Source organism: Bos indicus, chromosome 22 (genome assembly GCF_029378745.1).
Source record: "Bos indicus isolate NIAB-ARS_2022 breed Sahiwal x Tharparkar chromosome 22, NIAB-ARS_B.indTharparkar_mat_pri_1.0, whole genome shotgun sequence".
Classification (NCBI taxonomy): domain Eukaryota; kingdom Metazoa; phylum Chordata; class Mammalia; order Artiodactyla; family Bovidae; genus Bos; species Bos indicus.
The window spans coordinates 45,741,337-45,813,425 of record NC_091781.1 but is presented as its reverse complement, the minus strand read 5'-3'; the positions used below and the strand labels follow the sequence as shown (position 1 = coordinate 45,813,425).

The 72,089-nt window shown below is 41.5% G+C and overlaps 1 long non-coding RNA gene across 1 annotated transcript; it reads left to right on the top strand.

Annotated features, from left to right (window-relative positions):
* The first annotated feature begins 45,460 nt into the window (after positions 1-45,460).
* Positions 45,461-70,352, top strand: LOC139178617 (uncharacterized). Its single transcript, XR_011563010.1, has 4 exons — positions 45,461-55,479; positions 58,999-59,125; positions 68,424-68,547; positions 70,129-70,352. It is a non-coding gene; the product is annotated as an uncharacterized lncRNA (long non-coding RNA).
* Positions 70,353-72,089: the final 1,737 nt, after the last annotated feature.

Below are 72,089 nucleotides of genomic sequence, written 5' to 3'. Positions count from 1 at the left end.
TTCATGTGGACATATATTTTCGTTTTTCTTGGATGGATGCTTAGGAGTGAAATTGGTAGATCATATAGTAACACCACATTTAACATTGTGAGGAACTGCCGTACTGTTTTCCAAATTGGTTGCACTATGTTACTTTCTCACCAGTGGATGAGTAATCCAGTTTTTCCATGTCCTTGCCAATGCTTATTATTATCTTTTTTTTAAATAGTATTGTAGCCATTCTAGTAGATGTGAAATGGTATCTCATAGTGGTTTTGATTTGCAGTTCCCTGATGGCTAATGACGGTGAACATATTTTCATGTGCTTATGGGCCATTTGTATATTTTCTTTAAAACAATGTCTATTCAGATCCTTTGCTCAGTTTTGAAATTGGACTATTTGTCTTTTCATTGTTGAATTGCAGTAATACTTTATATGTCCTGGATACAAATCCTTTCTCAGAGAAATAATTTGCAAATATTTTCTCACAATCTGTGGGTTGTATTAAATTTTTTTAAATGGTAAATTATGTTGTTTCCTCTCTTAAATTTCTGGCATCTGTCCAGCTTACAAAATGGTTCCTTGTTTCTCTGTGGATGTTTCCAAGAATTTCAGACCTCTTGTGTCCTGTCCATAACTGAACTTCATATCTTCTTTTCCCTTATCCCAGATCTACTTCTTTGAACATCTTTCCTATTCATCCAATTGGTCAACCAAGGCAGACACTAAGCTGTTAAATCTTCTTTCCTATTACCCACCTCAGGTCCTCCTGTGAACTAAGTAATGTCTCATTTCTGCTTGCAGCCAGGTGTTTGAAATCCTGGTCATCTGCTGTCAAAGTCTAGATCCTGTTTTCATTGAGTCTATTCTGGACCCTCTAATGGCTAGATCCATATCCTGGCCTTCTAGGTTGGCCCTTCTAAGTCCAAAATCAATGATTAATGAGACACTAATGATTACAACTACTGTCTCTGAAATCATGCTTTTCTAATTCAAATCCTAGATCCTTCATTTGACCTCTGTTCCTCGATTTCTCATATATAAAATAGGGAATGATAATAGTCCCTGCCTCACAGGGTTGTGTGAGAATTAAATGAATTATTATCTGTAAAATGGTATAAACAGTTGCTGGAATGTAATAAGCATTTGTGGCAGCTACTATTATTATTGCAATTGAAGTCTTTTTTTAAACCATTAATTAAAACTTTACCAAGGCTTTTCTCACCTATTGGATAAAATTGAAATGCATTTCTTTGGTACATAAGGCACTTTATGATGTGCAATATAAGCTGAGAAAAAGCTACTGTGAGCACAAGATCCTAGATGTGGTTTTATACCTTCACTTTTCAAAATGTGACACTGAGTTTAGAATTGTCAGGTCTAACTTCTTTCAAGGTATTGTTGCTTTGCAACCACTGGAGAACATGTGCTGTGGGCTTACTCTTGACCAGGCAGAATGCTAAGTACTTTCTATGCACTGTCCACCTTAATTCTTACATCTGCCTTATCAGGGGGTTAGTATTGCTATGCCCAGCTTCATAGCTGAGATAAATAAGATGGTAAATCTGTTTGTCCAAGATCACACAAATAGGAAGGAGAGAAACCTGAATATGGTTCCAAGTCTCTTGGACATGATGTTGCAAGCTCTTGGCTCTGCCTGAGGAAGTTTCTGAAGAGGTATCCACAGACAGACATTCTCAAAGGCAGTGTTGGAAAGAATTTTGAGTACTTGTATCATACTTGTCATTCTTGAATGGGGTACATCTTCCATCTGGAAGTCTTTACAGTGTTATCCAGACATCTGAAAATTCCTAGGACAAGGACATTTTTAATGTAGCTTCTGAAAGCTCTTGCTTAGCGGAAATATCCCTCCGTTGGGGGTAAGTGCTTTCATTTGCTGGTTGGACTATGGTCGATTAACTCACTTGGCTGAAGCCAAAGGATCTTAGACCCAGCCTTCTTCCTTTCCTAGACAACTCCTCACACAAGGTGAAAGATCAGAGGAGAATATGAATACTTAGGAAAGTCATCTCCTTCTTTAAGAAGTAACTCAAGGTACTCGAGCACTGGTGAGTGACTCAGGGCTGTCATCTTAATATGCAGAGACAGCACATTCCTAACTGTGCACAGGAGGTCTTCATTATCCAAAGATAATTGTTGCTGTGCTGGAAAACTACTACTTAACATAAATCCATCAAAAATAGGGACTAGATTTTCAAAATAAACTGTAAAAAACATTGAGGCTTTAAAAACAAAGATAGCAGTTATGAAAACAAGCTTATTTTATTTAATATTTAACAAAATAGATCAAAAGAGAGGGCTTGATTAAAACTCTACTCTCTCAGAAAATATAAATATGAATCGAATGTTTTTTCAGTTCTGACAAAATTGTTTAATAGCAAAATTCAGCTTTCCTTGAACTTCTGTAATATTGTCATAAAGTATCTATCTCTCTCAAAATTATTCAAGGATTTTACAAATTTTCTGAAGGTTTCTCTCACTCTTTGATATTCAAATCATTCTCACTTAAAGCTCCAATTATATACTCAGTGATTTTCTCTTTTGGTTTAACTCTGCCCAATCCTCCTTTGTCCATGGCTTTGAGTAGAGCTAACTTGATTCAACTTTCCAGGACTCCAGGAAATTTTGCATCCTTTGTCAAATTTGCAATTTCATTTTCTAATCAATTTGCCTTGTATATGTTTCGTGTTGTCCAATGTTTATATTGCACAATCAACATGAGACAGACCGACAAAGATGTTGACTGGTTGGGTTGGGGCAGGAGCTGATGTTAAACAGAGAGGACTGTGTAAGAGGGGAGAATTTTAAATGGTATTTTTGTGTTATGCCTTTGCTTCTTTATGCAAACTCAAAATTTTGACACCTCTTGTGATGCAAATTTACATTATTGTCATCTGGTTTTCTAAATCCCAGACACAGAGATCCATACTGGATTCAGTTTGCCTTGAAGCCTTTAATGTTAGCTAGAGTTTGGTGAAATGCAGATTTGTTTCTACGGCCAGCAAGTCCATCAGGGTCTCACCAGCAGCCCCACAGTTGTGCATCTTTGTCCTCATCTTATGCTTTTCCTCCTTGCTCACTCTGCTATAGCCAAGCTGGCATTCTTTAATACCCACCAAGCCCTTTATGAACTTCAGTCCTTGTGTTCCTTCTGCCTTGAATGTTCTTCCTGTGGCTAACTCATGTTTCAGATGTCAGTTTAATATGAGCTTCTGAAAGGGACTGCCAATGACCATTCCACATCATCCTGTAATCACCCTTTACACAACCTCCAGTTTTTCTCCTTAATAGCACTTAGTAAAGGAGATAAGAATCTGATTGGTCTACTTTCTGATTTCTATCTCTGAGTCCAGGACATAAGGATAACAAGGACTTTGTCGATTCTCTTACACACACAAAACCTGGCTTAGTCTTTGTTACGTGGAAAGCTGCACTTTACACGGGCAAAGAGGTATGTGGAGAGAGCTTGGCGGTACTCCGAGTGCCCAGTTTCCTTGATTTGAAGAACTTAAACCTCTTCCTTGGGGCCTTTGAAAGAATCTTTGCTCCTTTCTAAGATACAGAAGCCAACTGAGTTAGATTGTGGGTAGGCCTTCATGGGGAATTTTCTAGGATTAAGAATTAGATACAGAGGAAGTTACTAATTTATATACATTCCCCCTACCTAAGGATTTTTGCCTTATTATCAAATTAATCCCTTCATTTTCCCACTAAAAGGAGAAGAGAGACATGGGAAGCCAGATAAATGGTTCATTTGCTCATGACTTTAATCAAACTTTGTCCCAGGGCTCTGAGGTTCACTTAAAGGGCTATTTTCCCTACATTTTAAAGGCTAACTAAAATTGAGAATATCATGAGAAAAATGCTTCCTTGTAACTCAGGAGCCATTACTGGAAGATGCAGATCAGATTCTGCTTGGTGCCAAAGGGAGATAGTCCCCAAGCCCTTGAAACAAAAGAATGGTAAAACTAAACGAGATACAGAAAGACCGGGAATCCGTTTTCCATTGCTAAGACCTCAGAAACCTATAAAAGCAGTTGTTTTATGGGAACACTTAGCAAAGTACTGCCCAAGTCCATTTTAAAGGTTTGAAATCCTTTGACATATGGCAATCATTATGTGTGCTCAGCTGTCTATCTTGCACAACACTTTTTTTTTCCCCTCCCCAAGGAACACATTTCTGAGGCCCTACATTTACCATATTTTACAAGAAGCGTTTAGTGGTAAGCAAGGCTCAGAAGCAGACTCAGGAAGAAGAGCCTTGATTAAGAGCTCCAGGAGCACCAAAGCATTTTGTCTCAAGATGGAAGCCTTGAGTTGAAGCTGTTTTAGATTAGAAGCCATATACATTGCTAGTTGGGTTTTACTTTAGAAAAACATTTAATGACGCAGATGTTCTAGGCAGCAAAATGGAACATATCGTTTTGCTCGGCCTTTTCCAAAAACGGGAGGATATGTAGGTGTCATCAGGCCATTTGAGTGTGCTGGGTTTAAGAGCAGGTGATGGAAATGACAGAAAAATAAGTCAAGGTAAACTTTCAGGATGTTTCTGTGGTTGCCTTTGTTTCAGAGAATGCACTGTGCTCTTAAGCTCCAGCATACTCATGATACAATGTCCCTGAGCAGGTGGAGAGACTTTCCCCGTAGCCCTCCTCCTGCATCCTCACTGTGAGAACAGCTGGTAGAATGTATCCATATTGTATTCTTGGAAAAACCTTCCCAAAGCTGCTTTCACGTGGTTCTTCTTAGAGAAAGCATCCAGAATGTCCCCAAGAAATAAAAGTAGTTGAACCCAAGTGTGTAAGGCAGTGCAGTCCAGGTTCAGATCAGCTATGGAAGCCATAATATGTTCTCGACATTCCTTCTTGATCTTGGCCCAAACCAAGATGAGTGAGACTTAGAAGAAATATGTGATTGCCCTACTGTAGTGTTTACCATCCATCAGTAAAATCCATCCTATACACCAGAATGCCTGGAAAGAAATTCACATGGGTATTTGCTTTCCCAAAATGTTAAGAGCTTTTATCAAAAGAGCACACAACACACTTTTATTTCCTTCTAATGAGACACCCTTTACACCCTTCCTACAGTACCAAACTGAAATCAGACTAGAAAAGGTGGGGCCAGAGAGGGTGATTTCTCATCTTTTACTCATTTCTGGCCAAATTTAGACTTCCAAAAGAAAACTAAGCTCATCTCTAAAAACACTGAATTGTAACGTGTTGCTATTTTCAAGCCTTTTGGACAGATGGAAAAGGGGAGATTGTACTATGCAATACACATCAAAACTTATGAATCCCCTTTGGGCATCCATCTTAGCAGCTCACACCCAAATCTTCTGTAAAAACCAATGTCTCCATTCAGCCAACTCCTCCCAACTTTCCCTCTTGAGTGGCCACTTTTCTTTTTTTTAGTTATTTTTTACAGAAGTTAAATTTTTTTAAAAATTAGTTTATTTGTTTTCTCTCCTTCTAAATATTTTCTCTATTATCCTCATAAGAACAATAAATCAAGCCGTGAACACCTTAGAATGCAAGGTGAAGGCAAGGCTATGAATGCTTACAAAAAAGTACACCTATCACTCATCATTTCTTAAACACGCATGCACACACACACACACACACACACATTAGATTTAGTCAGTAAGTGTTCTTTGCAGCATTATTTATCATAGTGAAACTTTAGGAGCAAACTAAATGCCTCTTAATCAAGGATTATTTAAAGGAATTACATGAAATTCTTAGGATTGAACATTAAACGGTTGTTGAAAATTGTGTTTTCAAATGATATTGATGACTTGAGATATCCATATGATACAATGTTCAGTGGAAAAGTGAAAACAAGGTAAAACGTGTGAGTAAACGTACTGGCAAGTATAGATGACTGAAGGCATATTTACACAGGAAGAGAAAAGAGAAGGTAAGATCCCAACATTTTAAGAGTAATAAGATTGTCTTTGGACCGTGGGATTGTTAACACTTTTTGATATTAATTTTTTGTATTTTCCTAGTCTTTTAGTTTTTCCATCATGTTTTCTAAATACCTCCTAGGTACTAGAGGTACAGCCATTAACAAGCTAGACACAGTCCATGATCTGGCGTCAACACTTTTTAAAAAAAATACAGTAAATTCCTTGAAAGTAGTATCTGTATCCATCCTAATGTAACATACCCGGAAAATCCCATGGATGGAGGAGCCTGGTAGGCTGCAGTGCATGGGGTCACTAAGAGTCAGACACGACTGAGCGACTTCACTTTCACTTTCCACTTTCATGCATTGGAGAAGGAAATGGCAACCCACTCCAGTGTTCTTGCCTGGAGAATCCCATGTACAGAGAAGCCTGGTGGGCTGCAGTCCATGGGGTCGCACAGAGTTGGACACGACTGAAGCGACTTAGCAGCAGCAGCAACATACCCCTACTTTATCTTTTTTGTCTAAAGTTCATTCACCTTTTACTGTTAAAACAATATCCCAGTTTCTCCTTGAGAAACCACTTCCCTCCCATTGTCAGCCTAGTAGCTTATGGGAAGTTGACTCAACTCTAAAATCCAGGAGCAAGCCTAGATTGGTTTAAACTATCAATCTCTCCTACTCACATAGTCCTGGAAAAGGAAAAGCATTTCACAATATGAAGTTAATTAAATTAGTATAAATTAGGTGTAAAATCCTCAGTCATAGTGTTTGCCAAATCCCTTCCTGGAGTTCCTGTTCCCCTTATGCCTGCCTAAAGCTATGATCCCTGCAGAGGTCGGAGTGATCTCTTTAGAACAAGAGATAAGTCCACTCTAAACCCCGAGATGCTGTCCCCTCCCACTCAGAAGTGGACGCAAGCACCTGACTGTAGATTGCAGGAACATGGTGGGGCCTCTGCTCACCTTTCCAAGTATAGCTCTCCCCACTGGGCCCTGCTTCCACGCATACCCACACACCTCCTTTCTGTTCCTGTCAGTCCCTGGAGCCTCTGTGTTTGCTGGGCTTTTCTGTAGACAGTGGCATGGTTAACTTCTCACCTTTGGGCTGGGATCTCTGTTCCCTCTCAGAGGCAGCTTTGATCCCTAGCTGAAGGAGTTGTGCCACCCTGCCCTTCTTTCCTATCAAACAGCCCCAACTAGCACCTGAAATTTTCTGTGTGTGTGTGATTGCATGTTCATTTCTGCTGAAACTTAGTCTTTTGTTCAATGCTTTGTATATCCCAGGATGTGGAAGTGTGCCGGTATAGAGTGTTCAGTGGGTGTGAGTTAAGTGAATAAATAAAAATTCCAGCAATGTCTGTGAGCCATGCAGGGTAGGGGCTGTGAGGCTCTACCCATTGTTTTTGAGTAGCACCATCAGAGGTTCCATAGCTGACCATCCCATTCATTTAGATCTACATTTTCATTTGAGAGTCACAGGTGGCCCCATCAGTGAAAGAAAAGCTTTCTGTGAGCCACACCGCATGTGAAACAAAGCTTCAAAATGAGCTATAAAGGAAAACACATTTGCTGGCCCATACAGGGGAAGACCATCTCAGAGCCAAGAAAGGTGCCTCCTTTTGGGGGTTAAGGGTTCGGCTTAAACAGAGATCATAGCCCAAGAGAACAGAACACAGAGTTGGGAAGGAAGGCCCAAAGTTGACCTGTCACTTCTAGATGAAAAGCTATCTTCTCTGCTACCATGCAGCCTGTGGTGAGAGACCTGGTCAGCCAGATGTCCAAGCTGCAGACAGGGCAGATGACCTCCTTGGAAAAGAGAATGGCAACCCTCCCCCCCTCCCTCCCTTGGGTTTGTGAATATGTGCACTAGAGAGATGATCCAAGGCAGCTAAGCTACCTTGTGGATGATATGAGCCCAGTCAGTTCTCCACTCTTCATGCTGGTAGAGGCCATGTCAGCCTGGGGAGGGGATGCAGAGGAAGGTGACTGCTGGTAAAACCCCTTGAGAAGGTCCCACTAGCCAGCAGAATATCTCTGAGGTTTCCCTGTCCTAGAGGAGCAGCTGGCTTTTGTGGACTTGACCAGTAGTTACTGCAGCAAAACTCTAGGTCATGCAACAGGGCGTGTTTTCCTAGGAATTTGCTGCTTTGGAAATCGACTGATAACTTCAAACAGCAGGTGGGATTTAGGTTTACTGTATACTTTGAGACACTTCTTGAGGGCTCCCAGCCTTAAGATCTGAGCATCATTCTGGCAAATTCATGGCTACTTTCCAGCCTCTGAGACTTGAAGCTACCTGACTGCATAAGAGCTGGTAAAACAACAAACCTGGGCTTCCCTGGTGGCTCAGTCAGTAAAGAGTCTACCTGCAATGTGGGAGATCTGGGTTCGATCCCAGGGTCGGGAAGATACCCTGGAGAAGGAAATGGCAACCCACTCTAATATTCTTGCCTGGAGAATTCCATGGACAGAGGAGCCTGGTGGACTACAGTCCATGGGATCACAAAAAGTCAGACACGACTGAGCAACTAACACTTTCAGGCACTCTCATCATGATTCATAGCTTTTAACAGTTCACATGGTATTTCCATATTCATAATCTCGTTTATCTCCACTCTGTGAGACTCATTGAGTGAGTATTCCCATCTCCCCTCAGAGATTAGGAAATTGAGACTCAGAGAGGCTTAGCAACTTGTCCCAGACTAAGTAATGGTAGTACTGGGGTTTACAAAGGCCTGTGAACAGAGTTCAAGCCCACTGTACCACACATGATGTATCGATTGGTGAGGTCTGTGCCATCAAATTTGTATTTTAAAGAATGGAATCCCGACTATCATCTGTGATCCCAGATGTGGCTGAAAACCAAAATTATGAAAGGAAGCATCCTGGTTTAAGAGTCAAGCGTCAGGTCCCTGGAGCAAGCCAATGAGGATTTGGGGGCCATCAGTTTCCCTATACTGGCTCACCAAAAGCAGCCTCAGCATGACCGCTGCCTAGAAACTAAACTTAAAAGGAGGAAGATGAGCTCTTCTAGAAGAATGGAAATTCAGTGGGAGACATCGGTTGGGTGTGCTCTTCCCCTTCCACCCCTTTGTTGCTGGAACTACTCACCCTTCTGTATGTTGGCAAGACCGCCCAGGCAGCACATTCAACACATTCGTTATCATATGGGCAAGATGTATGTTTGTTTAAAACGGCAGGTTCTTTAACATCTATGACTCTTACGACTTCCTAAAGACCCCCAGGCTCTTTGTTGAGCTGAAGAACCAAATTAGGCTTAATATGATCTAATGTAAAGGTCTGAATTATGCCTTGAGTATACTTTCTTGGAGATGAAAGGACCAATATGCTTATAAAGTTCTATTACTCTTTAAAAAAGACTTTTAAAATGTTGGAAGTACCTCCTGGCTAGGGAAAGGATTAGATGCCCTGCTTTCAGTTCATTACTCCTAATATAAACACACGGTATCCCCAGTGCTCAGCATCACTTGACTGTCTTTATACAAACTAAACAGATGGAAGGCCCTGAGCCTTTGTCTCTGAAGTCAGTTTAATGACTGGGGCAAAGTGAGATGTTTTGTCTGATTAAAGGCTCCGCTCTTCAAAGCCATACCTTCTTCCATTTGGGAAATGACAATGTTTATGGTGCCTGCGCCCTGTTGGTGAATGGATGGAGTAGGTAGTAAACAAATCTCTCTTTGTGCCGAAACATACCAGTCCTGGTAAAAAAGAGGAGGTCCAAGTGGTCCATATACTGGCATATGATTCAAACCCAATGGCACATAAATCCTCTTGGGGATGCTGTCGATCAGATACAGGCATCAGATGCATTGGTGAAGATAAGTATAAAGGCATGCTGTTTGTAATTTTAAAATATTTCTCATTTTTTGTGTTACATATTTATTACAGAAGTTTGGAAAATACAGAAGCAAAAAAAAAAAAAAAAAATCACCACTTGATCTTGCAATCCAGAGATCAATGCTATTATCATCTTGTTATCTGTTTCCACTGTTCTCCAAATATTTAACACAAGGCTTTTTTGTTCTTTATTTACTCTGAGATCCTACAGATTTGGGGGCTCTTTTTAAAATTGATTTTTTTGGAATATAGTTCCTTTACAACGCTGTGTTAGTTTCTGACTGTATAGCAAAGTGAATCAGTCTATATGCAGACTCTTTTTTTCAATTTCTTTCCCATTAGGTCACCACAGAGCATTGAGTAGTGTTCCCTGTGCTATACAGTAGATTCTCATTCATTATCTGTTTTACTGGGGGATTTTTTTTTTCATTCACTAAGGTATTGTGAACATCTTTCTAAGTCAATTAATATAGGTCCGTTTCATCACTTCTGATAACTGTGTCTGTCATTTGAACGTGCCATTTATCCTGATTTAATTAAGCATTGTGCAACTGGTGGACTTCTAAGTTACTTTCAAGTGTTGGTATTATGGAGGGTTGAGGTAAGGAAAGTAAAATTCCTGTGCAGTAATCTTTTCTGGTTATATTATCAGGATAAATTGCTGTAGGATTATAGGATCAAAGGGAATGCACATTTTTGATCATGACGTTTACGCTTCACAGTTTGTACCAGGAACTTATCTGTGGGTTCATTCCTTGGTATTCATATAAGATGTCATTTTAGTATATTTTTCTCAATTTTAGAGGTTAAAAAAAAAGACTACACGTTGTCTTTCTGATTGCCTCACCAGCATCCGCATGAAAATGAACATGTTTTGACTGTGTGTTGGCTATCGATAGCCTCCCTTTATTGTAAATTTTGTTTTCATTTTTATTTTCCTCACCTATTTGTTAGAGAACTTATTGGTTGGAAAGTTATACTCTTCACTTTTCACATATGTTTGCAATTGTCATTTACTTCTGCTTATAGCATTTTTTAAAAATCTGAGGTCATATACACCTCTTTGTAATTCAACATTTCTCTGTAGTTTCTATATATGTCCCTGTTCTGAGGAAAACTTCCTTTGTCCTGAGGCCAGAGGTTCATCATTATCTCTTCCATCTTTGAAAAAACTTTCTTTTTATAGTTCAATTAACCTGAGTCTTTTTTTTTTGCCATTAATATTTTTTTAAGTGCAAAAATGGCAAGATTCTTAAATTTCTGTGGAATTTCAAAGTCCAAAAGGCAAGACAGTGTCCAATCATTTCTTTTTCTAGCAGAAAAAGAAAACTATGTATTTATTTATTTGGCTGTGTTGGGTCTTAGTTGCAGCATATGGATTTATTTCCCTGACCAGAGATCAAACCCAGGGCGCCTGCATTATGAGCACAAAATCTTAGCCACTGGACCACCAGGGACGTATGAAGAATCACTTTAACATTAGTGACTGATTTATTTTGATCCATCAGCAAGAAACGGCACCTGATGTGAACGTGAAAAGTCAGGAATTATAGTGTCCATATCTCCTTCATATATCTGAGCAAGACTGGCCATCCCCTTGAGACACCAAGACTTCAAAAGAGGGACAGGTCAGGGAGAAAGCTGTGCATTTGTGGAAAAGGCTGATCTGCATGAGACACATCATGAAGTCAAGTCAGTGAGGACATCCTGAGAGAATAGAACTTGAATTGAACTTAGACAACTGGGTGGATTTAACTGGAGGAACAAAGAGAAAAGGAAAGCAAGACAGGGTGCCAGAGAGAACAGAGGTACTTGGACATGCAGGCAATTTTATTATGCAGTCGGCTGTTATATGGAACTTTACATTTCCCCGCACGCTTAGATACATGTCTCATCTCTGAACCTCATTTTGTCATTTCTAAAATGGATATTTTACATCCAACCAAACAGTTCATTTCCTTGAAAATTTTCAACTAGCACTACTTAGTTGAGAAGGAGCATTTTTTGGCTTAAATCAAAGTCCAGGTACTGCCTTCAGGTGTTAGTTAATTCGGGGATTTAAATTGGTTCAGCAGGACCTGATGCCATCCATTTTCAAGTTCTCTGTCATCTCCCCTGGTTTCATGACCAGAGTCCATATGATCACAAGATGGCAGACAGCAGCTCCCCACTTCCATCCTTTTGAGTTTTAAGTCCGGGATTCACTCTGATTATACTTGGTCACAAGCCTGTCTGGGAAGCAATCACCTTAGCATGTGGTCAGGCTGATGGGATTTTCTGATTGGCCAGGCCCAAAACATATTCTACCTTGGAGCCATGGAAGGAGGCCAACCTGAAACCCATAGCCTGAGTGTCAGGGAATAGTGTTTCTCCCCAAGGAAATAGGGGACACTGTTCCCTGAAGAAGAGAGAATTGATGCTTGTTAGGCTAAAATAGCAGTCCTTCAGACCCAGAACTTTAATGTTTTATGATTCTGTATATTAGCCCTCAGAAGTTGATGGATTAGGTATCATCCATCCCAGTGTTACAGTTGACAACATGGAGGTTCAGAGAGATTAAGTAACTTTCCTCAAGGTTTCCTGGCTGGTAAAAGGCACGGCCACAGCTCATGCTTGGTCTTTTGACTCCAAAGCCAAACCTCATTGAAAGAATATTTCAGTCAGGGCGGCTTTCGGATCAGGCCTGGCCAGGGAGCTGCTCTATCAACTTTTGACTGGCCAGCCAGGCCACACTGTGGCCATCCTCACCGCGTCCCCCACTAACTTTATCCTGCGAATAGAGCCAGTGAGCAGTCAGTGCTGTGCCTGCCGTGGGTTGGTAGGGATTAATGACCCTGAGAAACTGACCTGACAGGTGTGAAAGGGAAATTTCTGAATGTAAACTGCCTCTGCCACATGCAATCGTTCGTGAGTCAAAAAGAAGAAAGAGATAACAAATTGGCCACTTTCTGCCCCCTGTGACACAAAGGTAATAAATCTAGTTTATCTGTTAGCTGGTATTGCCTACACAAAACAAAATGAAGCATTCAAAGGGCTTGTGTAGTGGTTGTTAGGTCAGCAGTGGTTGAAATATCTTATCTCTCATAAAGATCCAATTTCAATCCACAAATGAGCCTAATATGAAAGTGCCCACCCTGAACAGTGAGACCTTCTTACCAAATACATAACCCCTGAAATGCCCTCATGGCAGCAGGAGTCTGTGGCCAAGAGCAATGGTTTTACAATACAACAGATAGCAGAGCTATCACTGACCAGCTCTATAAACTCCCTGAGCCTCAGTTTTGTCATCTGAAAAATGGGAATACATGATGGTACCTTCCTCACATGGTTGGCCATATGTCCATTTTTATTTTTCACTCCTTTGGTATTTAGTATACATTTTGCAAGTCATGTGCTAATTTAGAAGAGGATACAGTATGGGCTCCACAGTCCAGCTGCTGCCTTCTTGATCCTTGTGGCCTATTTTAAAATGGTATTAATGCATAAAGGTGGCACTGAAAATGCATATTAATCAATGAAACCCCCATATATATCTAAAATTTATAATAGTGCTAAGTGCTACAAAAGAGGAATAACTGGCAAGATGAGAGTAGAGAAGCATGAACCAGTCCTAATATGAGTGGGATTTAGCCAGACAGGATTAATTCCCACTCATTTTAGTAATTGGGAATTAATCTATCAAACTGTAAATGGACTGTACTTTATCTGTATCCTTGTTCTTTACAGTGTCCTGGTCAGTGGAAAATGGCAGTGTTAAAAACTAAAATGTATAATGAGTGAAAGGAGAAACAAATCTTATTATTTCTGGATGAAATATGTGTACTTATATAGAATCCAGTAGAACCTATTGTTCACACTGTTAGAAAAATTTATCAGGATTACAGGATACAAGGAAAATAGGAAAGAAATGCATTGTTTTCTATCTAAAATTATTGAAATACTGAAAAAAATAAAACTTTGCAAAGTAATTTTTAAAATTACCAAAAAAACATTTAAAACTTTTATAGCGACTTCTCTGGCAGTCCAGTGGTTAAGACTGCGCTTCCATTGCAGGGGCAGGGATTTAGTTCCTGGTCAGGGAACTAAGAACTTGCGTGCTTCATGGAGAGGCCAAAAAACCCCCACAAAACAGACAAACAAAAACAATCCTTACAGGAATTTTTAATACTTTACATTTATAGTAGCATTAAGAAACATCCAACGCCAGGGGAAGTAAACAACGGGCAAGATATCCACGTGGAAAATCATAAAATGTTATGTAAGTTAAAGGAGGTCTAAATAACTTGAGTAATACACATTTTATAGATCAGATGGCTCAATATTTACAGAGGTTAATATTAAAGATCTATATAATGGATGCAACCCTGATCAAAAATCGTTACTATTGCTCTAAGCCAAGTGTTTTTTAGTTGGAATGTAATTGCTTTACAGTGTTGTTAATTTCTGCTATATGACATCATGAATCAGCCATAGGTACACATACATCACCTCCCTCTTGAACCTCCCTCCCACTCCCCCGTTCCACTCATGTGGATCCAGAACGCTGAGCTGAGCTCCCTGTGCTACACAGCGGCTGCCTGCTAGCCGCCCGTGTTACACTTGGTGGTGTATATATGGCAGTGCTGCTCTCTCAGTTTGCAGCCCCATTTTTCTCCCCCTCCCATGTCCACAAGTCTGTTCTCTACATCTGCTCCTCTATTCCTGTCTTGCTTATAGGTTCATCAGTACTATTCTTCTAGATTCCATGTATGTATGTATATATATGTATATATATGTGAGTGTGTGTTAATATACATGCTTTTCTCTTTCTAACTTATTTCAGTCTATATGACCAGTTCATCCACATTACTTCAACTGACTCAATTTACTCATTACTCATTACTTCAACTGACTTCCACTTTTCCTGGCTGAGTAATATTTCATTCTGTATATGTAGCACATGCTCTTTATCCATTCATATGTCAGTGGACATCTGGGTTGCTTCCATGCCCCAGCTGTTGTAAATAGTGCTACTGCAGTGAACATTGGGGTACAAGTATCTTTTTGAGTTATGGTCTTCTCAGAGTATATGCCCAGTAGTGAGATTGCTGGGTCATATGGTAGCTCTCTGTTTAGTTTTTTAAAGAACCTCCATACTGTTTTCCATAGTGACTGTACCAATTTTCAGTCCCACCAAAAGTGTAAGAGGGTTCCTTTTCTCCACAACCTCTCCAGCATTTATTGTTTATAGATTTTTGATGATGGCTGTTCTGGCTGGTGTAAGGTGATACCTCATTGTAGTTTTTATTTTGATCAGTCCAGTCGCTCAGTCATGTCCGACTCTTTGCTGCTCCATGGACTGCAGCACATCAGGCTTCCCTGTCCATCACCAACTCCCAGAGCTTTCTGGGAGTTCATGTCCATTGATCAGTGATGCCATCCAACCATCTCATCCTCTGTCATCCCCTTCTCCTCCCACCTTCAATCTTTCCCAGCATCAGGGTCTTTTCCAGTGAGTCAGTTCTTCATCTCACATGGCCAAAGTATTGGAGTTTCAGCTTCAGCATCATTCCTTCCAAAGAACACCCAGGACTGATCTCCTTTAGGATGGACTGGTTGAATCTCCTTGCTGTCCAAGGGACTCTCAAGAGTCTTCTCCAATACCACAATTCAAAAGCATCAATTCTTTGGCACTCAACTTTCTTTATGGTCCAACTCTCATATCCATGCATGACTACTGAAAAAAACATAGTTTTAACTTTATGGATCTTTGCCAGTAAAGTAATGTTTCTGGTTTTTAATATGCTGTCATAGCTTTTCTTCCAAGGAGCAAGCATCTTTTAATTTCATGGCTGCAGTCACCATTTGCAGTGATTTTGGGGCCCAAGAAAATAAAGTCTATCACTGTTTCCATCATTTCCCCATCTATTTTTCATGAAATGATGGGACCAGGTGCCATGATCTTAGTTTTAAGCCAACTTTTCACTCTCCCCTTTCACTTTCATCAAGAGGCTCTTTAGTTCTTCCTCACTTTCTGCCATAAGGGTAGTGCCATCTTCATATCTGAGGTAATTGATATTTCTCCCGTTAATCTTGATTCCAGCTTGTGCTTCATCCAGCCCACCTTTTGGCATGATGTACTCTGCATTTAAGTTAAATAAGCAGGGTGACAATATAAAGCCTTTGATAAAATATACAGTTTTGATTTAAAATGTACAGTTTTGATTTACATTTCTCTAATGATTAGTTATGTTGAGCATCTTTTCATGTGCCTCTTGGCCATCTGTATGTCTTCTTTGGAGAAATGTCTTATTTCAGTCTTCTGCTGATTTTTTTTATTTGATTGTTTATTTTTTGATATTAAGCTCCATGAACTGTTTGTATATTTTGGAGATTAATCCTTTGTCTGTTATTTCATTTGCAAATACTTTCTCCCATTCTGAGGGTTGTCTTTTCATCTTGTTTATGGTTTCTTTTGATGTGCAAAAGCTTTTAAGTTTAGTTAGATCCAATTGTTTATTTTTGTTTTTATTTTCATTATTTTAGGAAGTGTGTCAAAAAGATCTTGCTGTGATTTATATCAAAGAGTGTTTTTCCTATGTTTTCCTCTGTTTTATAAGTATACCACCATCTTATGTATTCATATTAGTGCTATAGACAGCTGACTTATTTTCAGAAAGCATTGCCTCTCGTCTCTTTCATAAGCCTGCATGAACCTCTGTTCACATGCTTCAGTGCAGATAGGCATGAGCGATCATTCTGGCTCAGAAGGAACAGAGTTTTCTGCCTCCATAATTCTGACTTTGGTTCAGCTTGAGATGGTTCCTTATCTCACCAGCTGGATGGTACCACCATTTCATTTGAAGAAACCATTGCCCTGTCCCAGATATAAACCAAAACATACACCTTGCAATTTTATGTGATATCTTTCTGGGAACGGGCAATTGCTAACACCATTCTATGGGACGAAAACAGATACAGACCATACCACCTAACGATGACATACAACATGACAACCCCATGCAACAAAACCATTTCTTTGTCTGTTCATTCATTGGTGGGCATTTAGGTTGTTTCCATGTCTTGGCTGTTGTGAAGAGTGATGCTATGAACATAGGGGTGCATGTATCTTTTTGAGTTATAGCTTTGTTTGGATGTGTGCCCAGGAGTAGGATTGTTGGATCATACAGTAGTTCTATTTTTAGTTTTCTGAGGAACCTCTATACTGGTTTCCATAGTGGCTGCACCAATTTGCGTTCCCACCAACCGTATAGGAAGTGTCCCTTTTCTCCACCATACCTTCTCCAGCGTTTCTAACTAGTGGTTTTGATCTTCCTTAGACCAGGGATCTTACTGAGAGTCTGATGAAAGCCATGAAATGTCTCCCCAGAATGACACATTTGTACAAGTGCATATTCTTATCATCAACTCTAAACATGGACCCAGGAAATCTTTGAAACTCAGGTGAAGAACTTCTGTCAGTCCTAGGATAACATAACTTCTGATTTGCACTATTTGGAGGGAAGTTTTGAAATGGTGTCTAGGACTGATGCATTTTTCAGAAGCAAGAGTGCCATGTGGCCTGGAAGGAGTGTGGCAGCCTAATATCAGGTGTTTGCCATTCTTTTCTAGATTTGCAGGCCCAGTTTCCAAACACACTTTGTGTCCCCCAGCTCTATACTTCCCCTCCAGGTGCTGACTTTACCTGGAATGCCATGGCCTTTCATGGGAAGCAGTAGAGATCTCAGAGGAGGAGATAAGAATGCAGGCTCCGGAGCCCAGGGCTGGCTTACCCTTTAATTTATGCCTGCTCATGCCTTGACCCACCATTGGGGCAGAACTTCTTTCAACAGAGTCAGGGTGGAAGCAGCATCTGCGAGAGTCACACAAAAGGGTTTAATTAAGTTCTCCCAGGACCAGGTCTCAGAGCTGATAGAGGGGAAGGGACCTCACCAGGCTGTTTTCTTTCCTGGGTGCTTACAGCCTTCATAATATCATTTAAAGTTAAAGTACAGAAGCTTAGTTAATTTATGTCCACTTCCTACACTCTGTTTAATACATTAACTGTTTCCTTAACTTACTGGGTGATTTTGAAGACTGGTCAAAGAGTTTATTGTCTGGATGACATTTCAGCTTTTTATTACCAGTTTTACTTTGCAAAAAAGGAAGGAAAAATGGCAGTATTAAACTGATCACAGATGAAAAATTTTATTAGTGGAAAAGGGTTAAAGAAAGCCACATAAGCATCTTCTCAGCTTTTCAGCACTCATGGACTGGTGCCCGTTTCCAGCATTAATTGTATATGAACAGTTGGATCAAAGCTGCTCTAAATGAGCCTTGAAGTTCATTACATTCTATGAAGTTTAAAGTCTTGAGAAACAGTTTTGTGTAAGTTCCCTGCCCAATGCAATAGACAAAATTTCATGAGTATATGGCCCAGAATCAGCTAGGTCAGTATCTTTAGCTGAGAAGAGTGATATCCATCAAGACTAAGGAGAGTGTCAAGAGCTATTTCTATGAGCTTCAGGAAGGAAGCAGGGAGGAGTGGTGAGGAATACATGAGAGCACTGCTGCTGCTGCTGCTGCTAAGTTGCTTCAGTCGTGCCCGACCCTGTGCGACCCCATAGACGGCAGCCCACCAGGCTCCCCTGTCCCTGGGATTCTCCAGGCAAGAACATTGGAGTGGGTTGCCATTTCCTTCTCCAGCGCATGAAAGTGAAAAGTGAAGTCACTCAGTCCTGTCCGACTCTTAGCGACCCCATGGACTGCAGCCTACTAGGCTCCTCCATCCATGGGATTCTCCAGGCAAGAGTACTGGAGTGGGTTGCATTGCCTTAATCATGTGGATTAATCCACGGAACATCCAACTTCAGTGGTAATGCTTTGTGAATCACTGTTGTTTGAATAACAACTAAATACAACACTACTCATTCCATGATCTGGAGAAAATCACGTTGCCTCTTCATAACTTTCACTTCCCCTAGGCGGATTGGACACAACAGTGGTGCACATTTCATAGGACTGCTATGAAAAACAGAAACAAATGTAACATGTGTATGTAGAGGAAGGGCAGGTTGCAAGCCCTGCCTTAGGACCTCTTTTTATTCTTGTTGTTGAAAATAATAGAATTGGTCTAAAAGTTAAGAAGACTTAAAGCCTAACGTAGATGACACATAACTCCAAATTAAATCAGCATGTGCCAGACACTACTAAAGGTGTCTCATTCATTCATTCCGAAAGCACGCTCTTTCTATTGGATATATCAGGTAGCAAGTGAATGTTTATATGAAAGAGATTGTTCAGATTAGAGTCAGACCTAGAGCAGATGGCTACATGTGAGTTACATTGTTGTGGAAGATCGAGTACGCTCTCACTGAGCAGCAGTGATTGATCTGTCCCATGGAAATACGTAGGTTGGATCCAACGATGCTACACAATGCAGAAGCTCAGATGATTAATGATCGACCAGAGACCACGAAGGGACCAATGATTAATCTTTGTTGTTTTCATTGACGATAAGAATATTGCCAATTCAGTTGGAAAAGATTACTGCAAAGGGGTGGGGAACCTTGAAACAGAGACAAATGCTACATGCCCAGAAGCTAGTTTTCTTCAGCAAAAGGAAGATATTCATCATAGGATTACCATCGCCGAAAGAGAAAGACCCCAAAATAAAGGGAAAGAGAAGACCAGCTTTCCCACAAGGGTGTAAAGCCATGCCTACAGGGGCAATGGAAGCAACCCTGTTCCCTGAAAAGAAAGGCCCCAGGATTAATGAGAGACTCATCGAGGGCCAGCGGGTCATAAATGACACCGGGGACCATGACAGTGAATCGCCATTAATAATGCCTAAAGAAGCAGCCCTACAATTATCAATACTCAAGCCAGGGGGAAACTTGAAACAGAGGACCACTATTCACGTCCAGTGTGGGGACATCACAGAAACTCGAGGATGTGATAAAGCAACCTTATTTACTGTGCTAAGGACGAGAGTCAGAGGCAGTCTAGATTTCAAATCTGAAAAAAATAAATACTACGTGAGTGCTAATGGTTGTGCCAGCTGAGTAGGAGACTTGACCAGAGTTAGGGTTGCTTACTTCTTCCCAGCTGGAGAAGACCGAAGCCTACTCACCACTTGTTTAAGTTGAGGCTGTGAAACAGTGAACTTCTAGTGTAGGGTCAGCCTTGTACTGGGCTCTAGGAAGCTTGTACCAGCTCTGAGGGAGGGTAATGCAAGTCAGCAAACACGTCTGAAAACCTTGACAAGCGTATGGATTACCTTTCTGATAGAACCATGGATTCTTAGGAAGGATAATTCTTATTTTTACTATAATGTTCAGGTAGACTCAGGACTGCAGGGGTACCTGGAGATGGGGGCGAGAATTTCTTCAAAGCTCTAGGGTAATAAATTGTTTTCTTTCATGGAAGATATAGCCAAGTTAGAAGACATGTCAGGGACTGGGTTATTCAGAGTCTCAGGAGCATGTGATAAGCCATCAAGGCTTAATCCAACTAATGTTTTAAAAAGATGGTTCATGCCGATGCCTGGGCCCTATCCTAGACTAGTTAAAGCAGGATCTCTGTGATGAGGTGTATTTGGGGGCACTTTGTAGGTGATTCTCATGTGTAGCAGAGCTGGGATTCATTGAGAAAAATGGATCTTTCACAGCATGACACCTGGGTGGGCTTTTTTTCCTCCTGCTGGTCAGGGGACATTTTAGTAGAAAGGAAAACAGTTAACTGAAACCTCTCATACTGGTGCAGGTATTAGATTTACTCTCAGAAACTCAAGCACAAAGCCATTCTAATCAAGAACCTAAAATGCTGTATCAACTGAGTTTGATACAAGTCAAAGGCAGGGAGAAGCCTATGGAACAGAAGGAGCCTGTGATATTAATTATGTATCAGCCAAAAATAACACCGTTCAGCACACCATGCCTCCGCTGTGTACTCCTGGTTGGAAATACGTCATTTGCCATGCACACATCAAGCTATTCCCACCACGGCCCTATTAGGGAGCTATTTGGGGCCATGTGGAATCAGTTAAATCCCACAATGCTGTGAACTACTGTGCTGTGAAGCTGCCCGAGCTGTTCTCCAACTAATGAACCATATCATTAATTACAGTCACCTCAAATAAAAACGCCTGAAAGGCAAGCATGATATACACAATAAATAAAAAGGTCGTGATTTGCAAAGGGGCCAGCTCATTCTGAAGCAATTGTCTCTTGTTTTCCTGGGCTGTAATTGGAGACATTAATTTGATTTATCACACTGGGCTGGGAAAGATCTTGCAGTTCCAGGAGATTAGAGAGTTGTGAAATCTGTGGCCCCCCCAAAGTGCTTTCACCAAGTGCAGACAACGCGTTTCAGATTGGGTTTGTTATTGAAGTGACTCTTTCCAAAGAGAAAGATAAATTGCAGGGAATAATGCTCTCAAAAACCTTGTCCATCCATTTTTCAAAATGACACTTCTGGTTTAAAAAGGTGAAGGTAAATTAAGCAGCCTCAGTTACTTCTAACAAAATCGGGTGAAATCCTTGAATTATTGTATTTGATGATAGTGGCTGTCAGTTCTTTTAAGTAACTGTAACGTTCTTTAAGAGAATTACAACAATGTTTTGTGGGTGTCTGACTTTCCTTCTTTTCTCTTGTTTTGCATGTGTACGTGTGTGTTTGAGGTTGACTTTTTATATATATTAAAGGAAATTTCTTAATGCCTAATTTGTTCGAATAGTCAAAGGATGGAAATTAGCCTGTTAAATATATCATTATAGCAATTGCAAAAACAATCCTTTGTAATTCTATGCTAATTCTCATTTAAAAGGTATGACATCAGTAATTAAGTATCAGTTATTATTGATCATAAAAATAAAAGAAACAATACTAGCCTGTTTATTCAAAGTAATGAGTCAGTCTGTGCTAACTTCATGAACACATATTGTCAATAATGACCATCTAGTGAATGCCTACAATGCTCTGGGACCTTGGCTTCAGGAGGCACCTCTAAAGCCCCTCTTTACACCCTGCTGCTGCTGCTGCTGCTAAGTCACTTCAGTCGTGTCCGACTCTGTGCGACCCCTTAGACAGCAGCCAATCAGGCTCCCCCCCATCCCTGGGATTCTCCAGGCAAGAACAGTGGAGTGGGTTGCCATTCCTTCTCTAGTGTGTGAAAGTGAAAGTGAAGTCGCTCAGTTGTGTCCGACTCTTAGCGACCCCATGGACCGCAGCCTACCAGGCTCCTCTGCCCATGGGATTTTCCAGGCAAGAATACTAGTACAAACCATGAATTCTGGGAGGCTGAGGACTCAGAATCTGTTTTGCTCATAATATAATCCCAGTGTCTGGCACATCATAGATGCTTAATAATATTTGTTGAGTGGCTAAGTGAATAAATACCTTGGGTCTTGGGCTTTGCAGAGGTTGAGCGTTACCTGGGATGTTTTCATTTTTTTCAGATTCCATTTATATTGGAAATGTAAAAAGATTGTCATGGCACCTGAGAACTTTTCATAGTCTCTCTTTTTTTTTTTTTTAGTTTATTTTTATTGGAGAACAGGTGATTTATGTTGTGTTAGTTTCTATTGTATAGCAAAGTGAATCTGTTATACATATACCTACTCTTTTAGATTCTTTTCCCATATAGGTCACTATAGAGTATTGAACAGATACTGTGCTATACAGTAAGTCATTATTGGTTATCTGTTTTATATATAGTAGTGTGGCAATCCCAGTCTCCCAATTTGTCCCTCCCCCTCCATCCCTCTTGGTAACCAGAAGCTCATTTTCTTCATCTCTGAGTTTATTTCTGTTTTGTAAAATAAGTGTCATTTGTACCACTTTTTAAGATTCCACGTGTAAGTGATGTGATATTTGTCTTTCTCTGTCTGACTTACTTCACTCAGTATACTTCACGCTAGGCCCATCTATGTGACTACAAATGGCATTGTTTCATTCTTTTTTATGGCTGAGTAATATTCCATTGTATATATGCAATATTTTCCTTATCCATTCCTCTGTTGATGGACATTTTGGTTGTTTCCATGTCCTGGCTATTGTAGATAGTGCTATGATGAAATTTGGGGTGCATGTATCTTTTTGAATGATGATTTTTCTCCAGATTTAGCCCAGAAGTAGGATTGCTGGATCATATGGTAGCTCTATTTTTAGTTTTTAAAGGAAACTCCATACTGTTCTCCATAGTGGCTGTACCAGTTTACACTCCCATCAGCACGGTAGGAGGGTTCTCTTTTCTTCACACCCTCTTCAGCATTTATTGTCTGTAGTTTTTTTTCCCCTTTTCTTTACAAGTTTATTTCTTTATTTTTTATTTGGAGGATAACTGCTGCACAGTGTTGTGTTTCTGCCGTATGCATCCCCTTCCTCTTGACCCTCCCTCCCACCGCACCCCCATCCCACCCCTCTAGGTCATTGAGAGAGCACTGGACTGGGCTCCTGTGTTATACAGCAGCTTCCTGTTATGCTTGTAGGTTTTTTGATGACGGCCATTCTGACCAGTGTGAGGTGATACTTCATTGTAGCTTTGATTTGCATTTTTGTTGCAAAAGATGTTGAGCATCTTTTCATGTGCTTTTTACCCATCTGTACATATTCTTTGGAGAAATGTCTATTTAGATCTCCTGCTCATTTTTTTGATTGGATCGTTTGTCGTTTTGATATTGAGCTGCATGAGCTGTTTGTATATTTTGGAGATTAATCCCTTATCAGTGGCTTTGTTTAAAAATATTTTCTCCCATTCTGTGGGTTGTCTTTTCATTTAAAGAATGAAAGTATAGCAGTTTCAAACAACATACACAAAAATAAACTCAAAATTCATTGAAGATCTAAATGTAAAACCAGATACTATGAAACTCTTAGAGGAAAACATAGGGAGCACACTACCCTCTGACATAAATTATTATTATTATTATTATTATTATTTCTTTTGACTGCACTACACAGCTTGTCAAATTTTAGTTCCCTGAACAGGGATCAAACCCAGGCCCTCAGCATTGAGAGCAGAGAGTCCTAACCACTGGACCCTCAGGGAATTCTCAGCAGGACTTTTTTGATCCACCTCCTAGAGTAATGAAAACAAAAATAGACAAATGAGACCTAGTTAAACTTAAAAGCTTTTGCACAGCAAAGGAAATCATAGAGTCCCTTGCATTTCCCTTTTAGCCTCCAAGGTTATCCCTGGAAATGGTGGTAAAGGTCTAAATGTGGCACAACAGCAGACCTGTCCAGAGTCCTCATTTCCCTCTGACCTATCCCTGCTTCTCACTTGCTCCAAGACAGGCCTGACCTGCACCAGCACTAGAGGGTTTCTGGGCAGGACAGCATTATACAACAGTCTTCCCAGAATCCTGTCTGTGCTCCAGGTCCTGAGCCCAACTCACCCTGCAGGTTTCGTAATCTGATAATCTGTAGCATTATCACTATTTCACAGGCAATTTTAGCCAAAAAGACATGACCTGTGTTTAGTTAAAACTCCCATTAAGCAGATGTACTTGGAAAAGGGGGGTGTCAGTGGTTTGCAGAGGGGAATGAGAATGTTAGGCCGACAGCATGGGGACCAGGGTTCTATACAGGGAGACCATCCCAAGGAGGATTCTGCAGAGAGTGAAAGGATGTGTTACTCACGATGCCTGGGCAACTGGCTAAATGTAGAGTGTGTCTGACAAGGCCACGTGGTGGGGCTCACTTTGTTCTTTAATTCCTTCCCACTCTCTGTGTCTTTTTGAGCACTGAAAATCATATTAATTTGTTGACTACTGAACCCCTCCAAGGATCCAGTGAAAGTCATGACTGTTCTTCTCAGGAAATTGTACAAATGCAAAGACCCACAAAACAGTGTATATGATGTCTAGGGGTTTGTGAGACATCTGACCCCCGTTCATGGCTCTGAAATCAAAGACCTCCTGAACCTTGATGTATCTTTAATGATTTTCAAAACAAGTCTTTACACCATAGTGTGGCATTCCACTTCCGCCCATATTTTTTTTTTCCTTCCCTTTGCTAAACCACAATGTTACCTTAGCAGACAGAATATTAGACCAACATGCTGAGCCAGTGGATGCCAAGCCAGTGGTTTTCCAGAGAAAAGAGCCACATGAAAGCCCCATGAGCTGCATCCCTGTATTTTTAACTGTTTAGTGGTTGGGGACTAGAGAAAATAATAGCCAATAGGTACAACATCTAAATTTACAGAGAGGATAAAAGCAGCCAATACTATAAAGTGTCTCCACTTTTGGAAATGAACAAATACTTGAAACCACCAAGGAACATAATTATTTTCATTTCAGTTTTATTAGAGGATTGTATAATATCCAAATGTACAAGGAAGGTTAAAAAAAAAAGCGAAAAAAGATTGGGGGAAAGGCTGGCATCTCAGGGAGGTCTCCCAGGAACGTGGGGACATTTCCACCGGGTTGAATGGGGGGTCAGTAATTGCCTAGAAATTGTCTCCCAGAAGCACAGCGGTGTTTAATTAACAGTTTCCATTCACAAGACAAGTGCTGAGCAGCTCTGCCAAGAGCCTGTGTCATGGAGGAGAAGCAAGGACATTGACTAGGTGAGGAGTCCAGTAAGAGAAGAAGTGTCAGTTCAGTTTTCTTTGCCTTTCAGTGGAAATATTTCTAGTTGTCATGAGAAATCTCCCCAGTCTCAAATTAGGACCTCCTTCCTTGCTGTAACCTTGAGGCTGAATGGATGTCTTACTGCTGTTCTTCCTTGGCTGGCTGATTCCCATAAAACAAACAGGAGATGGGCAATTGGCTACCCTCGTGACAGGCCATGCATGCAAAAGGAGGCCCTCTGGGGGCCCCATGCTTCCTGCCACCTCGGACGCTTTCTGCTCTTGAAAGTTGGCTGTCTGACAGCAATTCTGTCAATAATTGAAAGACAGCCTCACTTGTTGGCTTGGTATGTATGTGATATGTGTGGGATCATTGGGTGCAGGGAGGGACGGGGTCTGACAGCCTTGAACATGCCCCTTCCGGATGACACCCAGAGAGGCAGAAAGGGAAGTAGGGGACACTAGAGTTTTTCCATGTTGGTTGATCCAAATGAAATAATTTGATCACCCTCATGGTTTAGCCATTCTATGCATCAAAAAGCAAATGACCAGTTTGCAATGCCTATGTAACCCTATTTGGGTAAAAATTAAGAATAAATACAAAAATCTTTAGGCAGACTACTGATGAAGTACTAGATACACAAATGAGGCTAATATATGATCCTACAGATATGTATTGCTCATAAAATAAAAACCTATCACTGTCATGACCTTAAGTAGACATTGATCTTGACATATGTGGTGGTGACATATGTGGCACCAGGCATGACATGTCCCTCATGGAAGGCAGTGGGAAGTACCTAGCCTCGACTACCAAGTATTCATGCCAAAAAAAAAAAAAAAAAACCTACTGGGATTCTAACACAAAGGTTAGGAAACGGGGAGAGGAGACAGAGGAGCAAGTTCATCAACAGCCTACGGAGCCAATTAAATCCAGAAGTGGGGCATTCCAAAAGACAAGTGACTTGGCCTCTTTGCCTTAGGGAAATAAAGTAAGGATGGTGATAAAGGCCTGATCTGTGAAAAGAGACTCAAAAGAAATAATAATCTAATAAAATGTATGAGTTTTTCATTTTTGACTGAACCAAAAATTTTAAAAGATACTCGGGGACGATGAGACAAGTGGAAACAAAGACTGGGTTTGGATGATATCAGGCAATTATTAATCTTGTTGGTTGTGATGCTGACTTGCGGTTGTGTAAAATAATGGTCTTCTTTGGGATTCATACTGAGCTATTTTAGGATAAAACATCTTGATGTCTATAATTTACTTTAGCATCAGGGGAAAAAAAATGACTTAAAATTACAAAATGTTAACATTACTAAATATAGAAAATGGGTTTGTGGATGTTCATTATTTCATGCTCTACTTTTCTGTTTGTCTGAGTCTTAAAAAGTCAAAACAGTTGGAAAAAATAAGAGCATTTTCCAGAAGAGGATTGAGATGCAGAGAGGAAAGTGACAGATAATGGGAACACACATCTTAGAGCTGGGGAGTAATGCCAAAAGGGCCACAGTTAAATGTGTCCGTTACATAAGCTCCCTCTCCCCTCACTCCTTGAACCTGTCACAACTTCCCATAACATGCTCATAACGTGAAATTCAAACTCGCAGCACAGCCCCCAAGGACCACACCAACAAGCTCTCCCTGCTTCCCCAGGCACCTTGAGGCCTCCTTGCCCTATTACTGCCCCAGACGCTGTGGTCTCTGCTCAGACCCTCTGTGCCCATAACTTCTGTCTTTACCACTGACCTTAGCATGTGGCGTTCCTTTCTTGTGGAAGATACTGTCAACATGCCTCCACACAGCTCCTTTCAAACCTGCATCCTTTCCCATGCCTCAGAGCCACACCTTCGTGATGGATGCCAAGAAATCAAGAGAGTGTCTCAGACCATGCTGTCTGAGATCTACAGTGTGTCAAAAAAGGAAAAAAAAAAAAAAAAAAAAGAATTGCTTCAAAATGTTAACATAATCATTCATTGAAACTTAAATTGGTTTATTTAATATACACAATTATACTGGTAATGCAATGGCCATATATCATCATTTGGGCAACAAAACCAAGTTTAGAGTTGAGGCTGAGCCAGGGTCAAAACATTTGTACTCCATAAGCTATACCCTGCTCTACTGTCACTGATAATTTTCTTTCTTCTCCCCCTTTAGACTGCATGAGGGCAGTGCATTAGTTTTCTATTGCTGTTGTAACAAATTATCACAAACTTAGTGACTGAAAACAGCGCAGATCTCATTACCTTGCATCTCGTAGGTCAGATGTCTGGTAGAGTCTCACTGGTCTAACACTGTTAAGCTAGGTCTGCCTTACTGTAGAGGCTCCAGGGAAGAACCTGTTCCTTGTTTATGTGGGTTGTTGGCAGAATTCTGTTTCCTGAGGTCATACAGCTAGTGGCTATCACTCGATTGGTGGTCTTCTCAGCTTCTGGAGACTTCCAAATTTCTTGACTAGTAGTCTCCTTCCTCCATCTAAATGCCAGTCCTTCTCATGTTTCATTTCTGTCTGAAGCTGGAAAAGGCTCTGCACTGTTATGGACTCATGTGGTTAGACTAAGCCCACCTGCAGAATCCAGCATAATTTCCAAAACTCAAGGTCCAAAGCTCTAATCACATCCTCAAATCCCTTTATGCTGTGAAAGTAACAAATTAACAGGTTCTGGGGATGAGGGTGTGGCCATCTTTAGGGGAGCATTATTCTGCCTACCACAGGCAGGGACCAAGATTTTCTCATTCCTAATATTGAATGGTTTTGATATTATTATTATTCTACACTACTCATTATGATCCTGCAAATTGCAAATCAACTGCTCATTAAACTGGGGGAAAAAATGACAATGATGGTTCTGAATGGGGGCACCTCACATCTTTTATGTGCACTGGGGCATCTGGTGTATGCAGATAGTTATCTTTGATGGTTCTAGAATTAACTCTGTGTTAGCCACTGAATATCTTTATTCCTGATGGTAACCAAGAGACTCTGAGAACAAGAACAGAAGGTATATAGAACTAGGTGTTAGGGATAATTAAGTAAAATAACTCAATCATTGGGTCTCATTTATCACAGCTCAGCAACAGTCCAGGAACAAATTATTTTTTCTTGTCACAGGTGCAACTTAAGATTGTCCAGTAATTCCAGATGAAAGCAGATTTTAGCCTTAAATTAATGGGACCATAGTTGTTCGTTGCGTTAGATTTGGTTTCTGAGACCAGAACATTGATAGGAGCTTCTGTAATGAGTGTCTGGGCACAGGAATTGCAGGATTCTCATCCCTGGATCTCTGGGAACCAGAGGTGTAAGGAATGCTGGCTGTTCATGTTGCACACGAAGAGGCCATATCTGTGCCTCTCCTCCCCAGACTGGAGTGGCAGTTACCAGCTTCCAGAATTCCTGTTGGACAACCAAATATGTTTCTCCCCCTCCTCCTTCAAAAACTTAAAAATATGAGTCTAGTGTTTAATGGACCTCTATCCACAACTGAATGACTAATGCAGAGTAGGACAGACATAGAAAAGGAAATACTTTTCATCTCCAAAGTGTGTCTGAACATTCTCTCTTCATACCCCTGCAGTCAGAGTTTCTCTCATGGATGGTGTGACTGCTTGTGAATGTGCCTGCTTAGGAAATTCGATTCAGAGGAAGCTTTGTAAATCAGTCTTTTGTCCCCTCAGCTAGAGACTACCAAAAGTACAAGATTTTGGTTAAAATACTTCTTAAAATCTTCATAGTGTGTGCTTTGCCCATGGATATCAAACTAAATAATAGAAGCAATTATCCTGGTAATCTAATGTGAAAGTATTTTTACTCCTCCCTGCTTTGTAAATGTGAGCATTATATTACCTCTTACCTAATTATTTCAACCTGTACATCACAAGTTTCCTACTTCATCTGAAGGTGCCCTGAGGAAATTCAGAAGGGTGAGGATCAAAATATCACCTAGGTCAAGATCCACTCTCCATAACCACAATAGATCTCCTAGATTTAGTATCTCAGCAGTTTCCATTGCTTTTGCAAGGTATGTACAGATCTGACTCGCCGTGGTATTAGATCTTGGATGAAGCATTGTGAGTCAAATGACTCATCCAAGAGCCTTCTGAAGGCTAAGTGTTTAAACAATGAGAAACGGTAGAGGAAATTGGGGTTGGTCTTCTTGGGTGTGAGTCAACGTTGTGGTGATCCAACTGGTGTTTCTAGGGGTATGAGGCAGTCTGACCAAATTGATGTAGACAGCCTTTTCCCAGAGGTAACAGCACGAAAACTAGATGACATAATTCACAGTATAGTAAATTAAGAGCAGATAGGAAATGCACACAGGACTACTGGTTTTCTTTCAAAGGGAATGCACATATTGAATAGATTACTAATGAGGATCCTCAAAGTTGGCAAAATCAATTCATTCACAAGATAGAAGAGTACTAGGGAAGATGAAGGGCAGGATATAAAGGCACGGAGCTTAAAGAGTGAAATAGGACAGGAGCTTATTTGGTCATCCCATCCCTAGAATTTCGGTCATTCTTTTGTGACCTTCCAAATTAAAAAAAAAAAAAATTATTGCAGACCTAACAATACTGTAATTAAGCATTAACGTTCAAGCTAATGGATCTTTGCTATTGAATATTCAACAGTGGTTTGATGCATTAATTATTTTCCATTGCCGAGATCAGGCATTTTTTATGTAAATTTGAATGTAAGGAATTAAGTTGAAGCATAATACTTAAAAATCACCCAGAACTGTGCTTATGGAAACACTTTAGAGCAAAGGGCAAGAATAGATTTCCCCTTTGTCAAGTCAAGCACATCTTTAGTAGAGTGGGAGAACTATTTCCTTCTCTTCTTGAACCAGGAAAAAAAAACTATTGTTGGAGCCTTGTGACTATGCTAAACTGGCCAAAATTTACTCAGCAGTGTCCACAGGCAGCCGTGTCTTTCAGCACATCCCCTTTACCTTCTTTGAGAAAACATTGGAAAACCATAGATGGTCTTGTAACGGAGACATATTTTTTCCCTTGAAAGTAAGGATGACGAGTGTAGCATTTCCTCAGCTATCCTACACTGATGGAAGACAAAGTGAGAATGACATCCGTTGCACAGCTGGAATTGCAAGCACTGGAATTCCCTGCAAGGATTCAAGCATTGCTTGCCTCTAGGAGGACCAGGCAAGCACGAGCAAACCTCCTGGTCTCCCAGTTGTCCCCTTTGGAATTAGCTCAAGTGAGAATGTTACAGAAGCTAACTCTAATTTCTCAGGGTGAAAAATGGTGCCAGGGGCCACTTTTCTGTAGTAGAGTTGTACCTGCTCTATGGAGGTGTTCCTAAGTAGCACAGAACTGTAGAAGAGGGGAAGCAGAAAACCAAATTTCGAAGTCCTTTACCTGTTCAACAACCCATGCTGTGTTGATTGCAATTGCTCTGTGAATCCTACTTACTTCCTGAAATGCCTTCAGAGTGTGGCACAGAAGAGTGAATTATGGCTCAGATCTGGAATGGAAATATATCAAGATAATGGACTCAACTAATAGAGTAATATGTGTTTGGAGAGAGTGACTTTTTTTTTTTTTTTGGTGACTTTTTTTTTAAATTGAATTACTACTGATATGTTATTGTATTAGTTTGAAGTGTACAACATGATAATTTGGTATATGTATATCTTGAAAAATTATTATCAAAATAAATTCAATTGATGTCCATCACTACACGTAGTTACATTTTTCCTTGTGATGAAACCTGTTAAGATCTACCCTCTTAGTAACTTTATTAAATATACAATACAGTATTGTTATACTATGCTGTATGTATTATATCCCCAAGATTTATTTATCTTATGGTTTGAAGTTTGTAACTTTTGTCCACTTTCACACATTTTCCCCTACTCCCAACCCCCTGCCTCTGGGAATCAATCTATTCTCTGTATCTATGATCTTCATTTTTTGTTTGTTTGTTTCTTTTAGATTCCACATATAAGTAATATCATACAGTATTTGTCTTTCTCTGACTTATTTCACTCAGTGTAATGCCTTCAAATTCCATCCCTGTTGTTACAGATAACACAATTTCCTTCTTTTTGTGGCTGAATAATATGTCATTCTCTATATGTATGTGTGTATCTGTGTGTGTGTGTGTATTTCATGTTTCCTTTACCCATCCATCCATTAGTGGACAATCAGGTTGTTTCCATGTCTTGGCTATTGTAAATAATGCTACAGTGAACATAGGGTTACGGATATCTTTTCAAGTTAGTAATTTCCTTTCCTTTGGATAAACATCCAGAAGTGGAATTGCTGGATTGTACGGTAGTTCTATTTCTAATTTCTTGATGAAACTTGATACTGTTATCCTTAGTGGCTGCACCAATTTTCATTCCCCCCAGCAGTGCACAAGTCTTCCCTTTTCTCCACATCCATGCCAGCACTTGTTATTTCTTGCCTTTGTGATAAAGTCATTCTGACATGTCTGAAGTAGTATCTCAATGTGGTTTTGATCTGCATTTCCCTAATGATTGTGTTTGTGAGTCAAGAAGTAGCAGTTAAAACTGGACTATGAGGTACCATTTCACGCCAGTCAGAATGGCTGCGATCCAAAAGTCTACAAGCAATAAATGCTGGAGACGGTGTGGAGAAAAGGGAACCCTCTTACACTGTTGGTGGGAATGCAAACTAGTACAGTCACTATGGAGAACAGTGTGGAGATTCCTTAAAAAACTGGAAATAGAACTGCCTTATGACCCAGCAATCCCACTGCTGGGCATACACACTGAGGAAACCAGAATTGAAAGAGACACGTGTACCCCAATGTTCATCGCAGCACTGTTTATAATAGCCAGGACATGGAAGCAACCTAGATGTCTATCAGCAGATGAATGGATAAGAAAGCTGTGGTACATATACACAATGGAGTATTACTCAGCCATTAAAAAGAATACATTTGAATCAGTTCTAATGAAGTGGATGAAACTGGAGCCTATTATACAGAGTGAAGTAAGCCAGAAAGAAAAACACCAATACAGTATGCTAACGCATATATATGGAATTTAGAAAGATGGTAACAATAACCCTGTATACGAGACAGCAAAAGAGACACTGATGTATAGAACAGTCTTTTGGACTCTGTGGGAGAGGGAGAGGGTGGGGTGATTTGGGAGAATGGCATTGAAACATGTATAATATCATATATGAAATGAGTAGCCAGTCCAGGTTCGATGCACGATACTGGATGCTTGGGGCTGGTGCACTGGGACGACCCAGAGGGATGGTACAGGGAGGGAGGAGGGTTCAGGATGGGGAACACGTGTATACCTGTGGTGGATTCATGTTGATATATGGCAAAACCAATACAATATTGTAAAGTTAAAAAAAAAAGTCAAAACTAAAAAAAAAACTAGACATGGAACAATGGACTGGTTCAAAATTGGTGAAGGAGTACAACAAGGCTATATATTGTCACCCTGCTTATTTAACTTATATGCAGAGTACATCATGTGGAATGCTGAGCTGGATGAATCACAAACTGGAAGCAGGATTACTGGGAGAAATATCAATAACTGCAGATAGGCAGATGATACCACTCTAATGGCAGAAAGTGAAGAGGAACTAAACAGCCTCTTGATAGGATGAAAAGGGAGAGTGAAATAGCTGGCTTAAAACGCAACATCCAAAAAACTATGATCATGGCATCTGGTCCCATCACTTCATGGCAGATAGATGGAAAAAGTGGAAGCAGTGACACATTTTATTTTCTTGGGCTCCAAAATCACTGTGGATGGTGATTGCAGCCATGGAATTAAAAGACCCTTGCTCCCTGGAAGGAACGCTATGACAAACCTAAACAGCATATTAAAAAACAGTCAGAATGTTGCCAACAAAGGTACATATAGTCAAAGCTATGTTTTTTCCTGTTGTCATGTATGGATGTGAGAGTTGGACCAAATTCTTTTGCTGAGCTCCAAATAACTGATGCTTTTGAACTATGGTGCTGGAGAAGACTTTTGAGAATCCCTTGGACTACAAGGAGATCAAACCAGTCAATCCTCAAGGAAATCAACCCTGAATATTCATTGGAAGGATTGATGCTGAAGCTGAAGTTCCAATACTTTGGCCACCTGATTTAGAGAGCTGACTCACTGGAAAAGACCCTGATGCTGGGAAAGACTGAAAGCAAAAGGAGAAGGGGGTGGCAGAGGATGAGATTGTTAGATAGCATCACTGATTTACTGGACATGGATTTGAACAAACTTTGGGAGATAGTGAAGAACAGGGTAGCCTGGCATGCTGCAGTCCATGTGGTCACAAAGAATTGGACACAATTTAGCAACTGAACACCACCACCAACAAATGATTATGATATTGTGCCCCATTTCATGTGTCTGTTGGCCATTTTTATGTCATATTTGGAGAAATGGCTGTTCAACTCCTCTGACCTCTTTTTAGTCAGGTTCTTTTTCTACTGAGTTGAATACGTTCTCTGTATATTTTGACCATAATATTATAAGATACATGATTTGCAAATATTTATCCCATTAAGTCGATTGTCGTTTTGTTTTGTTGATGGTTTCCTTTGATGGTTACAAATACGGAAGCTTTGTAGTTTGATGTAGTCCCATTTGTTTACTTTCGCTTTTGTTGCTTTTGCGTTTGGTGTCAACTCTGAAAAATCATTGCCAATGACAGTGACAAGAGCTTACCCCTTATATTTCCTTCTTGGAGTCTTATGGTTTCAGGCAAAAGTCAACTCAAAATGATTAATCACTTGAAAAGTGATTAATCCATTTTGAGTTGACTTTTGTTTAAAAGTTTAAGCTATAGAGATACAGTTTTCCTAACATAATTTATTGAAGAGACTATCTTTTACACATTATATATTCTTATCTCCTTTGTTGTAAATTAATTAACAACAAAGTGGGGTTTTATTTTGGGGCTTTCTATTCTGTTCTGTTGATCTATTCCATTGTTTGTTTTTATGTCAGTGTCATGCTGTTTTGATTATGATAGCCTTGTAATATAGTTTTAAATCAGAAAGTGAGATGCCTTCAATTCTGCTATTTTTTCCCCTCAAGATTGCTTTGACTATTCAGGTTCCTTTGTAGTTCCATGCGTATTTAGGATTGTTTATCCCATTTCTATGGAAAATGCTATTGGGAAAGTGCTCTTTTTATTTAGTGGAGTCCAAGTGTTCACTGGAGGGTGGGGTATGATTGAGGAGGGGCTCTGCTATTTATTTCTCTTTGGGGCTGATGTCTAACCTGGGAGGTAGTAGTATTTAGCATTTCAAAATGTGCGAGAGTCAAGTCAACTAGGATTCTCATGTGCTTAAGAGAAATGGAACTCTAGACAAATGCTTAATCACCCTGATTGTTTTCTAATTATAAAATGAGGGTATTGACTACTTCATAGGATTAGTCTGAGCATTAAAAGGGATAATTGAAATACCGCATCCACTACCTGGCACCTCATCATCTCTCAAAAATTCTCTTGGTCACCACTCAAAACAAAACACTGGAGAAGCATTTTGGCTTTTGGGTGAGTAGCTTTTTGCATTGCTCCCACCTCTGGGAATCAGATATTTTCAACTCAAGATGGATACCAATGTTCTGATAATGGGAAGATTTTTCAGAAATCAGGACAAACCGTACATGATGGATTCCACAAATGCAGTCCATATTTGGAGGCATGGTGTGCAGAAGTAGCTGGTGATAATTGTCAAAGGCAGCAGCAGTGCAGCTCAGGGCCTGTTTTGCAGCCTGTCAGTTGTAAGGAGCTTACAGGGCCTCCTGAGTGGAGTCTCTGATAAGAAAGAGTAGTTACAGCCCTATGAACATGATTAAGTACCTTCCACTTACTCTCAATAGAGATTTAATTAAATGTACTGTATATTTCCATGACTGTTTTCACTAAAGCTGTAGAGATTCTGAATGGTTATTGCTGCAATTATTAACATGAATAAATGATTCAAGGGATGATATTAGGAATTATAATGGCACTTGGAGTGGCTAAGAGCAAACAATTATAGTGCAGACAATATTAGTCTTTTCCTTTCTTCCTAAACTGGTGGTTGCATCTGCTCCTAACAGCCATATCCTTGAATGTTTGAAAAATTTCTTCTATTGATTCATCCTCCAACATCAGAGCAGCATCACGAGAATGAATGGCATTATGTTAATAGATAGGTGACAGAGGAAGGGTGATTGTTATTTCCTTCTTTGTTTATCTCTTTTCAAATTGTCTGTAATAAATATATTGAGAGATTATTTGTTTGGCCAAGAAGCTCTGAATCATAAATATATGGGTTTAAGTCCTAGTTGTGCTGTTTTTGTTTTCTTTAAATTCCTTAACCTTTGGTTCTTTGTTTTTGCATCTATACAGTGGAGGAAATGACACTCCCACTTGTGAGGATTATATGAGACCATAAAGGTATAGGAAGTGCTTGGCACAATGCCTGGCATACAGGAGAGTAGTCAGTCAATGATACTCATTTAAAGGTTTTGGTTCATTGCTATTATAATAATAATTATTATTTTTACTTGAAGAAAGAAATATAAATGAAGGCAAATATGAAAATGAATACACTTCAAAATGTCAAATAAGAATACATTAGCAGGTGAAAGGGGAAAATATTTCATTCCCTGAAAGGTACATGGGATACTGCTTATGTAGTAAGGAGAGTTTTATTCCTGTGTTGATGAGGGGCAGCTCAGCCAGTCTTTCCCCACAAGTAAGTTCATTTGATCCCTGCTTGAAAGGTCTGAGTGGGCATTGCCTTCTCTCTGTGCAGAAGAAACTGAGCTCAGAGAGGTAACGTTTAGCCCAGAAACTAGAAGGAACTACAACTCAATGCCTTTTCCCCAGGCGATTTATGCAGAATGCTGCTGGGCAGGTAGGGTCAGCTGCCAGTGTATGCACTACCACAAGGGAGTGGGAGCTGAAATTCAGTCCCTGAATGAGACTGCATTCTTCGGGAGGCCAGGCACCTTTCCACAGCACAAAGGCCCTTCACATGCCAAGTCATGTGCTCAAGATGCTGCATCCACCCAGAGGGGGCGCCTTTTGCTTATTCAAACAAAGGAACGCTACTGGCTAGCCGGGCACGCAGCCAGGCTCCGGCTTCATTTCTATAGTCCCTCTTTGGGGGGAGGGGGTGTTCCTTCTTTTTATCGTAGCAATGCAACTGTCTTTCCCATTTGCTTTTTTTTCTTCCTTTTTCCCCCTCAGGATATAGAACGGTTGTGCAGATTTTGTGATTCTTTGTGTGTATGTGTGTAATTTCTACATCCTGTCCTTAAATTTTTTATTGGGTTTTATCTAATATAAAATGCTTTTCCTATCAATTAGACAGGGTATTTAAAAGATTTATTTTTCATCCTCATGGTTCTTCATTATTTACAATTCTCTATGACTTGAGTTTATTTGAAAACTTGGATATCTCACTTCTCAGACCAACATCCAAGTCGTTTCTGTAAATAAAAAGCCTGGAGTCACTTAACTTAATTTCAAAGACTCCCCTACATGAAGTTAAATGGAATAGTCTTGAGTTTTCTGGTATTAATCTATGCTTTTAAATAGTAGTATTATATTGCCATCTTATTTTATCATAATTCTTTTTTTAATGTTCTGGGATCACTCTTGAAACAAACAAGGTTATAATAATAAGTGATAATTCTTAAGAATTCTAAAGTGTCTCTAATTTCTGCTTATTTTTATGAACGCTCAGGACAGTATCGTTTGGTTTCCTAACCTTATCATTTCAGACCAGCTGGAGCTGCATTTGCAATCCTGGTTGATGAGGCCATCCATCATGGAGCCTGGTGGGTCTTGCCTTGGCCAGAAACGGGATCATTCTGCACTGGGCTTTGCTCTTGATGAAGTATGTTGGTGTGAGTCAGACTTCTCTTCGAACAGGCATGAAGTCATATCCCCCACTCTGAAAATGTGCTTCTTCCTTCAAAGAGCTGAGAGTCTGGCAGGGGAACGCGTGTGTATCTGAGTTCATTTCACAAACAGTTTGTATTATTTGTATGACTGTGAGCACCTAGGGGCTGGGGCTGGGTTGGGTCTTAACCATTGTTGTATTCCCCACCCTACTTGGCATGAACTTTGTGATATGAAGAACTCAGTGTTTTCTGAATTGAAAAGAAATAGCTACCAACCTCTGGTAAACTATAACAAGAATGATAAATGCAATGGAAAGAGAGAAAGAATGGAGCAGATATCATTTGTTCATCAGTTCATATAAGTAGTCATTCTTTTCTTGCCTTGTATCTGAAAGATATTAAGTCCATGATCTAGGAAGACTTGAAGGATCAAGCAGATGAGCTGGCACCTGCAGAATAGGTAAATTTTGAGTACAGAGATCAGGAAGAAAAGGCACAGAGGTTGGACACTGAAGGTTGGACTTGGGGAGGTGTGACACATGTTCTCTGGCTAGAGCTTAGGGGTCTGTGCTGTCAGTAGAACAGAATCTGAAAAGGGGGCTGGAGTCCAGTCATGGGATGGACTCCATCCCACCCCAAGGAAGCTACTGATGAGTGAGAGATACAGTACAGTTAACCAGAGAGAACCACCCTCTGCAGTCAGGCAGTCCTGGGCACAAATGGCCCCTCTGGATACATGATTTCACATTTCTAACTCTTTATGCATTTGTAAAATAGGGTGCTAATAATGGTTAAAAGAGTGCAAGAGCATGGTGCTCTTAAAGGTGACTGGCATAGACAAGGACTGGCATGTAATAGATGCTCAACAGGGTAGGTTAACCCTTGTCTCCGTTTCTAAGCAACTCTGATCAAAATAATTATCTTCTTACAGAGTACAAGTTAAAAGCTATATCTTCTCTATATTTTCAAGTAGCAAATATCTGATTTAGTTTTTAAGAACCACACATTCAGTTGGTCATTCCTTGGGTAATCTGGTCATTTTTTGGTTAATGGTATCCTGTTTCTTAGCAAATTCCTGGCCCTTCTGGTATTCTTCCCACACTTCATGTCCTTTGAAATCTATCAGTCTGCCCACCTGTGCCTACCCTTCCCCATGGCCTCCCTTTAATATGCAGAAATTTTCATGCACACCTGAGTTACATTTTAAATTGGCTATTTGTATCTTCAGATAGAAAAGTTAAAGGTTATTTGCAAGCACTACTTCCATGAAAATTTAATAGGCAGGTATTTTCCATGTATGTTGCTGCTGCTGTTGCTGCTAAGTCGCTTCAGTCGTGTCCGACTCTGTGCGACCCCATAGACGGCAGCCCACCAGGCTCCTCTGTCCCTGGGATTCTTCAGGCAAGAATACTGGAGTGGGTTGCCATTTCCTTCTCCAATTTTCCATGTATACTTGGTAATAAAACAAAAGCCAAAGAGAAATCATTTTTATTACATGAATGCATTTAAAATTATACTTCAGCATTTTAATTATCCCTTTGGTAAGCTCTCACTCTTTCTAAAAAGTGAAACTCAGGTCCAGTGCAAAGTTTTGTCCACAATGAACTGTGCAATATTTGTATTTGCATTTCCTATATTTGATTTATAATCAAGCAGGAGACCTTTACTTCCTTGGTCACATGATGGTGTGTATGTGCTTAGTCACTGCAGTCTTGTCCGACTTCCAGGCAAGGATACTGGAGTGGGTTGCCATGCCCTCCTCCAGGGGATCTTCCCAACCCAGGAATCAAATCCGCATCTCCTGCATTGCAGGCAGATTCTTTACCAGTGAGCCACTGGGGAAGCTGAGGTAAATGCAAAATACTTTGTGAATATTTAACTATTTAGATATTCTTAAAGAATCACTCTGCTCACCAATATTTTGCCTCTCCTTTTTCCACATAATTGGCAAAACTGAATTTCCCTACCTCCTGGAAGCTGGTGAAATCAAAGGTCTTGCTTTGGCCAACAAGACATGAGGGGGAACGGTGTGTCACTTCCAGGTGGAAACCTTTAAGCGCCAGGGAGAAACTTGCTATGTTCCCTTCCCCTGACAAGGTGACGGGTGATATTCCAGATGGTGGAAGCTCTAACAGCCTGTGCCACCCACATAGACTAGAACCCCAGCCATACCGAGTGGGACGTGTGGCACAAGTGAGACATAATCCTTTGTTGTTGTTGCCTAACTTTTTATTATGAGCTAATTGTATATTCACATGCAGTTGTAAGGAACAGAACAAAGACATCCCATATACCCGCCATCCAGTTTCCCTCAGTGGTAGCATCTTACTCAACTACAGACAATACCGCAGCCAGGAACTAGGCATTGATGAAATCCACTGATCCGATTCAGATTTCACCAGCTGCATGCGCGTTCATTTGTGCTTGCTTGTGCGTGTGTTACTTTGTTCTATGACATTTTATACTTGTGAGATTTGTGTGGCCACCACCAGAATCAAGATAAAGAGCAGTAGCATCACAAGAATCCCTGGCGCTACCCTTTCATAGCCACAGTCACCTCCCTCCTTTCCTCCTTTTCCCTAACTCCTGGCAACTGCTAATTTTCTCTCCACATCTACACATTTGCCATTTTAAGAATATGTAAATGGAAGCATATAATATGTAACATTTAATTATTTGTATTGCGGTAAAATATGGAAAACATAAAATGTGCCACCTTGACCATTCTTTAGGAAGTGTGCAATTCAGTGGCACTAAGTGTATTCACAGTGACGTGCAACTAAATGGGCAAATTTTTAAAACTGGCTTTTTCAGTAAAAGTCAGCATAATTCCCCTGCAGTCTATCCAGGTTGTTCAGGAAAGGTACTGGGATGATAATATCCAATGCTTAGGTGTATTAAGAGGAAGAAGAAGAAGAGAAAGAGGAGGATTGGGGGAGGGGCAGGTAGGAGGAGAAGAGAAAGCAAGAAATAGCAGCCACCTCGGAATTTTCCACTTGAGGTTTGGCATTTTCTCATCTTGGAATTTGGCTGCTGAGTGTCTCTGAGGCTACTGGGAAGCTTGTGAGAAGATTCTCATCCCGAATGAATTTAAAGTCTTTGAGTTCAGTTGATATGACTTAATCAAGATTGCTAGAAACTATTATAGCCAATTAATGGAACTCTAGTTACTAGAATAGGGGGTAGTCCCTCTTTTCAAAAGTGGAAACACTCCTTTATGCTCCCCACAAGTAAGCATCCTTTTCCCATCATGACCCTGGTAGATTTGGAAGCCCACCCCAGGTCCCAGCATGCTTTTCAGTGAGTATCCGGAGCTGAAGAGAACCACTTACTAGGAGCTGTGCCAGGCTGTGATTCCCTCTTCAAGGAACTGCTTGCCAAGGGAGCTGCCCATGGTGGTCATATTTTATTAGCTTCTACTCACCAAGAAGTTATTTGTCACAAAGAAGGCTCCCCATCCTTACTTGGATTTAGTTTCAAGCAAATGGGATGGTGCCTTGCCACTCTCTGGCAAGTGGAAATGGGTGCTCAAGGCAGAGAGTCAGGCTCCGGGGAGGGAATTTAGAGGACTGGAGGATGTAGGGCTTTGAGTCTGAGATGGAGCATGATGGATGTAAGAATGCACTCTGCTTGGGCTGTTAAAGCCACTGGGAGCTCTGAGGCAGGGAGCTTGAATATCTTGATTCCAAGAGCATCTATTTTTTGCTTACTCATTCATTCAACAGTAAGTACCTATTCTGTGAACAAGATCTTTCCAAACTAAAGAGGCAAAAAGTGTACCCTCATGGGCTTACATTATACAAGGAAAAGAAAGATAACCAAGTCATATGTAACCAACTTTATGTAATATCGTAGAAGATGAGAAACATTGTGGACAAAAACAGGTAGAGCAGAGTGAGGGGGATTGGGAGTGTTGAGGGTGAGCAAGTGGTAGCCTTCAGAAGGTAGTTTGGGCAAACCTGGGCTTCCCCTGTGGCCCATCTGGTAAAGAATCTGCCTGCAATGCTGGAGACCTGGGTTCGATCCCCGGATTGGGAAGGTCCCCTGGAGAAGGGAAAGGCTACCCACTTCAGTATTCTGGCCTGGAGAATTCCATGGACTGTATAGTCCATGGGGTCGCAAAGAGTTGGACACGACTAAGTGACTTTCACTTTCACTTGGGCAAACCTAAGTGAAACTTGAGAGGGTTGAGGGATTAGACGAGAGTACCTGCAGGAAGAACGCTTCAGGCAGAGGGAATGCTGGAGCAAAGACCCAGAGGTGGGTCTGGCACATTTGTGAAACAGCAAGGAGCACCATGCGGCAGAAGTCAGGAGAGCAGTGGGGAAGCATTAGGACATGGGGTCAGAGAATAGACGGCAGATGATGGGAAGACTGGCTTTTTCTCTGAGAGGGAGGGTCATTGAAGTCTAACAGAGTATGTACTTTGGTTACTTTGTTGGGATCACACCATAGGGCACAGGGTAGAAGGGAGCCGTGGTTAGAGGCCAGAGCTCCAACCTAAGAAAGAGTTAGTCTTGGCTTTGACTAGAATGGAGGGAAAGTTAGAAATTACAGAATTTTGGATCTGTCTTGAAGAGAGAGTCAGCAGAATTTGCTTTCCCATGTATTGGATGTGGGGTACAAGAGAAGGAGTCGAATTCCAGTGACTGAAAGAATTTTGGCCTGATCAAAGGGAAGGCTGATCTGGGGAAGGTGGAAAGTAGAGCAGCTTTTGCAGGCAGATCAGGAGAGAGTTTTCGACGTGCTGAGTTTGTGACATCCAAAGGCAGTGGGTATGTGAGTTTGGGGTTTGGAAGAGAAGTCTGGCCTGGAGAAGTTGGGAGTTAGTGGCATATGGTTGACATGTGGGATCACCAAGGGGACTGCCGACAGAGAAGCGGTGAAAATCGAATGAGCCCAGGATGCTCCAGTGTGAAGAGCCAAATGAGAGGACACAGAGCAGAGCACACGAGGCACGTGCGTGACACAGAGTCAGGGATCAGTGCATGGCACCTCTGAGGGCTGTATTTCTTATTTTGTTCATTGTATCCATATTGCCTGTTTTTTTGTATCCATCTAGGTTAAGAAGGGATGACCTTGAATATATCTTTTTTCTGGCCCTTCAAGAGTGACAATTCAGCTCCCCAAAAGTCCTTGCTGTGGTACAAACAGATACTTGTTAAAATTGGGAGGAAGTTTGAGACGACCTGTGGTGATCACTGGCCATTTTCAAGTATTTTAACCTTGGCAGGCCCTGCATTAGGCCTGAGGAATAGCACAGAGATGACTAGGAGGACACCGCTGCTGTCCTCAGAGTGTACACAGGCTGGCAGGGAGCCACAGAGCTATGGGGCTACAACTAAGCACAGAATGAAATAGAAAGAAAGTTTAATTGTGAATTCAGGGTTTAAGATGAGATGACTAGTAAGTGGACATGGACATTTATTCACATATATAGATCAATACATATGTATGTTTATTGGCTTTTGGAACATGTAAGCACCAAAGGGATGTAATCATCTGATGATTGAACTAATGGACAGTTAAAAGGACTTGGGGTGGGAACAGAGAGGCAAGTTCAGTAATGTGTCAAACTGGAAAAGTCTGGGAAACAATGGAAAAGAGTTTTCAAAGAAAGGACTCAGGCCCCGCCCAACTTTCTTTGATGTTCTGCCAGCTTCCTTCAGAATCCCACACTCATTCACCTTGACCTGGACCTCTGGCTTTCACCAGTGTGAGAAAAGTACTTTGATCTGCTTAAAAACAGGGTCTTGGAAAGGTGATGAGGTTCCAAGGGGGTTCTTGGCAGACAGTCCTTGCAGGCTGCCAGCCCCAAAGGCAATTTGGGGTCCTGCTGCTATTGGCTCAAGCAGTGGCACCTCGGTGAGGTCTGGAGAAGACTGCATTATTCTGAAATCCTGAACCAAGAGGGAAATTGGAACTCAGGGTGGAAAGTCGGGTTCCCATTGGAAACTCTGATGTCACAGTCAAATTCGCTACTGTTCACAGTTGGGTTCCCCATTTGACAGCTGAGGCTTGAAACAGAATCCTTTTTGAAATCAGAAAAAAAGAACGCATTGGGCTGAATTTCAGGAAATGCCCTAATGATGAAATCTGGGAAATGGCAAACGTGCATAACAAGGGAAGTGGTAGGAGGCCCAAAACTTGAGTCATTCAAAACCATGTTGGAGACATCACTGGAAAAAGTTGAGGGAGAAGGAGCCTTTCTTAGTGGAAAGTCCATGAACCACCCCTCCCCCACCCCAAGGTTATAGTGGCACATCTCAGAGCGCTTGACAGAGGCCGACTTCCAGATATGTCCTGGTCTCTTCTACATCATATATACTGTGTACTTACAGCACAAATAAATCACAGCACACACTTCCCATTTTCTCATGTCCTAGATAGACATCATTGTCTCTTCAAGTCAAAGTTCTGAAACTTTAGAACTCAAGACAAAGTTCCAAAAACAGATTTAGGAACAAATATGATAAAGAAAAATAATAAACTCTAGTTAATTACAAATCAGTTTTACAAAGCGAGGCCCATAGATTGTCTCATTGGAGCCCAGCCTCTCCTCTGGGTTGGGCATTCTCTTTTTGTAGGTTAGATTATTAAGATTTCATTTAGCCTGGACTTCTACTTCAAGAGATGGTCATGGTCATCATTAAACTAGTGACTGCATCTCTGTCTCCAGAGCTGACCACCATAACCTTTTTGAAACTCCCATCAAATGATGTTTCTGGAACACAGTAACTGCTTAGTTCTTCTTCTGTTTCCCTTCTTCTACCCTCTTTTGTAAATACACATTTCAAAGTCTACTTCCTAGAAACTTTATTGCTTATAAATACCTTTAGAGGACCATCCTGTCATTCCAAAGGCTTGACTTTCACTTCGATATACATAATCCCCTAATCTGAGTCTTTTGTCCTAAAAATTGTACTGAAATTTAAGTCCTTGCATATGAAACTCCTCTGACAAAGAACAAACTGAAAAACTTACCAGCCACTTTTAATTCACTACACCCAAAACCGAGACCATTTTCCATGACTCCATCTTGGTAACACCCAACTCATCCCAACTCGTCTCCTGGGCCCGAATCCTGGAGACATCACTGACTCCTCCTCTCTTGCTTCTTACATGCAATACCCTCTTAACTTCCCCATTCTGCCTCTTCAAGGTACACATATCCCTTCCTTTTGTTTTCCACTCTCTTAGTTCAGATGCTCATTATTTCTCACTATGGTCACAGCTTTTTGATTGCTGACAATGATAACAATAGCTAATTTTTTATGAAAGCCTAGTTGAGGTAGGCTTCCCAGGAGGCACTAGTGGTAAACAACCCACCTGCCAATGCAGGAGACGTAAGAGACACAGGTTCAATCCCTGGGTTGGGAAGACCCCCTGAAAGAGGAAATGGCAAACCCACTCCAGTATTCTTGCCTGGAGAATCCTATGGTCAGAAGAGCTATGGTTCAAAAGGTCGCAGAGAGTTGGGCATGACTGAGTTGACTTAGCACGCATGCATGCACTGTGTTGAGGCACAGTTCTGAGCAGTCTGTGAATAACCCAACACTGTGAATCAGCCACTGCCATGATCCCCACTTTACAATGGGGAGACAGAAGTTCACAGGCAAAGTATTTTCCAAGGTCACATCTTGGATCAGAGGAAGAGCCACAACTCAAGTTCATTTGAGTGTCAGTGCCTGAGCTTACATTCCCTTTCCAAGTTGCTTCCCAACAGAAATGTCCGTCTGATAGTCAAAATGCTACAAAAAGTGGTCTTAGCCCACTTTTCCAACTTTAGTTTCCAGTTTATCTGTTCCTTTCACTCTAAGCTACCACTTTTGCAAAATATGGTCCCTTTCTCTCTACAGCTTTCCTTCCCGTAATATCAACCTTTGAGATTTATATAAAAGCATACACCTCCCAAAGATTTCATAGGTAACCCACTTGGCATCTATTTCTCCTGCATGTGCCCTCTGTGAGGTTTGTCTCAGCACCAGAATGCTGATCTGCCTGCCCTAGTATTACCTGAGTGTACACATGTCTGTCTCTCTCACTTGTGTCTCAAGAACAGACTGTTGTTCAACTCTTCTCTGTTTTACTCCCAACCCTCACCTCAGTGCCCAGTGCAATGTCTGGCATGTGACAATTCTTCAGTATGTTTTGGCAGAATTGAATAGTTGACTTGTGTTTGCTTGGGGTTTGGATTATTAATGATGGTGCCAGAGGGGAGAAAGATGGTCACTCTGATCAGTCTCCTTCTTCTCATGATATAGATGATATTCTTCATATAGATCCTGAAGGGTCTTTAAGCTTCATCGTCTACAGAATGCACCCTATACGGGCAGCTTAGAACTGGAGCTCAGTGTTCAACCTCCATAAGCAAAGCATTTTACTTACTCATGGGCACTAATTCCCTCTGAAACAATTCTTTCTGTTCTTCAGCTCCAGCACCTAGTTCCACAATGATAAATGCTAACGTCTACCAAGCTAATATCTCCCAAACTTTACAATTATAATCTCCATTTGATCTTTAGAACCATTGGATGGGGTGGATTACTACTATTTTCCCTCTTTTCTGGATGAGAATGTTGAGGTTCAGAGGACTGAGCTGCTTTCCAAGATCACTCATCTAGTGCGTGGTGAAGCCAGATGCAATCCGACGCCCACACTCTTAACCACCCAACCACAGCATCTCTCTAGAGGCCTGACATCAATAAATGTTAGTTTCTCTTCCTCCCTCTGATGTCCTCTCCCCCCGCTCCCCACACACACACACTCTCAACCAGCAGAGTTGAGACATAGCAGCCTTAGCTCAGCACAGCTGACGGCTCCTGGCCCTCTGCTGTGTCCTCGTGTGCTGGGGCAGGATGCCTTTACAGCCGGCTGCTCCTATGAAGTTGTCCACTCACATCCTGGTCATCATTAATCCCCCACTAAGCTGCTTGAGAGGATGAAACAGTGGGAACCACCATGGCCCTGCATGGGTCGAGCCCCCTTGGAGATGGGACGTGAAGTCTTGGCACACCATTGGCCATGAGTCACAGAGAGCCCGAGCTGTGTACCAGGGAGGTGGCCGGAAACCACAGGCCCTGGTTGCGCTCTTGCAGCCACAGGCTTTCGAGAGGCTGCGTGACTGTGGTGGCTCAGCTGCTCGGCCCGGCCACCCTCCCACCCCCGGCAGTGCTGGGCCGTGTTTGTCTTGGCAGATTGGCACGTGGAACCTTTCCTGCCTCTGTCGGTGCTACTGAGGGAGACGCATCCGCTTCCTGAGGCTCTGCTCCCCGCTCTGGCAACCACAGCCATTTTGTGCAGCTCCTTCCTGCTGTTCGAAGACATGTTTATGGGCAGTTGGGACACAGGGACTCTTCACCTTGGCAACAGCTTCTCACCAAGCCAACAAATGGTCTTTGAAGTGGTCTTCGTTCCTGAGTAAACAGAACATTTATCTTCCAGCAACAGACACCCTTTGTTTGGCTCCCAGGTTCACCCTATCTTGATATGAAATGGTCCCTCCAACCTCAGCTGCACCCAAGAGTCTTCCACTCTCCAGTTGACATCACTCCTCTCTTAATTAATTCCTGTTAGACTCAGTGCATGAAAAATTCTGTGTGTCTTTTTCATTAAAAAAAGTTTGTTCAACTCATTTAGCTGTTCGTATGTCCACTGCACTTTGTGATGCCCACAAGAGACTGAAACACGGTTCCAGGCATCAGGAACCTAGGGAAGACTCGAATCCCCATGAAAAGTTGGGTAGCATTGCACACTGATCAGCACAGGAGTTGAGCTGGGTGTGAAAGGAAGCCCCCAAGTAATTCTCCTGTCTGTGGTGAAATAACCAGAAAAAGGTTCATGAGCCTAACCATAGAACAGTTGAACCTGCACCTCTCTCTCATGACTGCTTGTGAGGATTAAATGAGACAATGTCATATCAGAGTCTCTTACACTTAATATCACCTCAGGACTGGAAGCAGTGATTGTTTCTCACGTTTAGGATGTGGAAACATACAGGCCATCACCCTAATGTATAAAAGCCCCTTCTTCCAACATGAAACTGGACAAAATCAACGTAGAAAACAGTTTCAGATGTCCACCCAAAGCAAGAGTATCTGCTTAGAACTAAAGCAGCCTTTGCTGAGATACCTACAGGGGTTGCAAAACTGAAATCATTGAGTTATTTGTACAAGCTCATCTGGATTTAGCCTTTTGGGATCAAAGACAGATGGCAGAAGTTTTCACTTAATCCAGCTTCCAAACCTTCCTTCTGCCACCAATCATGCAAGCAGCCAGCCTCTCTGCACTGAGAGCACCTCGAGAGAGGGCCCTGGGATGCTCTCCCATCACAGCCTGACTGTGAGGTCCCAACCGTGATGCTGCTTCAAAGCATTTAGACCTTGCAGACCATGAGACTGTATTTTAACATGTCACCCAGGATTCGGATTCTACTTCTGTTCCTACATGGAAACTCATGTTTGCCTCTCAGGTTGCATCCTTTAGGCTTTGAAAATACCAAATGGTGACCACCCTGGATCATGTGCTCTGAGGAAAGACTTGCACTCTGGACAGGCCAGTTTGAATGCTGAGCCACAAGTATTGACTTCTGAACCTCTCCTAATGTGTCTTTTTGGCGCCTTATATATTTTTGCTCAAGGCTGAGATCTGTTCTCATTTTCTCTAGATTTTTTTAATGCATCCCTAATAAATGCAAGTTGATGTAGTCTAAACACTTGAATTTGTAGCAGCTGTAGGCTTACCTATTTGAAGTTTGTGGGTGAGACTTCTTCCTTGGAGGACATATCAAAAAGCAAGGCAGTGAAGTCATGAGAAGTATGTAAGGTTTGTGTTTTTTTGTTTGTTTTTTTTTTTTGTTTTGTTTTGTTTTTAAGTAAAAAGACTGAACTCAGAGAGCATATATCTTCATTCTTCAAGGTTATGATCTGGTCCAGATGTTTTCTACTCTGTCCAACATTTACAGGCTTCTTTTCTGTGGCCATAGGTGTACAGAGTAGAGATTTGACTTTCCTTTGAATTTTCTGCCATTAGTAAGGCCCAGGGTCAATGTGAAATATGTATTGACTAGATACATTTTTCAGAAAGCACTAACCTTCTTCATAGAACACAGTGTTTGGTGTACTTGAAAGAGATTAGCTTGTTTAGAATATTCACCTTTGAGGAAGCTGGGAATGTCTTCCTTGATTCCTTTCCTCCCTCCCTCCTTCCACCCATCCATCTATCCATTTCTCCATTCAACACACGTATACACATTTATGTTAAGCATCTGTTGTGAGCCAAGCAGTGAGCTAACTATTAGAGATTTAAAGCAGAATAACCCACCACCTGACTTTTAATCTAGTAAAGAAGGAAAAAGATGTGAAGTTAAATGGGGAAAGTGATGTAGCCAAAACATGAGTTCATTGAGGAAGTTGCACTGACAGATGGGGAAGAGCTTGCTTATGGAATCAGGCAGATCTGGTCTTCAAACTAGCCCTGCCACTAACAAGCTCTGTGTCCTTGGGCAAGTTATTTAACTCTAGTGAGACTTGCTTTCCTCGTCTTAAAATGGGGGTCACAGTAGTATTTGCTTCATAGAATAGTGGTGAGGATTCCTGAATGAAATAAGATCATCATGGAAAGTGTTGAGTACAGTGTTCAGCACTTAGTAGATACTCAACTTTTCTATCGTTAGAATTAGTGATACTGTCTGAGAAAGCCTTACAGGAGAGTTAACCTTGGCCTTGACCTTGGGTAATAAGTAGAGATTTCCCAGGTGGAAAGGGGGAAAGGATGCTGCAAGTGGAAGGAATAGCATGGATGACCTGGAGTCATTTCAGGGGATGGAATCCTGGATTGAGGGGGGAGGGAGGAGTGGAGAATAATAAGCAGTTTCTTAGCTGTAAGTTAACCTCCGGAGCTCCTAAGCTTTAAGTTTTATTGTCCACTCTCAAAACCTCAGCAACTCTCAGGTATTTTCCAAAGGAGACCAAGATATTTGGCAAAAGACTCAGTAGACCTCCTGTCTTTCCTCTTCCTTTGCCTGCAGATGCCTTCGTGGTCTTCTCTGATACAAGTAATGAAGGACTGAGAATTGGGAATTCTGGAGTCTCTGGGTAAGACTAGTGAGATGATGGTTGAACAAGATGGTCTCCAGGGTTCTTCCAGTTCTGAGTCACAATTTCAAGCCACAAGGATTCACCAGCCATGTAAATTAAGTTCAAGGTCACATACTGAGCAAATAGCCAAGCCAGTATTTGAACCCAAGCCATCTAGTCCTAGGTTTTGCTCTTATTTTTTTTTAAAGCCTTGTTCTTGTCTCTATGCTCTTGTGCCCAACAGTTCTGTCAGGGACAAGTATAACGTTCCCTGCTTGTTGTTAATTTGTATTTTAAGGACTGCAGTTGTTCTCAGATTCAGACTTAGAATTTAGTTTGGGAGCAAGTGGGTTTTGTGGTCTGTTTAGTTAAAATTCTAGAACACAGAGTCTTCAGCTTTTCTTCTTTCAGGATGGGAGATTGCTCTGAAAAGCATCACTCCCATTCAAAATATGGGAGTGTTTACAGAAAATTTTCCCCTGTACTGTGGGTGGGTCTCTAGGCCTGAGACTCCTGGAGAGGAAATTCATTCATTAGTCTCATTGATCTTGTCACGCTCAAGGTGGCCAGATACCATATTTTGCAGCACAGGTGAGAAGGAGAGAGAGAGGGAGTGTGTGTGTGTGCGCCTGTAATAAAGTGCATCATCTTCAAGCAAGGCTTCTTGTCCTCTTGGAAGTTCAAAGTGTAGAGGTGACATATCCTGTTTTAAATTGAGGATGGTATTTTCAAATATGTTAAAACAGCACTTACTATCAAAGGGTTGAAAGGGATATGCTTAAAGGTAATAACACCTTATTGGCTTAGAGGCACCTCACTGTCTTTAAAATGCTTTCTTGGCATAGAGTGTAAATGTTACTGGCTTTGAACTCACTCCTGAATTATGCAAAGCTTTTGTCCCTCTCTTGACTGCCAAATGTTTCCGAGCCTGCTTCAGCAGTGTCTCGCTGAGAGGCCACACTGCCGGAGATCATCCAGCGGCTGTAAAATCTGACAGCCTGAGTGAGGGAACCCAAATCTGTTTCTTATTGAGTAGCCAAGATGGTTGGGTGACTCCACAGCCAGCTATAGATCACTTTAATGGACGGCAAGGGACGTGTCATCTCAGTAGCATCTGCGTGGAGTATCTTCCTGGACCGTCCGAGTCTGAAGAAGGGCCAGGTGTGGCTGTGCACTTTCATAACACCCCTTGACTGTGAGCAAAGCCCACCGCCCCACACACCCTAGGCTTTTCCAGGACCTCTTCTATTGTGAGCTTGGTAGCTTGATCTTTGGAATTCAAGAATTGAGTTAAAAGATAACTTTCTGGTACCAAGCACTCTGCTCTCCTTCTCATGCGGAATTCCCTTCATTATCCAAGCTCTTTCGTCTCTGACTTACAGTAAATAATTGTCCACAGCTGTTGTGAGCTGGTTTATCCTCCAATAAAGGTCAGGATGGCTGACTAGACATCAGAGGAAAAACTTCTAAAATTTGCTGTTTAGACTAACTTCCATCTATGTTTATCTCTTTTGTGTTTGTTGTAACTAAATAGGCAAGTGTGGGTTGTGGTTAAAGCATGACCAGGCAACCTGGCTGTCATGGTTTTCTTTCTTGTTCTAGTTAATTCTGACCCATGTGAAATTCTCTCCATCCTCCCATTCCTCAGTTTCCCCAGCTGCCACACACAGACCAGTAGTCACTGGTTTCTTTCACAGACTTCCTCAGGGGAGTCAGTGGGGGTCCACTTGTCCATAAGTCATGAAACCACATACTGGAGACCAGTTTTCTTTACAAGACTGAGGGAGGGTCAGTTCATCTCCATCGCCTGACAGGCTTCACCTAAAGCTGAATCAGCCACAGACTCAGACTGCTGGAGCTCACAGTGTAGACAGAAGTGCTCCAAGGAAAAGTTTACCTTTAACACCAGGAGGCCTAAGAAGCAGAAAGAAACCATATCCCAGCAGGAAGTGGGATCCTTCGGTGCATTTCCATTAACCAGAGGAGAAGCGGGAAGACTTCTGCCACGTACGTTTCCAGATGGGATTTCTGGGCTTGGCTTGCAGTGGGGCCCACACAGGCTCTCCAGCTGTGTCCTGAGATCTCTAGAGGGAGGCCTAGCAGCAGGATGAAGCGGGAGATGTCCTCCCAGGGATAAAAATTTATTAGGTTAAAATCTAATGCAAACACAATTTTCTCTGGAAAGACCAACACAAGGAGCAAAAAGATAAGCAAAGATGATTCCAAAGAAAACGCGGCCCATTGCGATGAATGGTTAGGCAGGAAGGGAGGCAAACTGCAGGCCAGGGACAGAGAACAAGGACCTTCTGAAGACTTCTGCAAAGGAAGCTCCTGACCCTCCAGTGGCAGACATTATCATCTCATGCCTAGAATATTTCTGAGGCTGCTGAGCGGGCCTCCCTGACCTCAGTCTGTGATTTGTTGAATAATTTACTCCCATCATCAGGCTAATTTGGATATAGAGCAGAAAGAGCATGGTATAAAGTAAAACCTCTTGAATCAGACAGACCTGAAGCTGTAAGAGTTATTTAACCTCATTGGACCTCAATTTTCTTTCCTATAAATTGGGGATAATAAGAATGTTATTCCCCTGTAAGACCCTTGTGAAGATTAAATGAGATATTGCCTTAGTACACTACCAAACACATCTGAATTCTTCAATAAACGTTAACTGTTACTCCTAGCACCACCACTTCCCAGATTACAACCCTTTCATGACTCTCCGTGGCATAAAGACTGAGCATTTTTTTTTTTTTTTTTTACAAACTGTGGCTCCAGCTTGCTTTCTAGACCCGTGCTATGTAATAATGGAAATGTTCTCTATCTGTGCTCTCCAAGATGGTAGCCACTGGTTACATGTAGCTACTGAGCACTTGAAAAAGGAGTATGATTGGGAAACAGAATTGTAAATTATATTTCATTTTAACTAGTTTAGTTTTAAATCATCACAGGCAGCTAGTTGTATTAGACAGGGCAAGTCTTAGACTTTTGCATTTCCCTCCAAAAGCATCTGCTCCAACCAAATGGATTTCTTCACCTCTTGCTTTTTTCCTTCTAAACCTTCAAGTCTACAGGGTGCTGCATACAGCCATGTGATTTGTGCACTGTGACAAAAATTGCCCAGCTGAGGAGAAAGTAAGATGGAAGCTGAGCCAGTGCTTGACTTACCAACATGGCTTACCATGCCTGTTTCCTGGTGCTGGGCTATGTCTACAGGGAGGGTGGGCCCTTTTTCATAACTCTCTGTATAGAAGGGGGGCCTCTCTCAAAGGTGCCTTATGCCAGCAGTGTCCCTGTATGCCCGTCCTCCTGCTTATTACCTCCCTGGCCAAAGCCATCTTGTCTTATGAGCCTAGCCCAGACTCCTGCTCACTCACTAAGCTTCTTCCTCCTCTGAACTTCCAGAACTTTCTTCATCTATGAGACATGGTAGTGGCCAGTGATGAAGAGTTCAGTTTCTAATGTCACATGCCTAGTTGGAACCCCTACGTTGTCACCTGTATGTGACCTTGGCCACGTTATTTTCTCTCTCTAAATATGTACTCCAACTGTATAATGGGACAACACAATAGCACTTTTCTCGAGGGTGTTTCTGAGAAGTAAATGACAATGTGGTTAGGTTCATAACATGGTGCCTATGGTCATTTTCCGATAAGTATTTATTGAGCACCTACCACATTCCAGACACCTTATCAAGCCCTGGAGATCCAATAGAGAGTGACCACAGATAAAACCCTTGCCCACCTAGAGGTGTGTGGGGATACAGGTGATATTTCAGTGATGATACAAACAAAACAGTCCTGTGCTCTGAGAGCCCGTGGTGGGTTTTCTCCTACCACAGTGAGGAAGGCAGCAAAGACTTTTCCGAGGACATAATCATTGAGCTGAAATTGGAAGGAGGGTGAATAGGTCTTCTAGGCACCGAACAAAGATTGGAGGAATGTCAGGGTCTGTTTTTCTTCTACATGAGCCCTCTCGGCTTCAATGCAGAGATTCGATCAGATGTTACACAGGGTAGAAGTTGGTAGATCTGGAAACTACCACAACCCTCTAGGCAAAAGATAGTGTTGAGGAAAGGGACTGAAAATGTTTGGGTTTGAGAGCTATTATTATATACCTCTCATCTAAGAATTAATGACATGCTATTTATAATGATTAACAGTCTGGTATTTCTCTTTTTTTCAGATCTCTTATCACTGTCTGAAATGCTCTTCTCTGGCATTCCAATTAGAGGATAAGATCTTTGGAGGCAAGAATTATTTTATATTTTATGTGTGTAACTTGCCTGGCACCCAGCTTACAGTAACTGTAAAAGGAATATTCACTAAGGTGTTTTCCAAATTTCATGAACTAATGAGAAGGGCAATGGTATGAATGGCTGAAAATATGGAGAGTCATGGAATATGAGACAACAGAAAGCTCTTTGTATCTGTGTTACCAGAGGAACCAGGCAAAACCAGTAAGGGAAAGAACATGCAAAGTTACCCCAACTGGGCAAGGAAGAGGACTTCTTTGCCAGATGGGCAAATTTTACCTGAAGGGAGCAAGTAAAACCAGCATCACAATACTTACCCCCCAGGGTACATGCACTGAAAGACATGATCTAGAAGTGATCTTCACGTGTGCTCTGCGTGCAAAGGCTGGTGTTAACTGCTTTTGGAAACAACACAAAATAGCCCATCCTTCTTTATTATTCTCTTCTCAACTTCAGACTTTTACTTTATTTTGTTTTGTTTTTGTTTTCAACGGAAAGCAGAAGAAATCCTGACTCAAGGTGACTGAGGCCAGAATGAAATGACTATCAAATAATAGGTGGTCTGGAATCTGGGTGTTCTCCAGGAAGATCCAGGAGCTCAACTGTATTGTCAAGGATGAGATGCTTGCCCATTCTGTTTTGTAGAGCATCAAACCAAAGCTGAGTCCCCTCAAAAGTTCATAAGATAAGTAGGGCAGCCCTGGCAGGGAAGGGAAGACACTAGGGCAGCAGATAGAGTAACATGCATCCTCACCCATCTCTGTCAAAAGAAGGGGACAGTTTCTCCCTATGCCACGAACTTAAACTCATCCCTTTCAGTCTGATTGGGTTGAAAAAGGTCATGTGCCTATGACCAGACTAATCACAATCTCCATGAAATGTCCCTTTCTCTGATTGACTGGAGTAAGATGGACTTGCCCCTGGGGCTGAGGTTCCAGGGGTTTCATAAGCAAAACATGTAGTCACAAGTGGAAAAGGGAAAAAGGTGTTAGAAAGGCAACGGCTTCCTAGGACGAGCTGCTCTCTAGAAAAATGAGATGACTTTATAACTCACTCCAGTTCCACTTCATTCATCCATCCGTTCGTCCACTCACTCATGAATATTTATTGGGTGCTTACTCTGCACTGGCTCTAGGCAAGCTTATTGAGGCATCTCAAGAATTTTTCAACTACCTCTGCATGTATTTTTTCATTCACTTGCCACATATGGAGGCAAGTAGCCATATAAGAGACAAACCTATTCACATGGCACATTTTTAAAAATCCATGCTCCTAACACTCAGTTTTCACATTCAGATCTTCATAAATCTGGATTCCAACAGGACCAGGTCATGATATCATTTGGTGCCATTGTTGAGGATTTATGATGGCCATGTGCATGACCCAACCATATGCTGTGTCTGTGGAAATACTCTGGTTAGCCTGCTTTGACGTATGCATTGATGACAAAGAAAGTTACACCATACCCCAGGAAAAACACAGCATGAAGACATTCCCCAGTTTATCAGTGAGCTGCCTATGGAAATCATGGCCTTCTTGGTAAAATCAAGACATGATTAAAAATAATTAATGAATCCCTCTTGAAAAAGACATAACAATCAGAGGATCTGGAAGCCAGCTGTCGTAACATTTCTTGAGAAGGTGCATTTTATTGGCTCCATGAAACCTGTGCCTTTCGCCCCTTAGCAAAAGGCCAGGAAAGGCAGACCTGACCCACAGATAACACTGTTTTTTTGTTCTTATATCCTTTCAGCACAGAACCCAAGTCTTGGGAAGCAGGGTATGGTTTTCAGGACTGAATTGATTTTTCCTGTGCCTTATCTGGGAAACCTGAGTGTCTTAACGTGGTGATCTGAGAGAATGGGCTGCTTTATGTTCACACACATGAATTGCCCAACTTCCTGAATGAAGCGGAAAAAGAAGGAAGAATCAGTATATACATCTTGTAGGTGGGTACAAATATTAAACAAAGTACTGTACATAGAGAATACCTGTAAGGGAAGAGGGTAGAGAGAGGTGTTGATGACAGAATGGAAGCATGAGGATATTTTTAATCAAGATGGACCTATTCAGTAGTGGTGGACACATAGCTTTGTGCATTTGTCAAAGTCATAGCTGTATACATAATAGAGTTACTTTTAATATATATATTAATAAAAAATAAATAATGTGCCCCCACACAATTTTTAATTAATAAATCCCCAAGTGCCAAGCTGGATTTTCAAAATAATAATTTAAAAATACAGCCCCTAGCTTCACGAAGGTAATGTTTCAGGGACAGACCTGTAAAATGTTAGCTTCCTCACCATCTCTGTAAAGATCTCTACACATACACTTGGCTCTCTGATGCTCAGATTTGTCAGTCTCCCAGCCCCTCCCACCGTCTGGAATAATTTTCTCTCTTTTCCCCTGCAGTTGGTTAGTTCCTCTTTACCTCTTAGATCTCAGCTTGGACATCTTCTCCAGGAAGCATTCCTGGAAGGCCTCTTCCCAGGCTCATGTGTACGCCCTTTTTGGTGCTTCTCGACACCTCCCATCTGTAACTGTTTGTATGCCCAGTGGTTCCGTGGATTGTGGCTTGGTGAGAGTGGGGACTCTGAATCTTGCTTGCTTGTCTAGCCTAGCACCCAGGACAGTGCCTGGATGATAAGTGCATGATGAAAGCAGAGAAATACTGTTTAGTGGATGGCAGGTTGATGGAAGGATGACACAGAGGTTCTGAGTGAAGAATAAACAAAACCCACCCTGATGTCTCTACTTGGTTGTGGTCTTGACCTTGACAAGTAACAGGAGGGAACTTGAGCAAACTTACACAAAACAGAGAATTTATGGGCAGGATAGCAGCAGAACTCTGAAACTTGAAAGTCATTGGGTGACATGAGAAAATAAAGAACCAGCAACTAAATAGCTTTTGGAGAACCAGACAGTGTTTTTCCTCCACCTCTATCTCCATTCTTCCCCCTGTGGCTCAGCTTCATTCTCCTCTGTCCCAGATGCACACGTCAGAAAAAGGCCACCCAAGAACTATTAATAAATCTCTCCTTTCCTTGAAGGGGCTTCTCTGGTGGCTCAGATGGTAAAGAATCTGCCTGCAGTGCAGATTTGGTCCCTGGGTTTGAAGATCCCCTACAAGGCTACCCACTCTAGTATTCTTGCTTGGAGAATTCCGTGGACAAGGAAGCCTGGCAGGCTGCAGTCCATGGGGTTATAAAGGAGCTAGACACGACAGAGTGACTAACACTTTCACTCTTCCTTGCAAGGAACTAGGCCGGACTCACTGGCTGTCTGTAAATCCCAATGTCAAAATCCTGGAAACAATAGAATTGTTTTGCCTGGAGCCAGATCTCTACCTACAGGTCAGACAGTGTTGTCAGGGTGTCGTTTCCCAGGGCACGACTGCCCTGGGAATACATGGCTGCCAAGGCAGACTGCTCTTAGAGAAAGACTGTGATTTGGGGGCTGAGCAGACCCACCGGTTGGCCACCACTGCTATGACAGACAGACTCATCTGGTGACCCCGTGACCCTCATTCCTGGTGTTTGTGACCTTGAATGTGGTCAAGGCCTGTGGCGTGCTTGTGCCAATAGCACAGGACAAGGGTGGTACGGGTGTTTCCAGGTGTGCGACCGCGCCACGCGAGTGCAGCGTTCATCGTGCTGCAGTCTTCACCGCGCCACGCGAGTGCAGCGTTCATCGTGCTGCAGTCTTCACCGCGCCACGCGAGTGCAGCGTTCATCGTGCTGCAGTCTTCACCGCGCCACGCGAGTGCAGCGTTCATCGTGCTGCAGTCTTCACCACGCCACGCGAGTGCAGCGTTCATCGTGCTGCAGTCTTCACCGCGCCACGCGAGTGCAGCGTTCATCGTGCTGCAGTCTTCACCGCGCCACGCGAGTGCAGCGTTCATCGTGCTGCAGTCTTCACCGCGCCACGCGAGTGCAGCGTTCATCGTGCTGCAGTCTTCACCGCGCCACGCGAGTGCAGCGTTCATCGTGCTGCAGTCTTCACCGCGCCACGCGAGTGCAGCGTTCATCGTGCTGCAGTCTTCACCGCGCCACGCGAGTGCAGCGTTCATCGTGCTGCAGTCTTCACCGCGCCACGCGAGTGCAGCGTTCATCGTGCTGCAGTCTTCACCGCGCCACGCGAGTGCAGCGTTCATCGTGCTGCAGTCTTCACCGCGCCACGCGAGTGCAGCGTTCATCGTGCTGCAGTCTTCACCGCGCCACGCGAGTGCAGCGTTCATCGTGCTGCAGTCTTCACCGCGCCACGCGAGTGCAGCGTTCATCGTGCTGCAGTCTTCACCGCGCCACGCGAGTGCAGCGTTCATCGTGCTGCAGTCTTCACCGCGCCACGCGAGTGCAGCGTTCATCGTGCTGCAGTCTTCACCGCGCCACGCGAGTGCAGCGTTCATCGTGCTGCAGTCTTCACCGCGCCACGCGAGTGCAGCGTTCATCGTGCTGCAGTCTTCACCGCGCCACGTGAGTGCAGCGTTCATCGTGCTGCAGTCTTCACCGCGCCACGCGAGTGCAGCGTTCATCGTGCTGCAGTCTTCACCTCTCAATCTGAGGTGGCAGGTGGTCATGTCAGGAGCCAGTCAGACTGGTTCTATCTTGGCTTTGTCCTCTTGTTTTTCCTCCTCAAGCCTCCACCCTCTCCACGGACCACTGTCCGTAATAAGCCCATCGGCTCCTGTGGGTCAGCCTGCTCCAATTCCGAGTGACGTCTCTGTTGGAAAGAGCCAGCAGAAGCCGCCTCACTCCTGCTTGGCGTTTACCAGGAGAACCGTGCCCCGGAGGGAGCCCCATGTGACCTTGCCAGACAGCACAGGATGAAGCCTGACTTTCAAGGAAAGCTCTGTAGGCTCTGAGCGCTCTTCTGTCAGGCTTTTCCCCTCCTTCCCTGGCCTCTGGCTGCCGGCTGTGGCCTCTCTGAGACCGGGCCAGCCAGGCCTGGAATATTGGCTATGAGGGCAGGTCCAAGGACAGGCAGGAATTGACTGCCTCTGTTGAACCAATGGACCCAGCACAGCTCCTGGCAAATAGAGGTGCTCCAGGCCCCATAAAACCACATGGCCGTTTGGTCTCCAAGAGGCATGGCTGCACAAACACAATGAATGAATCCAAAGTAAAAAAAAGGAACAGAGTTCCTTTACTCCTGTATTTTGAAAATAAGAAGATGCAAGTCCTTATAGGACTTACTACAATCCCGTTTTTTGTCTTCTATTATACCTCCCCAGGCCCTGCGGCTACACTAGAACCATCACGCCAGCACACACACAAACACACACTCACAACACAGACACACGCATGCGGGCACAACACACGCACATCCAGCCCGCACAGGTGTCCACACCCCTGCCGTGCACTGAGGGGGCACCTCTTTTCACCCCTCCTCTGCCTACACTGGGCATTTTATAACAGAGAGTGACTCGGCTTCTTCTACCTACTAACTCCGTTTCTGTTCTCTCGTAGAGGATGCCTGGTGGGGAGCAATGGAGGACCCACCATAGGATTCTCTCCCCTGGGCTGAGATGGAAGATGGACCTATGAACACTTCTCAGCCCATTTATCCCGTTACATGAACCATTATCACAGACAGGTGAGAAATGAGGTATAGCCAGCTGCTTAAAGACAGAACGTTCTGACGCCTGGAGGTGAGAAAACTAAACTTTGCCTCCACTAGACTGTGAGCTCTGTGATAGGCGGCCATGTGCCCTACCCTCTGCACCTCTCTCTAGCACCTAAGTCACGTCACACTTGGCACTAAATCTCCTGAAAGGAATACTGATTTGGTGGTTATTATGTACAGGCAGGTAATTTATGCATATTGTTTAATCTTTGCTCCAGTCCACATCATTGAAGAGTATGCGTCCTGATGTAATAGCACTAAACTACCTAGCGAGGAGCTTCCCAGGTGGCTCAGTGGATAAAGAATCTGCCTGCAGGGCAGGATACTTAGCCTCGACTCCTGGATTCCATCCCTGGGTTGGGAAGATCCCCTGGAGGAGGGCATGGTAACCCACTCCAGTGTTCTTACCTGGAGAGTCCCATGGACAGAGGAGCCTGGCTGGCTACAGTCCATAGGATCACAAAGAGTTGGACACGACTGAAGTGACTTAACACGCACCCATGCACCTATTTGGTCCTTACCATGCACTGTTCAGAGTTTTTAACAAATACTGACTCATTGAATCTTCACAATAATGCCAAGAGGCAGATGCTGTGTAAACCTTATTCCCTGTTCACATGGGGAGGGAAGGGTGCTGTGAGGCACAGCGAGGCTGCCCCTTGGCAAGGTGATGGTGGTAAGTGATGGAGACCTGATGGACCAGGGTCCTGTCCTTACCTGAAACTCGCCTGCCTCTCACAGTGTTGGGGTTCAGAGCACAGTTTCTGGATCTAGGCAGCTTCATCTGGAGGTTGACCATGCACACTCCAGCTATATGAGCTGAAGTCACTTACATACATACATACATATAATTGCTAAGTCGTGTCTGACTCTTGCAACCCCATGGACTGTATCTGTCCATGGGATTCTCTGGGCAAGAATACTGGAATGGGTTGCCATTTCCTTCTCCAGGGTATCTTCCTGACCCAGCGATTGAACCTGGGTCTCCTGCTTTGCAGGCAGATTCTTTACGTCTTTACCGACTGAGCTATGAGGGAAGCCCTTGAAGTCACTTACTTAACCCATTCAAGCCTGTTTCCTCAACTGGACAAAAAAGATAATAGAGATTTTAAACTCAAAAACTTTCTGTGAAGCCTGAGTTAGTATATATCTTTCTAGAACACTGCTTGGCATGTATTAAACTCTTCATGAAAAAAGCCATTTTTATTAATAACAATACCATGCTGTAGTTGAGAAAACAGAGGACCAGAGAAGTTAGATCTCTTCTTCAAGGTCACACAGCTAGTCAGTGGTAGATATAAGGCAGAAACCGAGGTTGATGTACTTTTTAACCTTGCAGTCTTTTATCGGGCAACTTGCTATGATGTTTTCATTGAGACCCAGGGTAGGAAAGCGCAGCGGATTGTTTCGCTAGGTCATCTCTTCTAAGCTAGTAGGACTCTCGCATAGAGCCAGCTCCCAGTGACACTGGATGCTCCAGGATGCATGTTCCCAACGCTGCAGATCAGCAACAGAATTAAATCTGAATGTGAAATTACATCCTGTCTGGCCTTTCCTAAACACACATAAAACTCAAATCTTTGTAGACTGTTTTGCTCTTTTCCAAAGCATTTTCCAGACGCTTTATTCTCCACAGCCATCAAAGTCCTGTCCTACCCCTTCTCCCTCAAGGGCACTTGGCCTGGACTGCGGTTCAGTGCATGTGGGCTCCATCACACCTTTGCTGGACAAGGTCCCCTGGGCGTTGTCTGCACCGTGTGAATCTCCAAAGGGCTGCAACTCAGGTTTGGAAAACTGAGGCTCTGTGCCGTTCCTCAGGGGGTGGCTGGTGTGAGCACAGATATGTGCTCCAAAGTCTTAGGTCACTACCGGAGAGAGGTAAGCTGAGCCCAAATTAAAGAAAGCCCCATTGGCATTTTGGGGAGTAAAATCACTTAACACTTCACTCCCTACTCTTGAAAAATGATGCAGATTAAATGCTCAGTTGCTTCAAATTAAACTCTAAATTGTTTCAAGAACATGTTTTGTATCTAACAAATTCTTAGTGAGTTACATACAAAGTAAGAGGTGCTAAAATTCAAACTGACATATTTGTAAATTTTTGATTTGAAGGGTTGATTTGTTAAAAGGAGAGTCATATTTTCCAATGAATTTGTCAGACATGATTTTGGTAAAAGTTTTCTGATTCACCAAACTATTGTCCCTTTTGAGTAAAATTTTAGTAATGCTTTATTTGCATATAACTAATTCATAAATACCATCTGCTTATAAATTAAAATGAAAAATACTATTGTTTGTAAATTAGAGTAATTGATTTTGATAAAACATATTATATGTATGAATAGACTGGAAGCTGGAGTAGGTCTGTGTAACATTTGCACTCAGAAATAAGGGCCATGATAAGCAAGAGAGCCGCAGCAAGCTTTAAAGCATGGTTTTTATTAGGATTTCTCATGTCTCTGGTGTAGGACGAAAATGTAACTATGCATACAAATCGTATGACATTGAGTAAAAATGTTGCTTGCTTATAGAAAAGTCCAAATTAAAACAAAACAAAACAAAAATGGATTAACAGATAATTTTTTCAGCCGAGATGGATTCTACCCTCTTTTTATTAGTTGACAAGTGTTTTAACAAAATATCTTAAATTACCAGGGCTATTAAGATGTCCTGTTACATCCCTGCCACAGAACCTAATATTTTATGATTCAGAGATCCTAAGGACAAATTATTTTCCTAAACACAACTGGAAAAAAAAGCGCAGACTTTTTAAAAGTTAAATAAAAATATAAGAGCATCAGTGAGATATTATGTTTTAAAGCAACCCTTGGGAGATCTTTCTGTGATGTCAATAATCAGTTCCTGATGTTTCTTTTTTTTTTTTTCCCAAAAAACTCATCTTCTTGTATCAAAAATGAATTTAATAATAAAAAATAGAAGTCCTTATTATGCTTGTGTAATTCAGACGTTTGTGATCCAATGCACTAGGATATGCTGTATTTTAAACATATTTGATAGTACCGTCTTATTAAAACTTTGCTTTCATTGACTCTGGGAGAAAACTTTCTCCTTTATTCCAGTCATCATTCTGTTGAAGCTCAGTGATTGTTGGAGAAATGATACGGATTTTTCAAAAATCTCTGCCGAACTTGTTGCTGTAGACACCATCTGTGGCACCCCACTCCAGTACTCTTGCCTAGAAAATCCCACGGACAGAGGACCCTGGTAGGCTGCAGTCCAAGGGGTCCCTAAGAGTCGGACACGACTGAGTGACTTCACTTTCACTTTTTACTTTCATGGCACTGGAGAAGGAAATGGCAACCCACTCCAGTGTTCTTGCCTGGAGAATCCCAGGGATGGGGGAGCCTGGTGGGCTGCCATCTATGGGGTCACACAGAGTCGGACACGACTGAAGTGACTTAGCAGCAGGGCTTCCTTGGTGAGTCAGACAGTAAAGAATCTTCCTGAAATTCAGGAGACCTGTGTTCGATCCCTGGGTCGGAAGATCCCCTGGAGAAAGGAATGGCTACGCACTCCAATATTCTTGCCTGGAGAATCCCATGGACAGAGGAGCCTGGTGGGCTATAGTCCATGGAGTTGCAAAGAGTTGGACATGACTGAGCACACACACACAGTGAAAACTAAGCCCAGTATTCTGAGAAATGTGAACACCTGGATGAACAGAAGACTCAGATAAAGGGATAAGTGGAAACTCACCTCAGATCTCTAAAACTGTGGCAGCATGTAGCTGAGTCCCTGTGAGGCAGGTCTCAACCCTGCATTTGCCCTGCCTGGCCTCTCAGCACAAAAGCTTCTAACTCTTAACAGATATTTCCACAAACTCCCTATCCTTCTCCCTGCTACTGGTTGATATTGACCATGCCTTTTCTTGGAAAACACAGGACTCTTCTTTACATAAGCTATGGAGAAAATTCAAGATACCAAACACATACAGAAGAAAGACATGGTACCAACAGAATAACAGATTTTGTGGCAACATATTACATTCCTGTGGGCTGTGTGCTTAGTTTCACCTGGGTGTTCATTTTTCCTGAGACTTAATTTTCCATCCTGGGTGTCTAAATACAGAGGACTGCAGATCCTCTTCTGCAGTCCCTTCCAGCTTCTGGGGCTTTGAGCATCGTGTTTAAGTTTTGTTCTTCAGTGGAATTACTTATTTCTCTACTATGAAATGTATGATCTGGCAGAAGAATGAATGGTTCTAGGGTTTATTACCTCTTTCCTGCTTGTAAGAAATACCCTGGATTCCTCTCAAGGGCAGAGATAGTACCTAATTCCCTTCAGGATCTGCATGAAGCAGGGAGTTCAGTATATTCTGACGTAATTTGAAACAGCATGTTTTGATCACTGAATAGTTAAGTTCCTTACAAACCTGAGCTACCCCAAGAAGGCTAAGGATTTAGTCTTTAAAATGTAAGAATATTTTAAAATTATGTAGATCTATATGTCCTGAGACAAATCTCTAAGATACAATCTTGAGAAAAAGGAAGTGTGAAACTGTATTTATAATTTGATCCCACTTACGTTGTTTTAAAAAGAAAGCAACCTCCAAATTATTTATTTCCTTAGGTATATATCTCTGAATGTGAATACACAGAAAAGCAACAGCAGCAACATTCTAAAGGCTATTAAACACACTGACGACTGTGCAGTCTCTGGGAAGAGAATAAAATGGAGGGAATAAACTTCAGCTTATCTGATGTATTTGTATTTTTAACAACCAAACAATTAATTCAGTACTCATGTTCTTAAAAATAAGCAAAAAAGTAGAAAGTCAAAGAATTCTCAAGCCATCTGAAGAATTGAATTAAAACAGAAAATGAAATAGATCAAAGTTTCATGGCTTATGAAAGCGGGGTGGAAACGCACAAAATGCCTCTTAAAACAAGATCAGAGAGATGTGGAAAGGGTAATGTTGAGGGCATTTTTCAAAGGTACTCTGGAAAGTGATAAAAATTAGCAGAAGTCACCCTAATGTGCACCAAATGCCATGTAGAAGCAGAGTCATTTGGAAGAGTTACCTATTCTAAATACAGATCTTAAAGTAATATGCTTTAAAATGGATGCCAACAAATAGATACATATTTAAATGGAAAATAACTTGTTATTTTTATAAATTTCCCTTTTGGAGTAAATAGACAAGTGAAAGATATATTTATGTTATAAAAAGATAATTCCATTTAAATCTTTTAAATATTTTTATACTAATGTTTTTTGGTGGGGATTTATAAATTATCTAAATATTTTTAATGAAAGTCTCTTCACATGAATGTTTAACAAAATATTTACTAGGAAAAATTTCACATTGGCTGAAAATGGAATTTTTCCACCAATCTAGCAATATCTCCTTTTCTCTACTATTTTGTTTAACTATTACAATATTATTTTACTGTAAAATATTTCAGGATCACTGCAGAAAACCAGAAGTCATAGAAATTGAAGAAGTAAGAAAGTTAGGGAAAAATTAAAATCCTCATAATTTAAACAGCAATAGCAACCTTGGGTTGCATCTTTGCCAACCCTCTTATGCTTATGTTGTTGTTCAGGCACTAAGTCATATCCGACTCTCTGCACGCATATGGACTGCAGCATGCCAGGCTCCCCTGTCCTTCACTATATCCTGGAGTTTGCTCAAATAATATAAAAGAAGATACCGTTTTGCAAAAACTTTTTAAATTTAATTTACTGAAACACTTTTCAGACTAAATCATTATATATTTTAAAACCTGGTGACAAGAATGCCTCCTATCCATCAAAGTGCTCTAGTCAAGAATTCATTCAAAATTTTTTGATTGTTTGGAGCAATCAATCACATGCCTTTTGAATATCCTTTTATAAGGATTCTCGAATAAATCACTTCATTTGACCCTCCCAAAATCTGGTGAGGCAGAAGGAGCAGACACTGTTAACATCCACACATTACAGGTGACACCGCAAAGTCTGAGTGTGATAAAACAACCATTATTTGACCTGAAAAACAAAATCCCAGCAGTTGATTAAAAAAAAGTCTGTTCCTGTTCCATGAAGGGGAAATCAATCAATAGTCTAATACTATCTGAATAGCCATATTATGGGATTTTTTTTACTTCCCAGCCAGCTTTTTCTATGTGTATCATAGAAAATATTGGTGGTACATCCTGCAGTTTGTTTTATTATTAATTACTTTCCCTGTATTAAAGAAGGACCACTGGGAAGGCCCCCTAGTGGCCAGTTACCAATTCTGTTTCTCCCTCATCAGCATATCCAAAATGCTTAACTAGAAACAGTCCTGCATTTCTATCTATGCACTATTAGTCAGAAGCACTTTTAAAAACCAGTTTTTCTCATAAATGGCTGAAATTTCTACAGTTGAAATATTTAGTCTCTTTTAATAATTCTGCCTTTTCTGTGTTTACAAACATAAGAACTCCTGCATAAAGCTAAGGGAGAACAAAACCATATTTCTGTTTCTCTCTTGACTACTAGTCTGAAGGTTTTGCTTCTTCCTAACCATTTTCTCTTCTCCAGGGACTATCACCCAAAGAACTTGTCATGATATATTACTACATATTTCACAGTGGAATGCCTTCATTATCCACTTTTTCTCCAATCTGAGTTTGCCTCTGTTGAATGGTAGCATAGTTTAAGTTGTTGTATTTGGAAATAATCTATTTTGAAGTGTAAGTATACTTAAAAGAATAATTTGCTTCATTTTCAAAAATACTAAATCATTATCTGAGGAACATGGAGGTGAACGTGATAGCACCAAGAATTAAATCACTGAAAAATGTTACATTTCAAATCTTCATAACAAAGTAACAATAACAATTTATATATATATATATAATATATATTTTAAATTAGGACTTTTCATTAGGGAAAATGATGTTAAAATGTACATATTTAAAATATCTTGTATTAATATTTTCCTAAAATCCATTCCCTGAAAAAATTAAATACTTGAAGCATTTCCTGTTCTTGTGATGACAGAATATTTCTGCGTTAAATGGAAACATCTTCCTTTAAAAGGAAGCAGTAAAACAAAAAGCACATAACCCTCTGTCGATTCTACCTTTGGATAAAGTGAGTCTTCTTTTAAGATTCACATTTGCTGTATGTACGAATCAAGTCCAGGGCGTTTCAGGACATGTAAAGGCAAAGGAAAGGCAGTTTTGAGGGACTCATGATGGGTGAGTTTGCTTTCGTGATTCTGGCACTCTTGCCTCGGTTTATGCAGTTTCTTCTCACTAATCTTTATTATCTCATCTCATTGTACTCCTTTCAATAGATGAGTGACTTTGACCACTTTTCAAAGATGAAAACACCCATGAGACATGCATATCAGTGTTTTTCTGACCTCTCTGGACAGAATTATGCAAACGAAAGAAGACACATCTTTCCATTTCCAAAACATAGCTCATCACTAATTTTGTATACATCATCATTTCTAGAAGCTCCTTGTGTTATCATTGGTGGAGTAGTGGGGTAGAAAGGGAATTCTGGCCATGGAAATTATTGCTAGTATAATTATTCATGTATACATAAAATAGAGACTTCCTAATCAGGTGTTTATTTTTCAAGTGATGGCTGATAGTATACCTTCTAAAAGAGGGTAATTTAGAGATCATTTATAGCTCAATTAAGGAAAGAGTCAAAAATATCTCCTTTAACATCCTTCAGAAACAGTTAGGGGTCACCCACCTCTCTTTGTGCATTTGTAGGAGATAACATATTAATATGAAACATTGCTGCTTTACTTTGGACTTTAGCTGTGGAGGAAGTGGAAATTTTTAGACATGCTAACCCAGCAGACTAAAGAGATAGTCTGTGTGCTTCCTTTGTGTGGGACGAACGATCAGCCCATACTTCCAGGCTCCTACCTTCCCCACCCAGGCAGCAGGCACTGCACCACGCTGCACATACAGACAACAGGCCTTGATGTCTTTGCTATTAGAATATATAGTCACCCAGAGTTAGAAGTGGAAAATGGGAGCCTCTGATCGTAAGCTCATAAAAGGCAATTTCAGTGTCAGAGTGGTGGACTGAGTAAATATAGAAAGGATTTATTATGAAGTTCTGTAGCGATGTTGGCACCAGCAGCACACTGCTGGGCAACATTCTATCGCCAAAATCCAGGAACTAGCACAAACATTGAACCACTGTGTTCTCAGTGACAATAACAAGAGTGGCTTGATGATTGGCTGGCATGGCCACAAAAGACACATGCTGGCATGTTTCGGAACATAAATGATAGATCTGCTGCTGGGAGGTTATAATTATTTAATCAAACCCAGACTGTAGGACCTGGAGGGACATCGTGTGTCCTCCCAAGAGTGGAGAAAGGACAGAACTCAAATTTTGACAGGCTCCAGGGGGACCCTGAAAGGCAAGGGGGCCATGGGGGTGTGTGCTTTCCCTACCAGCCAGGGTCCTTCCGAGGCCTGCTGAAGGGTCCCTTTCCCCTGGGTCACATCATCCCCTGGCTGGAACCAGGAAGAAGTGAGTTACCGGCTGTCCTCTTGATGTGCTAATTGGAAGTGGAACCAATTATATTTCCTTTCATGGAAATGTCCTGCTCCGAACAGGAAATCACTCATTTGATCCAACCTTTCCTCTTTAACACACACATGCACAGAGAAGACTTGTGCCAACTGCTTACTTTATGTATAGTTTTCAGTCCTGGCAGAATAAAGAGCTCCACCCCATTCAGCCTCCACAGATCATGTTTGGAAAATAAAATGGTAGGTACACCATGGTCATGAAATGTCCCTTGACCCTGAATGTTTGGAAACCAGGATCTGGGACACCACTAGGACTTTGCTCTTCAAATCAATTTTTAATCCCATCCCAGACTGACGAAAAGAGAAAGGAAGGGGGTGAGGCGTTCACAAGCAATGACTGTGTGTTCTGGTGGAAAGAGAACAAGTTAGTAAATTAAATTAGCATTACATTTCATTCCTAGCTCCTAAGAGATTTGGGAATTTAAATAAGGTGCTCTCTAGAATTTTGGTTGTGACATGTTAACTTTAAGTTTCTGTTTTAAAGCCGCAAGAAACGGACTGATGATGTCATAAAGGCATTTAATGATATTGAGTTAAAGCCAATGAGCATTAGGGAAAATGAATTCAATGTGATCTCAGTCTAACTAATCAAAGTGTTAATTCTTAAAGCTTTCCCCAATAGAAACCTTCCATTCTGGGTATCAGATTTTTTCATTCTGCTTCTGCTCACTTCCCTGTCTCCATTTTTATTTAATCTGTCTGTACAGAAATGTTCTAGAGGGTGAATGCTACCGGCAGAGCAGATAGTGATTCCTCTCTACTCTTTCCAACCTGGAACCCTATATGCAGTATTCAATCCTAGGACACCATGTCACTTTTTAAGTTACTCATGTAAGTATTATTTTTTCTCTAAATACAGTGTTTTCTTCGTTTTAAGAGCTGTAAAGATTATACACATGGCACATGTGTATGTTTTCACTGTTAGTAAAATAGAGAAAGAAGTAAGAGCCCTCCTCTATTGCCCCCAAACCCAATCCTATTCCCTGACCCCAAAGGTAACCATTAGTAATTGATTGAGTATGTACGTTTCCCCTCCATATGCTCTTTGTAAGGAATAAATTTCAGAAACAAAGTATGGAAAATATTTAACCTTCCACCACGATTATTAAGTTTTGATGTTTAAGAGGGAAAAATGCCCAAACACATAAAAGCAGAAAATCCCCAAACAATTTGGTAGGATATGCACTGTAGGTTTCTTCGTTCTAAAAAGTCTTCCAAAGTTTGACAGACATGCTTTCAAACACATGTAAAGACATCCCTATTTCTAGAAAATAAACTAAAAATGAGGTCAATTTCTTTAGAAAATACAAAATCTTTCATCAGTTTCCAAAGAGGGGGAAAGGGGCTAGAAGGGGAAAAAATTAAGCCATATTTCAAGCACTCACATCTAAGACTCAAATTCAGCCAGTTTTGTCTTTTTCGTTCTACAGATACAGTGGCATCATTCTTAAAACATTTGTTGAATTTGGGCAACTACAACCTAGTCTCTTTCCATGATATAAATGCACATTTTTTAAAACGTTTTTTAATTGACATTTTAATAAGATAATAATCTTTTATCCTTTCTTTATGTACCATCAGTAATTCTAGAATAGTTTATACAGAATCTGTAATTAAAGATGTGGACCTAATTTAAAGGTTGCAGTCAACACTCCAATTTTGTTTTATAAATGAATTGAGGAATTCAAGCTAGCAAAAGAGATTGGGGTGATGGTGATGAACAGTCTGCTTATATATAAAATAATTAAGCAAAAATGGTCATAAAAATTATCCAGAAAATCTTGCATTTTCCCTTTCCTGCCCTCTGAAGATGCATGGGAATTTCATGCTCATGTTGTAAGCATGTTCCCTGACTAATAACTTACTGTTTACAGTTGTTAGCCTCTGCTAAATTTCCTCAAGGGCATTAATTATCAAGGGTACCATTTTCTATTGCCTGTCTGAGAAAGCTCAGGAACAGGATGACATTTTAAGTACACCTTTAGGCTATGCTCTGTCTTCACATGATGCTAAATTCAGAGAACAAAAGACAAAACCAATCTGAAAAACCACCAAGCCATTTGCCTGGCACCACATAGTCAGCAGGTCCAGCCAGAGGATTGAATGCTCACGTTTTATTTGCTTTTTAACTGAGATCCTTGTGCAGACAGGGAGAGAGAGCGATGCAGGAACTGTGTAGCCAAAGACATGTGATCATTTCGCTTCAGAGGGTGCTGAGTGAAATGAAATATTCAGTCCCTGACTTTGAGGAACCCACAACCTGGTACAGATGACCAGACAAACTGTATAAGATGAAAGGATAATTCTGACCAAGGGCAATAAGACAAGATTCATGTTGTAAAGTTCTGAAAGAACTTCAAGTAAAGTATTTCTAAGTTGTTTTCTTTTCTGTGTTGTGTTTCTTTTACAAAGAGATGGAATTGAATGATATTTTGATGATCTGCACTCGGCTAGTATTTTCCCCCAAAGTTCAAGTTATCTTTAAGTATCTTCATTCAAGTCATTCACCCAGCAACAGTTTATTTATTGAGCAATTACAGTGTTTCAGCAGCAACACATTAGTGATGGAGTGACAAGAGTCAGCAGGACCGGTGCTGCACAGGTGCTATTTCAGGGAGAGTGAGGAGTCTTCAGATAAGGGGTAAGCATGCCATTTCTGTCCTTTATCGAGCCCACCTTTGCATGAAATGTTCCTTTGGTATCTCTGATTTTCTTGAAGAGATCCCTAGTCTTTCCCATTCTGTTGTTTTCCTCTATTTCTTTGCATTGGTCGCTGAGGAAGGCTTTCTTATCTCTTCTTGCTATTCTTTGGAACTCTGCATTCAGATGTTTATATCTTTCCTTTTCTCCTTTGCTTTTCGCTTCTCTTCTTTTCACAGCTATTTGTAAGGCCTCCCCAGACAGCCATTTTGCTTTTTTGCATTTCTTTTCCATGGGGATGGTCTTGATCCCTGTCTCCTGTACAATGTCATGAGCCTCATTCCATAGTTCATCAGGCACTCTATCTATCAGATCTAGGCCCTTAAATCTATTTCTCACTTCCACTGTATAATTATAAGGGATTTGATTTAGGTTATACCTGAATGGTCTAGTGGTTTTCCCTACTTTCTTCAATTTCAGTCTGAATTTGGCAATAAGGAGTTCATAGTCTGAGCCACAGTCAGCTCCTGTCTTGTTCTTGCTGACTGTATAGAGCTTCTCCATCTTTGGCTGCAAAGAATATAATTAATCTGATTTCGGTGTTGACCATCTGGTGATGTCCATGTATAGAGTCTTCTCTTGCGTTGTTGGAAGAGGGTACTTGTTATGACCAGTGCATTTTCTTGGCAAAACTCTATTAGTCTTTGCCCTGCTTCATTCCGTATTCCAAGGCCAAATTTCTCTTTTACTCCAGGTGTTTCTTGACTTCCTACTTTTGCATTCCAGTCCCCTATAATGAAAGGGACATCTTTTTTGGGTGTTAGTTCTAGAAGGTCTTGTAGGTCTTCATAGAACTGTTAAACTTCAGCTTCTTCAGCATTACTGGTTGGGGCATAGACTTGGACTACTGTGATATTGACCTAACAGAAGCAGAAGATATTAAGAAGAGATGGCAAGAATACACAGAAGAACTGTACAAAAAAGATCTTCATGACCCAGATAATCACGATGGTGTGATCACTGACCTAGAGCCAGACATCCTGGAATGTGAAGTCAAGTGGGCCTTAGGAAGCATCACTATCAACAAAGCTAGTGGAGGTGATGGAATTCCAGTGGAGCTATTCCAAATCCTGAAAGATGATGCTGTGAAAGTGCTGCACTCAATATGCCAGCACATTTGGAAAACTCAGCAGTGGCCACAGGACTGGAAAAGGTCAGTTTTCATTCCAATCCCAAAGAAAGGCAATGCCAAAGAATGCTCAAACTACCTCACAATTGCACTCATCTCACACGCTAGTAAAGTAATGCTCAAAATTCTCTAAGCCAGGCTTCAGCAATATGTGAACCGTGAACTTCCTGATGTTCAAGCTGGTTTTAGAAAAGGCAGAGGAACCAGAGATCAAATTGCCAACATCCGCTGGATCATGGAAAAAGCAAGAGAGTTCCAGAAAAACATCTGCTTTATTGACTATGCCAAAGCCTTTGACTGTGTGGATCACAACAAACTGTGGAAAATTCTGAAAGAGCTGGGACTACCAGACCACCTGATCTGCCTCTTGAGAAATTTGTATGCAGGTCAGGAAGCAACAGTTAGAACTAGACATGGAACAACAGACTGGTTCCAAATAGGAAAAGGAGTACGTCAAGGCTGTATATTGTCACCCTGTTTATTTAACTTATATGCAGAGTACATCATGAGAAACGCTGGACTGGAAGAAGCACAAGCTGGAATC